At 45.5% G+C, this 70,607-nt stretch overlaps 2 protein-coding genes across 6 annotated transcripts; one reads left to right on the top strand and one right to left on the bottom strand.

The window, feature by feature from the left end:
- Window positions 1-26,484: 26,484 nt before the first annotated feature.
- Prodh (proline dehydrogenase 1) lies at window positions 26,485-50,529 on the top strand. Of its 3 annotated transcripts, none has more exons than XM_078038728.1 (14): window positions 26,485-26,885; window positions 28,618-28,826; window positions 33,281-33,315; window positions 33,870-34,022; window positions 35,271-35,335; window positions 35,541-35,657; window positions 36,063-36,142; window positions 36,876-36,957; window positions 38,601-38,693; window positions 38,822-38,968; window positions 39,993-40,168; window positions 41,572-41,670; window positions 43,196-43,284; window positions 50,117-50,529. In XM_078038728.1, the coding sequence occupies exons 1-14, from the start codon at window positions 26,607-26,609 to the stop codon at window positions 50,377-50,379; spliced, it is 1,887 nt and encodes a 628-aa protein (XP_077894854.1). In that variant the 5' UTR covers window positions 26,485-26,606; the 3' UTR covers window positions 50,380-50,529. The 3 variants fall into 3 exon arrangements, with proteins under 3 accessions (XP_077894854.1, XP_005334611.1, XP_077894855.1); XM_005334554.5 differs by lacking the exon at window positions 50,117-50,529 and adding an exon at window positions 43,382-43,978 and having other exon boundaries at window positions 26,487-26,885; XM_078038729.1 differs by lacking the exon at window positions 50,117-50,529 and adding an exon at window positions 42,090-42,132 and having other exon boundaries at window positions 26,487-26,885; window positions 43,196-43,269.
- Dgcr6l (DiGeorge syndrome critical region gene 6 like) lies at window positions 34,841-50,162 on the bottom strand. 3 transcript variants are annotated; one of them, XM_078038730.1, is made up of 6 exons: window positions 49,822-50,162; window positions 49,584-49,744; window positions 45,918-46,018; window positions 45,145-45,285; window positions 44,790-44,877; window positions 34,841-43,327 (listed from the first exon to the last, which is right to left on the bottom strand). In XM_078038730.1, exons 1-5 carry the CDS (start codon window positions 49,929-49,931, stop codon window positions 44,794-44,796), a joined length of 597 nt encoding a protein of 198 aa, XP_077894856.1. In that variant the 5' UTR covers window positions 49,932-50,162; the 3' UTR covers window positions 34,841-43,327; window positions 44,790-44,793. The 3 variants fall into 3 exon arrangements, with proteins under 3 accessions (XP_077894856.1, XP_077894857.1, XP_005334612.1); XM_078038731.1 differs by lacking the exon at window positions 34,841-43,327 and adding an exon at window positions 43,618-43,636; XM_005334555.5 differs by lacking the exon at window positions 34,841-43,327 and having other exon boundaries at window positions 44,351-44,877; window positions 49,822-50,160.
- Window positions 50,530-70,607: the final 20,078 nt, after the last annotated feature.

Raw genomic sequence — 70,607 nt, 5'->3', positions numbered from 1 at the left:
TTATTGCCCTGGGCTGACAGGGACATGTTGGGACCTCTACTGACCATGGAAGTGCAATCGCTGGGGAAAGAGGAAGAAAAACCACTATTGGGAAATCCCCAGTCTTGTGATTCTGGTTTTGTGATTCTCCATGTACGTGACAGTTAGAGCTTGAGAAATGGCTTCCGCATACGTGCCTGAACAAGATATGGCTTCCACAAACACAAAGAATAACTCCCCAGCAACAGGGGCATACATACCTAATGGGGTATTGTTTCTGTAACTAGGGTAACGGGGCTCTGTTTCTGTAACAGGGGTGACTAGGCTATCCCAACCTGGGGGACTCTCCAATCTCTAATTGGCCCCTGCCTTTGCCCCCACCTCCTTTTCCTCTCTCTCTATAAGTCCTTTCCCTCCACAATAAACTGAGTTGCTGCACCATCTCAGCTGACTCAACTCCAGACCCGGTGTGATTTTTGCCAGGCTGGGTGGCGGGCCTGGTCGCGACACTTACCCTCTCGCTCAGCTCAGCCCGGAGACACTCACTAGCTGGTCTAGTGATTCTCCTCAACCTCTGTTGGAGGGTGGGTCCGACAGGACATAGTTCAGACTCCACAGGAGGTCACTGCTTTCTTTTTTTTTTTTAGAGAGAGGGAGAGGGGGAGAGAGAGAGAGAGAGAGAGAGAGAGAGAGAGAGAGAGAGAGAATTTTTAATATTTATTTTTTAGTTCTCGGCGGACACAACATCTTTGTTGGTATGTGGTGCTGAGGATCGAACCCGGGCCGCATGCATGGCAGGCGAGTGCGCTACCGCTTGAGCCACATCCCCAGCCCGAGGTCACTGCTTTCAAGGTCTCCAGGTGCTTGTTTTCTTTCTGAGAGATAGGCCTGTTGTGGCTGTGCTCAGGCATTCCTGTGTGATAACCTCAGGCTTCCAGGCCCTCAGTGACCTCCTGGGGAGGAATGAGAAAGCAAGGGAATTTGCTGCATGTGATCTGGGCCACTCCAGAAAAGCACAAGAGGAGTCAAGGAAGGAAGCTTGAACAAAGGTCAAGCTGCAAACCCAGACCTGCAGCCCCAGTATGCCAACCTGAGTGGGTGGCTGGGGATATGGTCTTGGTGCCAGGGATCTGGGGATGCCAGTCTGCCATCTGTTCTCACAACAGAGAGTTGCTGTGTGCTTGAGGGAACTCTACCACCACCCATTTTACAGATGAGAAATGAAGGTCTGGGGATTTAGGTAAATGAACATTTTGGCAGTCCTTCTTTGACCAACTATAGCCCCTGCTTCCTCCAGGAGCCTCTTACCATTCCTCCACCTCAGGACTGTAGAGGGCCTATTGGCCTTTTGCTGTCATTAGACTGTATCCCATGAGGAATCCCACCCCTACCAGTCCCTCTGCTCAACTTTGGTGCTTATTAAGCCATAATTAATCAGCTTCCTCATCTCTTATTCATCAAAGTCCCACAAAGCAGCAACCAGGCTGGCATAGGAAAAGGGCCAACAAACCAACCCTTGGCAGCATTTTTAAGAATCCCGCTGGGCCTGCTGATCTCTGAATCCCTCTGACCTCTACACCAAGTCAATGCCTCTCTATCAGATGCTATCATAGGTTCTGCCAAGCTGCACCCTGTCAGGTCACACATCCTTCAGACCCCTAGGAGAATTGTTGGGGATTGTCAATGGGGTATGTGCATTACAGAGTTGGTCCTCACCTGTGGCCTGTGTGACTGGTCTCCAGAATGGGTCTGAGCAGGGAGAGGGGAAGAAACTCAGGTTAGGAGGGACACACGGTGCTGACAACTGGACCCCAATGCTGAGTTTGCCCCCTTCTCCTGGCTTCTGGAAGGATTGGTGAGTCCCTAGAGCTCCCAGACCTTGGGATGACCTTAGGCCACTCTGGTGCTCACTCACTGGTGGTGGGTTTACAGCACTCAGAGAGTGTTGTAGAGATGTTGGCTTCTGAGCAGGCAGAGTTAGCCTGATCCAGGGCTGGAGATAAATGGGATGGTTTGGGTGCCTGTGAACTCAGTTTTCTGCAGAGGTAGAACTCTAGAAGATAAGGTTCTCAAATGGTGCCCAAGGTAATACTGTGGTAATACTGTGGCTTCATGCCCTTTCCCTGTCCCTACAGGGAATGTAGATTCTTCCAGAGCCACCCATTTAGCAGTGACAGCTAAACTGGGAGCCACTCTTCATACAAAGAGTCTAGCAGACAGTCCAAAACAGGCAGTCAAGCTGGGAGCAGTGGTGCACACTTACAATCCCAGTGGGTTGGAGGCTGAGGCAGGGGGATTGTTAGTTCAAATCCAGCCTCAGCAATGGTGAGGTGGTAAGCAACTCAGTGAGACCCTGTCTCTAAATAAAATACAATAATGGAATGGGGATGTGGCTCAGTGGTTGAGTGCCCCTGAGTTCAATCCCTGATACACAAAAGAAAAAAAACACAGGGTGGGGGCCGGGAGTTGGGGCACCTGCTAAGGGACCCCTAGTGGGGCCAGGAAGGCACACCTAAGGGTGGCCATGGCTGCTCACTGGACTGGATGGGAGTGGAGGACATCACAGAGCTCTTCTGCAACCTCAGTGAGGGGTCTATTGCTGCCACAACTCAGCTTGTTTTAACCTCTGGCCTTGGATGCCACAGCTGGCCAGTGCCCAGCCTTCTTCTTCCCAGGGCTCCTTGGAAACCAGGGCCACTCTACTGGGTAACTATGATTCATAGAAATGAAGATCTTGGGGCTGGGGATGTGGCTCAAGTGGTAGCGCGCTCGCCTGGCATGCGTGCAACCCGGGTTCGATCCTCAGTACCACATACAAACAAAGATGTTGTGTCCGCCAAAAACTAAAAAATAAATATTAAAATTCTCTCTCTCTCTCTCTCTTAAAAAAAAAAAGAAATAAAGATCTCTGCATTTTCCAAATGGAGAGCCTGAGGGTTGGCTCCACCGTATCTTGCTGAGACAGAAGGGCCAGCCTGACTCAGAGCTCAGTGGCCCCATCCAAAATGTACCATAGAACTCTTCACCTTCATCTACTCCTGTCTTCATCTGCTTTCTTTCTCAATCATTTAGGTATCCAACAAATACTCTTGGAGTCTAGGTCCAGAACCCCCATATATCTGGAAGACCTGCCTCCCCTCATGTCTATAGTGTACAAGTAGGAAAACTGAGCTAAAAGGAGGAAGGACTTGCCTTGGATCACTCAGCTAGTCATTCCAGAACAAAGGATGTGTCCATGTCATGTGGTCACCTGGAAACTCAAAGGAATGATTAGGATGGAACCTATCTGGCATCTGTATAAGTCATGGGACAGAATACTATGCAGATTGGAGACCAACAGAGCCTTTGCCCACTGCGCAAGCTGATCCTGGATTGAGCCTCAATTGATCCCTGCTCAGGGTTGGCTACTATGTTGAACTGGGGCCTGGGTGTGAAAGTGAAGGAGTGAGGAGAAGTGTAGGCACAGAGCCATGGGCTGCCTATGTCCTGGGTCCCAAGGTATCAGCTGCCACTCTCAATCATCCTGTCTGTGGGTCAAGTTTATGGTAGGTTCCCACTGATGCTCAGGCTGAGCATCTGTAGGCTTAGTTTAAAGGTCCATGGACTTCCCACCTTCCAAGAGTATTGCTTTGAATAGTCAGCTCATCAGAAAGGCTAGAGTAATTTTCTCTGGTCCATCTGAACATCCCTACCCAATACTGTTCACTGCTGTGGTCACTGGGCCTTTCCAACTGGTTCTGCAGGGCTGGGCCACCTCTGCTGAGGTATGTGCATGTATGCAAAGAGGCCACACTTGGGCTCACAGAACCTCATAGCTTGGCTAGAACCAAGAGAGAACATCCAGAAAGAAGATCCTCTATCTAGGCTATATGCCAAGGCTATGGGCAGAACCAGAATCCAGCACCCTGGATAGCATCATGACTGTAGTCCACCTGCAGGGCCTGCTAAGTCCCAAAGTGCAAAGCTCAAGGGCTGCTTGTTTTTTGAATGAATGAGGAAGCCCTTCTAAAGCAATTCTGAAGTTCATATGAAACAAAAAAGCATAAGGAGAGAGGCTGACAATGTTGGATCCAAAAGCATGTTATATTCTAAGACCACAATGATTAACACAATCCAAGAAGAGTCAGATAATGGAAAAGTCCAGAAAGATGCTTGAATTCAAGTATGAGAAGGGGACAGATCAAATCCAGGAAGAAAAGATAGATTATTTGATAAATTATTCTAAATATGCAGCAAATATGGGGCAACTAAATTGACATTTGGGGAAGAGTTGGATTCCTGCTTCATTCCTTGGCACTAAGATAAGTTTCAAAACAGACCAAAGATTTAAGAAGTAAAAATGAAACTACTAGAAGAAAACAGGAAAAAAAAACAAACACAAAACACTACAGTCTTAAATCATTCTAAGAATTATAAAAAAAACCCTACAAGTTATAAAATGAAAGATGGATATATTCAACCTCTTAAAAATAAAAAAAGTAGATACATGGAGGGAGAAACAAAATGAAAAGATAAAATGATAAAGTGAAAATATTGGCAATTCGTTTCACAAAGGGCTGTTTGGGTTATATAGAGAAATAAGTAAAAACAACAATGCAAAAGAAAAATGGGAAAAGATATGAAATGAATTAATCAAAATAGGAAGATAAGAAAGATGCATATTTAAATTATAATGAGATGTAGCATATACACAAACCCACTTCGCACACAGGGCAGCAGGGCTTATCAAAGTAGTGGCTGGCTGAGTTCACCTAGAGGTACAACTGGAGGAGAGGGAACAAAGTACCTGGGAGGGTGATGAGGGGAGAGCACACACAGATATTACTGTGGGAGGTAAGAATGGGGCATATGCAAGTACAGCTGGGGCTGAAGATGGATGTAAAGAGGCAGAACCCATTCAAAACAGAAAATAAAGTAACGTTCAAAAATAAAACAACTGATGCCCAGCTCCTCTTGCTGCTGCCAGTGATACTGCAGTGACATGGGCCATCCTGGCTGTTCTATCTACTCAGAGGTCCATACCAAGTGCTCCTGCTCACCCTCTTTATCTTCATTAGAGCCATATTAGCAGAGTCCTGCTTTAATTAATTTGTCTCTTGTCCTGGTCCTCAGGAGCAGTACCAAGTTCAACAAGGGGGCACAGAGGTCCACTTGGTCCTTTAGCTCAAAGCTCCACCTCTTGACAGTGAACTTCACTCAAGCTTCTCTTTAAGGTTCCAGTAAACTATTCCCTCCTTACTTTGTAACACCTCTATTGAAACCAAGTATCACAGGTGACCAGCCAATTCCAAGCATTTCATAGACATGGGCTGGCAGTTCCTTTCCAGCCTCGTTTTCTCTGATGGTGAAATGAAGTAAGACTTACTTCCTAGGAAGGAGAATTATCAGGAATGGGGAGGGCAAGAAGAGGGATTTAAGGGAAGGGGCATCCTTGGGGGGGGGGTGTCCCAGAGTGGGCTGGGGCTACTCAAGACTGAGTTTTTCAGGGCCTGGGTATGTTTGTCCATCAAGAAGGTGCAGGGAAACCAATTACTTGTAGCAGAGGGAAGTGATCCAGGACTCTCTAGAGGAGGGTTAGATTGCTGCTTCTTAAGTGCCTGACCTGTGATGGACAAGGCCAACTGCCCACTTCTGCAGGAATCTGTTCTACCCAAGACCTGCCCAGCAGTCATCTATTCAGGTCTGAGAATGGATGTCTGACAGGTCTGAGTTCTGGGTAATCACAAGGAGAGCTCCAGAAATTATAGTGAAACAGAAATAACTGTTGCCCCCAAAAGCAAGCAGGTTTCCCTTTCCTACTGTCTTATCTAGTCCCTGCTGAGCTTTTTTGGGAAAAGATCACATTTTTCTGCTGAGGTTGGAGATGGGAGGGTGGTGGTGGGAAGTGAGAACTGGGAGTTGATGACTAGGGTGTTCACTTCTAGAAGTTATTCCACCTGTGGGTCCCTGGTGGAGTAGGCCATATTCCCTGGCCCTACCCATTTGGTTCTAGGACAAGGAAATCCTGTGGCTGTGGCCTCAGTTTTCTGGATGGAAGTTTCTGGCCCAAACAAGCATTAACCACAAACAAGAAAAGGCCCCATTGTACCCTCTCTGGATGCCAAGTGTGGAGTGGTTGTGGCAGCAGCCCAGGCATATCACAAAGGAGGAAACTGAGGCCCGATGCATAGTGAGTAAGGGTGACAAATAGACCTGTGATGGTTCTCTTGTCCTATTTTGTCAGGCCTGACCCCTGAAAAAGCTCCTTAGGAGGGCTGGGACAGAACATCTAGGGGAGGCCCAGTTGGATAAACACATTTCTGGGTTAACATTGGTTCTTGGGAAGTTTCAATGACCAGAAGTCATATCAGGTTAGAACTGGGAAAATAGGAATAAAGTATGCCTTATTTTTTAAAAATATATATATTTTTTTAAGAGAGAGAGAGAGAGAGAGAGAGAGAGAGAGAGAGAGGGGAGAGAGAGAGGGGAGAGAGAGAATTTTAATATTTATTTTTTAGTTATCGGCGGACACAACATCTTTGTTTGTATGTGATGCTGAGGATCAAACCTGGGCCGCGCGAATGCCAGGCAAGCGCGCTACTGCTTGAGCCACATCCCCAGCCCCAAAGTATGCTTTATTTGACAATAACTGGTGATATTAGCTAATTAATGGTAACATACCAGTGTAAGATGTTAACAATAGGGGAAACAGTGTGTGTATCATATGGGAGCTCTCTCTACTGTCTTTTCAACTTTTCTGTAAATATAAAACTGCTCTGAAATAAAAAATTCATTTTTTATTTTATTTTATCCCCCAAAGATGAATTTGTTAGCAAAAATATGGGGTGTGCAAAACTAAGCAGTAGAAACATTCTGAGTTTCTGCCCTGTGTCGACCTGGCCCTGGCTCTGAGAGTCTATGCCCATATCCCTCCTGGTCAGGCCCATCTTGTACCCTTCCTTTCAAGGACACTGACACTGGCCTGGAACACTGAAGTGTTCTTTTTCTGGCAGCAGATATGATGTGTTTAATCTATCTATATGTCCTGCTGTTGAGTGTGGTAGTGAGTTCTGAGTATGTCAGTTCTTACTTTGCTGGGGGCATCCTTGCACCTAGGACCTGGCTCAGTCCTCTTTCCTGTGTGCTGAGGTCAGCCCTACCCCCATGGGTGAACTCATGTGCAGACCACAGATGCATGCAGGTGTCCTTGTCTGAGCTTATGGAAGGTCAAGGGCAGTGGATCACAGATGGCCAGGCTCAGAACTGGCGGCCTTCTTCTTTGTGACAATGCTGTAGTCTCTTAGGGTCTCTGACTTCATTCTATCTCCTCTGCAGGAAGCAGACCATGGTGGGAGATGCCCAGTCCTGAAGGTCAGATGGTTCAAATTCAAACCCCCTTTCATGTCTTGAATCCTTCCTGGTTTTGTTGCTCTTGGCTCCCTTGATAGAGCAGCCACCACATAACCCAGGACAAGAAAGGCAGCAGTGCTCAGCCAACTGTGCCCACCCATGGAGGTGCCAAGTAGGGCTCTGCCTGTTGCAGGGGTTTCCCTTACTGGGCCTTATGCCCAAATTAGCCATGGTGGCATCTGGAAGCTCATCTCCAGGAATGCAGAGGGTGGAAGAATAGGGAGGGCTCAGCTCTATTAATAGTCTGCTATGTGCATTGCCCTGGGGTGAAGCCTCCCATCTTCCAGATATGTTCTGGGTCTGGGGCAGGCCTGCTGGAGAATCACACAGCAGAAAACAGGCACCCAGCCAGATGGGCAGAGACTCTAAGGAAGAACGAATGACTCTGCTGTGGCTGGGGATGTGCACTATTTCTCCGGCCAGGGGAGCCAGACTCCAACCAGCCCAAGGTCTCCATATCCATTAAAGTTGAGTTTTAGAGCTTTATGTGGGGTATGACAGCAATGCCTGCAGATGGATGACATTTCCACTGAAAAGGGACACTAGTCTACCCCAGTGCCCTTTCAGGAGTGAGAATCCACTTCTGAGAGGTTAATGAAAAACGTTAAGGTCATGCTATATATAGTTTCCAAAGTGCCCCATCCACTGGTTTGGCCTGCACAACCTTATTAATTTGAGTACACACCCCATGTCTACTCCTGGGACTAAAACCAGGGTCATCACCTATGGAGCTCGTGAGAGCAAGGGCTAGCCTGGGCCTGACTGTTGAGGTGGGAGCCACCCTCGTCAGAGTTCCTGGGTTGGAGCACCACAGAGCTCAGCTCTCCAGACATATGTGGACATTGGTAAAAGGAGTGAATGACCACTTTAGTTATGCAGAAGAGAAAACAGGATCCAAGTTGTCCCAGACCTGCCTCAAGGGCCACTGTGAGCAGGTGACACATTCCAAATGGCCACCTCTCCCTCTACCATACTAAGATGGGTGGGAGGGGTCTGGCTGTCACCAGAAAAATTCTGTAGATTTTTCTAGTTGCATGAGTTGGAGGAGATGATTAAAGGGTGGATTGTGGGAAGATACAAAAGTGTGAGTGGTGCATAGGGTGGAGAGGAAGCGGAAGAACCTCAAAGACTCTGCTAGGCTCTTTATAGGTGACTCACAGCTCCAAACTGCAAGGCACATGCAGTGTAGAGTGGATGGGCTATGGGAATGGATTAGGTGTCCCCTGAAGGTTCAGCTTTCCCCAAATCTTGGGGTCAGACACTGGCTCCCTTATGCTGGGGATTGGAGGAAGGCTAAAATCCCCCTAGGCCCACATTCAGGGACCATGCTAGGTACTCTTGGTGGAAAGCAACATACTTTAAGAGTGGTAAATGAGGCTCAGAAAGGGAAGAGAAAGGAAAAGCATCTCCATAGTTAACTGGATGCTTGCTGGCTGCTTATTCATGTTCTCCATGAGCCAAGAACCTTCCTGGGCTGCAGGGTGACCTAGAGGAGCAGTTTTCCCTAGGAATAGTTTTTCCTGCCTCAGGTTTTTTCATTATATTAAACTCTGAATGTAAAAGTACACCTATTTCCAGGGTGGGGCCAGGAGTTATTCACCCACACCAAAGTGTGAACTAGTAGCTACATTTATACCAGTCCTGGTGGGGACCAGCATTCAGTTAGATGAAGAGAGGAAGCAGTACCTGCTAGGACTTGGGCAACCATCCTGGCTACCTCCACCCTGGCCCTTCAGGAGAGGAGGGAAGCCTTGAAGTGCCAGGCCTTTGAATGGCCCATCTCCATGGCAACGTGTGGGCACAAAGGGCCCGGCCAGCGAGCAGGCATTGGCTGTGAAAGCTGGAAAAAAAATCTTTTATTTATGGGGAGAGAGAGCACTGGGAATCTGAGCTGCACCCACGCCTATGGCCAGATCATGGTCTTGAGGTTATGTGTACCCCCTCTGCTTTGTAGCCAAGGACCCTGAGCCCACCCAACACAACACTGACCTACCTGGTATGGCCATGAGCACAAAGAATGGAGCATAGCAGAGAGCCCCAGCATGTATCCAGCCTGAGTAGTTATCCCAGAGGGCTCGTGGGGAGTCCTCACCATCTACCACACCCCAGTTTCTAGAGTAATGCCCCTGGGCAGGTGCTACAATGGGAACCTGCTGGACCAGCAGTGAGATGAGACCAAAATTGGATGCTTCAGAAATAGAACTCAGGCTGGGCTGCTTCAGCAGATTCTAAAGAAGAGCCTCAAAGAAATAGAGATCAAAAAGAACCAAACATGGGCAGAAAGAACCACCTGTGTAAAGGTCCTGAGGCAGATAGAGCTAGGAGTATCTAAGGATAAGTGGGAAAGTGGGGTGCTCAAGGGGGCAGACCTTGTCCACCATGGGAACTTTGCATTCCCATGCCACCTTGGCCATAGGCTCCCTACGTTGGACAGAGGGGGCCCTTGGTCATTGGGCATTTTAGATCCTGCTTATTACAGGTGAGGCTGCCACCTCTCCTGGCTTCCAGTCACTGGCACTACCTTTCCCTCAAGCTCTTCCCTTCAGGACTCATACCCTATTCACTGAGCTACCCAAACATAGGAAAGCACTCCCAATGGGAAATTTTGACATGAAATTGAGGGAGCAGTGCAGAAACTGCCACTGTGAAGCAGAAATTTTATTTCATTTTTAAAAATATTTGATCTATATTGAAAGGAGAGAATTCCCCCAGACCCACCTGCCACATCCCTTATCTCTCCCAGCCAGTATGCCCATGTCCTTTGAAAATAACTAAAGTGGGGCAATACTTTGTGACATTGGGAAAACCTCACTGAAAATTCAAAACCAACACATTCAATGAGCAGCACACACATTTCATGAATTCTCTGGTGTTGAACCAAGAGAAGAAAGTAGGGATGTTGAAGGTCACCCATTCCCAAGGTCCTCAGATTTCAGTGAGGAGACAAATCACAGGGCTGAAGGGGCTTATAGGAAATGCTGAGTTCCCTCCACCCCAGACCTGGAGTCAGGTGCCTGGGAAGCTACAAGACTCTTGGGAAGCCCCCATATCTGGGAGCCCGAAAGTCACAGTCTGAGTTTTCATTCCCTAGTCCTGTATATGGAGGGCAGATGCTAGAGACAGCATTCCCCTTACACTGCCATCCTTTCTGTCAGCATCTGTATGGATACTGTCTCCTGCTAACATCTGTGTGGAAAGACTATCCCTTGGCACAGCTGTGAGTCCAAGGTGCCATACGCATAGGAACCCACAAGAAAACCTTCTCTCTTGGAACTGATGCTAACAGCTGCATGGAGCAGTGGTTCCCAGTGATGCTAAGAGTGCTCCATGACTCTTTTCTACCCTCTATGCTCCAGAAATTCCCCATGGTTGGAAATGGGGACCACTGTGCAAAAGACCAATGGGAAGGGGAAAAGAAAGCCCCAGTGTCCCTTTGTCCCCAAATTAGAGGGCACAATGGGAACTGCTTCCTGGGATAATGGAGACCAGGAGGCTCAGTAAATCTAACAACTGGACAGGAGATCTAGCATCTGCCCTCCATATACAGGACTAGGGAATGAAAACTCAGACTGTGACTTTTGGGCTCCCAGATATGGGGGCTTCCCAAGAGTCTTGTAACTTCCCAGGCACCTGACTCCAGATCTGGGAGTGGAGGGCACAGCCAGCCAGCTAGGGAGAGGCAGGGACAGGGTACGAGGCTTTTGTTCCTTGAGCTACAGTGCAATGGCAACTCTGGCAATTTTTTTTGCAAGTGAAAGAAAGGTGCTTCTGTTAATGATCGTTCTTTTTCATTACAAGATGCCTGTCCTTGAAAATACTGCTGTTGGGGAAAGCAAAGCTAATCTCAGATTGTCTCTGCAGGGCCTGCTGAGATGCCCACCATGACTATCTTTCTCCCTATGGGGACTTCTCTTGGGGAATGTTCCCAGAACCCAATAGCCCTACCTGAGTATGTTCAGGCTTGCAATCACCAAGGGATCTAGGGAGCCTAAGAGAGGTGCAGGCTCCTTTCTAAGTTGGACTATCATTTACTCAATAGGCACTTGATGTGGAGACTCTGGGTGGGGTGTTAGTTTCATAGCCAGAGGAGGCTCTGGTATATATTCAGTTCCTAAGAGGCAGCTTATAGGTTTCACTAGCTTTCATCTGAGACCCCAAGCCATGAACCCCAGGATCTTGCCTGGCTATGGACACACTGCAACACATGGGTCATGTTGGGCCCTGCCCTGCCCTGCTTTCCTAAGTTATCCCATAAAGAGTAGAGAGCTTCAGGCTGCTTGTATGGGCTCCTGGAGGCAGGTATGGTGCCTAGAGGCAGTGAGCACCTGAGGATAGGAGTGTGGAGCCCGGTGAAGCAGTGGGCCGGGTCAGTACTGCTGGAGCTCCTGGATATGGGTCCTGAAGTAGTTGTGTGGTCAAGAGTGATAGGTCTTGTATGTGTGTCTGTGTGTGGGGGTGGGGTGAGGGTCTGCAGGGGTCTTTAGCTCCTGTCTCTTCCAAGTATGGACCTTAGGGTCAAAGTTGAGAGCAAATCATTCTGGGGCACAATGATCTCTAGGGAACACCTTCTGGGAAATGTTCTTCCACCTGTCTGCCTCTCTGGATGGACCTCCTTTGTGGGCTAGCATGGGGACCTTAGGGGCCACAGGGTGTGTCTAGAGTTCTGTGTACACCAATGTGATTGTTCTGGGCCTATTGCCTGCGTGCCTGCCTGGCCCAGTCCCTATCTACTTCCTCAGGAGACCTGGGGCCTTGTGGAGCTGCAGGGAGCCAATTATCCTCAAGGCAAGGCTGCTACAGATAATTAGGAAGACAGGCTTTTAACATGGAGCCAAGCTCTGGGGTGCATCCGCTGCACCAGAACTTGGGGACTTGGCCACCTGCTGAACCCCGTGCCTAATTGGGAGCCCCCATGTGCTGCCATCTGTTTAAGGAGGTGGCATTTTTCTGACAACAGAGTGAGGAAGTTCAGTACTGAGGTGCAGCTGGGAAGATGAGGAGCAACTGAGTGGATGACTCGGGACCTGGAAGTCATGTCCTTGACCTTCCTTCTCTCTCCCAGGAGCCTTTTCTCTTTTCTTTCTCAAAAAACCATAATTGTCTTTAAACCTGAGCTCACTGTAGTCTAGAACAGCCCCTTCTACAGGTTGGGGAAGTGGCCATGCTCTTTCCCAGTCTACCTCCCTCCTAACTAGGTAGAGCAAAAAGAAAAATTAAAATGTTTCCTATTAAAACAGACAAAATTGTCTCATCCATATCTCTGATATCATGCCCCAGAATTGTCAAAACATTCACCACACCCTAGGTGTGACTGAGAGAAAGAAGAAGAGGAAGAGAGAATGTGTACAGGTGGAATGTCTGCCCACATAGAACAAGTGAACCCTGAGTCAGAAGTTTGCTTCTGATGGCCCACAGTAGGGGTTGGGACACATGGGAACCTCTGAGTTCAAACTCAGGACTTTAGCTCAGGGGAGAAGTACTGCAGCTGGCTCTTCCTCTGGGGAGAGCATGGCTCTCTTGGGGCAGCTCAGCCTCCTTCTCACAGGGTTCCCTGGGGAAGGGGTGTCCAGAGGAAGACGAAGCTGAGGATCAGATAGATCCAGCTCTGTTCCTCTTCCAGATTACTGTGTCCAACACTGAAAGGTGCATCACCTACTCTCAATCAAGGCAGATGTGAAGAGTAAATAACAAGTGACCAGCACTCAGCAAAGAGCCTGGCTGGGGTGGGGTGGGGGAGAGGGGGTAAAGCCAGCTATGGTGGGGTATTTGGGCACACTCCAAGCAGGGGCAGAAAGCAAAGGTGCTAAGACAGTTCTTTCCTCAGTGTCCTATGAAGCAGAGAGAAGCTTTGAGCTGGGATGAGGTGAGGTGGGGTAAACAGAAAGTTTACTGTGACTCTAAGAGACAGACGACTCACTGAAAACTGAGTGAGATTGTGAAGGGGATTTGTGAGGAAATTCTAAGTAAGGTAGATTTCAGTTTCTGCTTGCTCAGGGCTCAGCTCTGCTCCTCATGGTTCTGTTGGCTATGTTGCCCTGTGGGCCTATATCACATTCTGGGCAGCTCTTCTTCATCTCTCACCCCAGCTATCCATTAGCCACCCTGAGATCCATCCTCATTGCACCAATCTGCACCATCACACAGCCTCAACAGAACCTGTCTGGCCTGGGTTCTGCTTATTACTGACTAGCCTGTGGTAGGGAAAAATCTGCAGATGAGCTCAGTCACCCAGGTCTCACTTCTCAGTGGTATAGGATTAGGCACAGATGCTGCAGATAGAAGGGACAGGTGCCAGTAGGGGACAGGGCAGGGCTGCTCTTCAGTGTAGCAGGAGCTGCCAAGGGATTTCTCCAGAGCAGGTGGGAGCAGGAGGGTAGTTAGGAACTTCTGAGAAAGATGGATTCTGGGGGTCCACTGGATGGATGAGGAGGCAGGGAAAGGAAGATGGAGGTGGGGCCAGTGAAGGAGATGGAGGGTGATATTCCTGGGACAAGTGGGCAGGAGATGGAGTGCTAGTTTTAGATGGGTCATGTATGTGCATCTGTTGTAGGAACTGGCCACCAAAGCAAGTCCCAAAGAGTGGATGGGTTGGAGCCAGGACCATGAGCCTCACTGGTTATAGTTGTGGATCCTAGTTATATATAAGACACTGGATGTGATCACGAGAGAAAGAAGGTTGATGGTTTGCAGGTGGTCTCTGATAGATTCTGAGATATCACCCCTGAGGATGAGAGAGTTAACATAGATGAACGTGGGTGGATGGGAAGGAGTGAGCTCTCTGTTACTGGATGCTACCAAGGGACTGACCCCCAGCTGAAGTTATGAGGCCCTGCAGCTCTCAAGGTGCTGACTGAAAGCAGCCTCATATGGGCCTGGCCCTGGCCACCTTTATTGGGACCCTCTTAGGAAGAAGTTAACCCCTGAGGAGGCTTACACTTGGATCATCATGCTGCAGGCTTGCATTGGCCACCACTCTGGAGGCGCCATGCCACAAATATTGCTGATGGCCTTGCAAGCCCATCTGCTGAATAGGAGTCTTCATGCTGCACTGTGAGGAGGTGCATTTGGGAAGTGTGGTGCTGGGTGACATAAATAAGTGCTGGAATCTCACTCGGTCTTCCAGAGTACAGAAGGGAGACCCAACAGTGGGCTCTGTGATGACCAGAAGAACATCAAGTATTGTGTCTCACTGGAGGGGCAGTGGTGGGTGTGCAGAGGGCCCCATGCTAGAGAAGTAGGAAAGAAGAAAGAGGCCTAAGGGGGAGGTGGCCTCCAGGCTGACAGCTAGGCTAGGTTTGCAAGTGGGAGAGGTGAGGCCTGATATCTTCCTGCAGTAGCCAGGCCAGGTTCTGGGGTGTCCTGAGGGATCTGACAAGGTCCCAGGGGCAGTAGGAAGAGCTGCTTAGAGAGATGTAGGTGAACTGCAGTTGGTACCAGCCAGACAAGTATGATTTCCTCAACTTGGCAACTCTATGGACCTTTACTGCGCTCTGCTGGCCACCTGAGTCACTGCAGGCCTGTTGGGGCTTGTCTCATCCCACCTGATCACCAACTAGCCCAGTCAGGGTTCTTGATAAAGTTGAATCCCATCTAAGGGTGTCTGAAGGGGCCAAGAGCTTATGTTGACACGTGTGTCTATTCTTTTCCAGGCCAGCATCTCCTAGGGGATTCTTTCTGGTGGATAGCCTGGGGGACTCCAGTGGTTAAAGAGGAAAGAGGGGCCCAGGGAAGCTGAGCTGCCATCTAAGGTCACACAGTTAGTGACGCAGAATGCTCCCTGTTGGGGGAGAGATAGCAGCAGGAGAATCCTTTTCGTGGCCATGGCCCAGGAGACAGGAAACCTGCTGGATGTCCCAACTGAGGCTCCTCATTCTGGCCATTGGGAGAGGTGTCTGAGGTGAGGCCAAGGGCAGGATCACTACCTGCTTCCTGACTTCTGCCCTCCAATTGCATCCTGAATAGGGCTTTGTCTGCACTCCCTCCTACCATGGGGCTTGTCACTCAGACTGAGGGAAAGTTCCTTTATGGTGCACTTTTTCTGTGTGCCACAGAGCTTTGGACATTAAAAATTAATTCCATTCACCTTAATGGCATTTAATATATACAGTTAAAATTGGGCAGCCATAGCCAAGGGACACAGAAGCATGCTTAAAGTGAGATCGACACCAGGGATGTGTCCAGGCTCAGACCCAGGCTTAGCCTCCTGGGTCCTGGAAGAGATTGTGACTGGGGAGGCTGGGATTAAAATTGAAGGTCTGGCACACACTTGAGTTGGAGCCCCAGCCTGTTGCTGACATTGTTGCATGCTGAAGAGCTTCTTGTAATCCCCGAACTCATTCCTGCTCTGTAGTGATTAGCTGAGCCTCTTTGGTGGTTTTAATGGATACTGACCCTGACACCAACCTTGCAAGCATTCAGTGGAGGGTGGCTGCTGTCAGAAAGTATGACTGCTCTCCTTTGGAGTCTCTGGGGCTTGCTGACTCCCACAGTGTTATGCTCGAATGCAGGACCCCCAAAAGACCACCAGAGACCAAGATCGATGTAAGCAGCAAAGAGATGTTTATTGCAAGCTAACTTGGTCCTCCGCATACAGTACACACAGCAACTGGTGAGATGAGAGGCCCCGAGCCCAGGGTTTGCAGCGGTTTTATACACTCTCTGGGGAAGGCAGGGACTTCACATACATCATAGCATCTCTTAGCAAATCATCACACACCACGGGAAAATCATAAAACAACTCTAAAACATGATTAGCACATTCACTGGTGGGAACAAGTTGGGTAGGGGTGATTGGTTACTACAAGGGGGGGGATTCATTTGAACTGATTAGTTTAAGCCAAGAGGGGTGTTCGTGCTGAACTACATGGTTTCCCAACACCATAAACTACTGGGAGGGTCATCTGGCATCCCAGGTATTTCCCTGTCTCATGCTGATTGGTGGTTGCTAGGGGATTGCTATGGGTCCCCACCTAGTCTGACTGAGTCAGGGACACCTGGCGCAGCAGATCTCTCCTGTTATTTGTAGATAAACAACTTAGCTGGGTGGGAATGTGCCTAGGAGTGCTCTGTGAGTCTTTCCAAGGACAAAGGTCATGTCCCTTCCTTGGACAGGCTTTGCTCAGAGGTAGAGGCTGGTTTTTCAACAGGATGCTCCTACCCTGACTGTGTGCTGCCAGGACAAAGGCTGTCCAATTGTCTCTGGGCTCCTTAGTGCCGGATGGATGGATGGATGGGATAGGACCATTGCATTCAGGGAGTGCCAATGTCTCGGCTTGGCACTGAATCACGAGCCACTCACAGCTTTGTAGATTCAAACAGCAATTCTTTATTCCCGAACTCACACCAGCCTCTACACAAACACGTTCAGGGGAAATCCAAAATCTGCCCGCCCAATTCACCTACTCCACGAGGCTTTTTTCCAAATCCCATTTGAATCTCAATTGAGAACTCAATGGGAACAAGCAGCAGGAACACCCTAATCCCAGCAGCAATAATCTTCAACCTCCAACTTCCCTAAAACCCCTATTGTCTTAAACCGGGAACGCCTTAAACTCAAGGAGCGGGGATACTTCCTCAAACCTGATCAGCTCTAAACCCGGATCCGCCCTGGTCCTTGAGCAAGGTCACCTTACATGCAATGTCAACAGTGAAATTCCAAGGCAAATCCATTTAACATGGGGTACGCTGGCAAGGAAATTTCGATGCGTCATTCCTACTTGGCAATGGCCCTCAGCAAGGGAGCAGTGGTTGGAGCTAAGCTGAGGCTGGATCTTTAACTGTGATGGAAGATATAAAGGACTTGGGAGTTGGAGGAAGCACTGTGGATTCAATAGGTCTTGTTGGATGAGAAGCCCTTAGTGCCCTAAGCCTTCATCTCTGCTCCTGCCCCTCGTCTTTAGTAGGGGTGTCAGTGAAGCCAGAATTAGACAGGTAGTCAGTAAATCAACTCAGGTTGGATCAAGGTAGCCAATTTTGAGTGAGAGAGGGAAGTTGGAGACTGTCCCCTGAGGGATTGAAATGTTAATTCCTCAGAGGCCTTCCTCCACCCTTATCAAGAACCTGCCTCAGCTCCAACCTGTTGCTAAGGTAACCTGTTTCAGGAATTGCCCCTCCCTACAGGGAGATTGTTAATTAATGTGTCCTTATTTGCTCCATCCTGCCCTTCCCCCTTCAGCCCACCTTTTGGCCAACCCATGGAGCATTCCTAGAGCTGGTCACCTATTCTAGAAGGAGAGAGATAAGGGGGAGAGAGCAGGAGAACCAAGGAAACCTAGGACAGATTAAAAACCAACAATAAAAATTCAAAAAAAAAAAGGGCTTATCCTTGTACCATGACACCAGCTATGGCCCTCTTCTTCCTCCCAGGAGAAGTCTATGTTACCCTTTTAAAAATAAACCCTGCTTTATATGCTTGCCTCAGCGTGCTTCTCTAATGTTCAAACATCAACATTTGGGGGAGCAGAACTGGTATCATCAGAAGTTTCCTGGTTACTGCTGCTCCTGGGCCCACCTACTGGTTGCTGGCTGAGGGTGGGTGCAAGTGCTGAAATCTCTGGGTTAACCCTTGGGCCTCTTAGTTAATGGAGAACCATATGCCTGGTGTGGCTTGTTCAATGTCTAGAGAATCCATCCTGCCACTTGGGCTTATCCCAGGCCATCCCAGGGCTAATTCCTGGATCTTTAGTCCCCAGTGAAGACACAGATGGACCCTGGGAGGAAGCACCAAGAACACAGAACTAGGACAGGTGAAAATTTCCAGAAAAGAGGGAGGACATGACTGATGGAAGGGAGGTGAAGCCCAGTGTAAATGCACCAGGGAGAATGTATAATAAAATGCAGGGTAATGCACAGGGGTCTGCAGTGACAGAGTAGCCTCAGGGGTGTGCACAAGTTTTAAAAGTGGGCACACATGCATACCTCCTTTCCCCACAGGATAGCGGGTGTTCTTATTCCTCACACACATACAAGGAATAGAGAACATGTCCCACAAGTGCATGAGTTTGTGCACATATTTTTGTGTGTATACACATGTGTATGTGCATTTGCATGTGCATCACACCAAAGAAAAAATACTGGAAATATACCCAAATGTCCTTTCTGGCTTTTGTCCTGGGTGCTGATATTTCAGATCAGGTCATTCTCTGCATTACTATTCCCTGTATTTTATCACATTGTCTCCTGAAGCATGCCTTAGCTTTATGATCAGAAACAAAATGAGCTTTTTCAAAACATCAGCCTGTGTTAAGAGCATGCAAAGACCTCTGAGAGGCTGAGGGAGAGGGGTTTGGGTGGTCTGGAGACAGGTTCCTGGAATCTAGGAGTGGAAAGGGTTAAGGTGGAAGATGGTAGTTGCAGTAGGATGTGAGGGACAGGGGCAGGGCTCTGATTTATTTACTTTTTATTTTTTAAGTTTTGTTTTAATTGACAAAATAATTGTATATATTTACTGGGCACCATGTACTCTTTTGATACATGTATACATTGTGTAATGATCAAATTGGTAATTAGCATGTCCATCAACTAAAATATTTATCATTTCTTTGCGAGAACATTCAAAAATCCTCTCTTTTGAAATACATGCTACAATGTTGTTAATCATAATATGCAATAGAACACTAGAATTTATTCCTCTTATCTAACTGTAATTAGTACTCATTGACCAAAATCTCTCCATTCCTCCTCCCTCCTATCCTTCCTCTGGTAACTGCTGTTCTGCTCTCTTACTTCTAGGAGATGAACATTTTTAGCTTTCACATATGAGTGAGATCATGTGGTATTTTCTTTCTGTGCCTGGCTTACTTCACATAATATAATGTTTTCCAGGTTTATCCAAGTTGTTGCAAGTGACAGGATTTCATTATAATAGTTGAGCAGGATTCCATTGTGTGTGTGTGTGTGTGTATGCGTGATATTTTATTATATAATATATATATATATGTATATATATTATATATAATTCATTTGTTGATAGACAGTTGGATTGACTATATCTTGGCTATTTGTAAATAGTGCTGCAATAAATATTGGAGTGCAGATGTCTCTTCAACATACTAATTTCATTTCTTCTCTATATAAACTGGTAGTTGGATTGCTGAATCTAAAATTCCTATGGAACTACAAATGACCCAGAATAGCCAAATCAATCTTAAACAAAAAGAACAAAACTGAAGGCATCACACTGTCTGTTTTCAAAATATACTACAAAGCTATAGTAGCCAAAACAGCATGGTTCTGGCATGAAAAGAAACACATAGACGAATGGAATAGAATTGAGAACCCAGAAATAAATCCACATATCTACAGCCAAATGATTTTTCACAAAGTTGCCAGCAACACACATTGGGAACACTCTACAATAAATGGTGCTGAGAAACGTGGATATCCAGAACTCCAATATAGAAATGTGTGTTTGTATATAACAGATCTCTTAAGGACACCCCACAGTCTGAGTGAGCCCATCTCCACCCACCCTGCCCTGGCTTCTTCTAGGCTGACTTCATTATGGCTCCATTGGTGGGCTCAGGAGCCCTGCTCTGCCCTCTGACACCCACTCCAGCATCTTCAGACCCACCACTTCCCCCATACTCTCCAGGGCTTGCCTAGGATAGCCCAATTTAAACCAGGTTTAGATCCCCAGAGAGGGCACAGGGACTACAAATGCTGTGTTCTCTTGTTTCTCTGGCAGGCCCTCCAGATGGGAGCATCTGGATGGGTAGGGGACCTAGCACCCCTGAACTTTCATCCTTGCCCTGACCTAGCCTGATGCTCCTTCCTGGGTGCAGGAGTAAGAAGTAGTTTCTTGGCTGGGTGTGGTGGTGTACTCCTATAGCCCCAGCAGCTTGGGAGGCTGAGGCAGGAGGATTGCAAGTTCAAAGCTAGCCTCAGCAATTTAGTGAGGTCCCAAGCAACTAAATGAGGACCTGTCTCAAAAACAAAAAAATAAAAAGGGCTGAGATGTGGCTTAATGCACCTCTGGGTTCAAAGCCCTATCCCCCCCCCAAAAAAAGTACTTGGTTCTCTGGTTCCTGTGGTGGTTGTACACTAGTCTATCTCTTTGAGGTATTAGAGGATTACTCTGGCTTCCTATGTCACTCATATACAAATGGGATTAAACATGAATCAGAGGCAGGGAAAAGTTTCCCTATATACTATTTTCTGTGATGACAGGGTCTGTCACAGCCCAAAGCCATTTCTCAGCCCTAATCCAGCAAGGCAGGACTTAACTCAGTGATGACGGGAGCCAATGGCATTTGCACATGATGACTCTCGGGTTAGGCAGTGCTTTTTGTCTACATGGTGGTGACTCCAGCAGGGGCAGGATACACAGGAGGATGACAGCCTCAGGTGCAATATAGGGATACGGAAGCCAAGGTCAGCATTGCTCAGAGTTTAGCACTACAGTAAGTACCAACAAAAAAAGATAACCTTACTGAGGAGGGAAATCCATGTTGGGCAGAAAGACTAACCACAAATGCCCAAGGGCTCAAGGGCCAGGCTCATCTTGGGCTTCACATGCTAGGAGCACATTCCCATCTGTGTTAGAACCCACTTAAAGGATGGCCAGGTGAGTGGCACTCAGCTGTTGGTCTACCTAGGCTCTGAACATCCCCGGTGGAAGAGAATTGAACCCCACTCAACTCAGAACCCCATTCAACTCACTTCAGGGAGAAGACAAAGGCCAATATCAGCCAGGCCTCACCATGTAATAAGTAAATCCCAGAAAACTTAATAAATCCTAGAAAGCCTGGCTTGAAGTCTGCTCAGGACAGCAGGACACATTTCTGACCAGCCCTGATTATTACATATTACAAAATAAGTTATGGGGTTATTTCAGGGCATTATTACTTTTATAAAAAATGATAGAGATCTTTTATAAAAGAACAATCAATGAAAACAATTACTATAAAAACTAGAGTCATCTTGAGTTGGTTTGCCATGTCCTGGCTCCCTCTCACATATGTCCTGTGTAGATAGGCTTTACCCACAAAGGTTCTTCCCTCCCAATTTATCAGGGATGGGTGTCCATGTCACTGTCCATCATCTTGGGACACCTCATGGTGTTCTGAGTCCACTTCCCCCTGATTGTAGACATTTAAGGAAACTTGTGTAAACTTCCTTGCCAGAAGCCTTGGCTCTGGCCACTGCCTGGAAGGTTAAGGTCAGAGGCTATGGGAGAGCCCAGCCATGTCAATCTAGGACCAAGCATACCAGTATAGGGAACGAGGCAGGCCAGGCTCTGACTGTGTCACTGGGTACTAACTACTGGCTATGACTGGAGATGATGTACCTCCTTCTGGGGCCCCAGGAGATGGCCCCTACAGGAGAGGCTCTGGGATAGCAAGAGAGAGGACAATTCAGTTGTGGTGTGTGAAGCTCCTGTTGACCCTATCCCCCCACACAAGGGACCTTCTCTTGGTGACCCGGTTGAAGGTACTGGTTCCTGATGTTGTGACACACCTTGTTGTGGGGGGACCCTGGGCAGAGATCCCCTGACATTTTCCCATGTCAAGACATCCAATAAAGACTGTGATTTGGCACTCCTGATTTTGCTTAAAATCTTGCTATAAGCCCTAGGGGGAAAGTGTACCTCCTCTCTAAGCCTTAGTTTCCCGTATATAAAATGGAACAGTAGTTGTAGTTCCTGCATGGGAAGATTGTGAATACCATGCATATCAATAGACAGTACACCTTGATTTTACAAGAATCTGGGGTGGTACTTTTCTTCATACATACATTGAAAGTGATTATATAAAGTGGCTAAATGTGATTGCATTCAGGAAACACAGTGGTGTGTTGGGGGATCTAGAAGACAATCTTAACCTAACATTGAAAGGGTAAAGTTTCTAAGCTGGAAAGCTTGAATGTAAAAGATCAGGTATTATTAAGTTTCTCTGTTACACCCAGATTCCTGAGATAGTTAAAACAACGCCCTACTGGTGTGATGAACTGCACAGGGCCAGAACCAATCAGTTTGAATGTGTAGCCCGCTTACGAATGACCAATCACCCCCGCCCGACCTGTTCCCGCCAATGAATGTGCCAATCACGTCTCAGAGTTGTTGTTCAATTTCCCCACGCCTCATGATGATTTGTTCTGATGTATGCAAAGCCCACCGCCCTCTCCAAAAAGTGTACTTAAGCTCTGCTTGACCTTGGCTCTGGGCTCTGGGCTGCTCTCCCTCCTTCAGTGAGCACAGAGTCCCAGCGCGCTGGAATGGATCCCCAATATATATCCCCTTTTGCCAATTGCATGGAGTCAGTCTCTTGGGTGGTCTCTCCCTCCGACGTTTCACCAGACCCTTACAACATAATGCATTAATATTCTACTAGCTCTGAAAAAATGCATAAAATGACATAGCTAAATAGTACTCAAGTAGGATCTATAAATGCCAGCATGAAGTGGATAATGGGATAATGTGCTGGTGAGGGGATTTACAGTGTTCAGGGGGAGTAAATAGGGACCTGAGTTTGATGTAGGCTGGTAACAGAAAGACAAACCCCAAATTAAACAGTTGTGAATGAATTCCTCTTCCTACAGACAAAATACATATACCAGTAGAAGTAGGTACAGAAGAAGCAGCAAAATGCCACAAATCAGAATATGAGCAGGAAGCCATGACAGACAAATATTTTCAGGAAATATGGGTAAGAGGCACGTGGCAAATGAACAACTTTGAAAGCCCCAATGTCATGCTCAAGGCTGAAGTAGAACCATATTTCACTGTACTGTACCTATACAAGAAAGAAAATGGGCACAGTTTTAAGTGGGCTGTCTGTCTGCACAAAATGGGGGTCCATAAATGTCCTGAGTGGCTGGGCTGGCTGCACAAAGGTCTTTCTGCTAAGATCTATCCCCTGGCTGCTTCCTTCTCTGGAATTCCTGGTCCTGACTCAATCTTAGGGGGCAATCTGTGGCCATGCTGCCACTATGCACTGAGTCTGGATCTTGGATCTGCCACAGCTGAAGGACAGAAGCCCATTTTCTTGATCCCAATGCTTGCCCTACCTAGTCGGCCTCCTGAAGGACCCTACTCCCCACTCCCACCAGAATTCTCTGGACCTGGGGTCCATCCTTCAAATATGAGCCAGCAACTGGCATAGAGTGGGGTTACCTGCCAAGAGTTCCCAGCAGAGGGCAGAACCTGCCCCTTAGCCTTTATGGAGTGTTTGTAAAACTCAACTGTTTCATTTATTGTCATGTTCAGTTGGCCCACCCTGGCTATAAACTTTCTTGAAGCAAATACTGTAACTTTGAACTCTTTGCTTAAAAGCACACGTGCACGCTCGTGTACACACACACACACACACACACACACACACACACACAGCAAAACAGCTTTACTGAAATTCAAATCACATACCATATGGTTCTCCCATTTCAAGGGCACAATTGAGTGGTTTTTATTGTACAGTCAGCCTTCTACATCCATGGGTTCAGAATCTGTGGATTCAACCAACCAAGGATTAAACGTATCTGAAAAAAATTGCATCTGCACTAAACATGTACAGACTTTATTTTTCTTGTCATGATTCCCTAAACAGTATAACATAAAAATATTTATGTAATATTACATTATATTAGGTATTTAAGCAATCTAGAGGTGATTTGAAATCTATAGGAACATATGCATAGGTTATATGCAAATTCTATGCCATTTCAAATAAGGGATTTGAGCATATGCCAATTTTGGTATCCATGGAGAGTTCTGGAACCAATCCCTTAAGCATACTGAGGGATGGTATAACTGTATTCACAAGGTTGAACAAATGTTATTGCTATCTGGACCCAGAATATTTTCATATCATTAACCATCTCTCCCTCTCTTTCCATTCCCCCCATTTTCAGGCAATCACCAATCTATTTTATGGATTTACCTTAAAGAGATTTTTGTCTCTATAGATTTCCTAATTTTGAACACTTAATGTATATGAAATCACATAACATATGACCTTTCATCTTTTGCTTAACTTAGTGTAATATTTTTAAGGTTCATGCCACTCCACTCATTTTTCATGACTATGTAATATTCTTTTATGTCAATTGACTACTTTTATTTACTCATCACTTGTTGATGGACTTTTGGGTTGTTTCCACCTTTTGGCTCCTGCGAATAGAGCTTCTATCCCCAAAGCTGATTGTGCTGGGCTGTGGGGACAGGAGATAATAATTACTCCTAGTAAAGATGGAGACTAACCAATATTCACTAAAATTGACAGAGCATCTTCAACAAACTGTCCTGCTGTAAGTCTATTAGATTTTAGAATTACAAAAATACAGTTGTCCTTTGATACTTACAGGGTTTTAAAATCCATGGATGTGCTCAAGTCTCTTCTTTAAAGTGGCATAGTATTTGCCTATAACTTATGCACATCCTCCTGTATACTTTAAATCATCTCTACATTATGTATTGTGCTTAAAACAATGTCGACTGTAGTTCTGCCTCATGTAGGTAGGAGAGTCGTACTAGGTGTCTTACCTCGTGTCTTATTCTACAGCTTCCTACCTGTAGATGAGGCTCAAACACCAAGAATTCTAGAGGGACATCAGGGAACTAGGCAGAGCAAGAAGCTCCAGGAACCCCTACTTCCTCTAGAAAACAGTTGAACTAAAACAAACATTTTTTTTTTGTGTGTGTGTGTACTGGGGATTGAACCCAGGGGTGCTTTACCATTGAGCTTCAGCTCCATCCCTTTTTATTTTTTATTTGGGGACAAGGTCTCCCTAAATTGCTCAGGCTGACCTCAAACTTGTGATCCTCCCACCTCAGCCTCTCTACTTTCTGGGATTACGGGAGTGAAACACCATACCCAGCTAAAATGAACTATTTTAAGGTACAGTCAGCTCTCCATATTCACAGATTCCTTCTCAGATTTAACCAACCAAGAATCATATATTTTCAGGAAAAAAAATGTGTCTATACTAAACATGTACAGACTTTTTGTTGTTGTTGTTGTTCTCATTCCCTAAACAACACAGCATAACAACTACATAGCATTAATATTGAACACTCCTGGGGATTGTTTCAGGTGGCTGTGGTGCTGGAACCAGTCTGAGTGCAATCAATGACCACTTTGTGACATTGCCCTTTGTTTTAGTCAGTTTTTTAGGGGCTCATGGTTTCAGAGGTCTTAGTCCACAGACTGCTGACTTAAGTCTATGGGGGGCCTTACAGGGAGGTATTCCTCAAGCTGAGCTGAGTAAGAGGAGGAATAAGGATGCAGGATCAGTGACTATATTAAAGTGAGGTTCCTGGGGTGGGTTAGATGAGATCAACAGGATCATCTAGAAAATGGACTAAGCATGGTGTTTGCTCTTGGTGGTCAGGGTCAGGGTAGCCTCCCACCTTCTCAAGCATGTCCCTTGTATTAATGGACACATGCACCTGCGGAAACAGTGTTGTTTTTCTTGACACATGATACTAGGGTGGAGCTGAGGCTCAGAATCTTGGGGTCTAATACTGGTTACCAGAAACAGACACTCTGGAAAAACAAGGCAGCCCAGGCTGGCATGGCTAGTCCTACCACAGGAGAGGAAATGGCATGGAAGGTGTGTCTGTGTAGAATCAGAGTTATTAGGAAGCTAATGGGCCTGGCTCCATCCCTGCCTGCAGAGGGTCCTGATCATCTAACTCAGGCCTGGGTACTGGGTGAAGACCAGGTATAATCCAGAGCAATTTAGGGACCAGGGCAGGCCCTGGAGAAGTCTTGAACACATCAAGATATCAGTGAGTGTGACTGGGACCCAGCAAGTCACTACCAACAAGTGTAAGAAGAGAAGGGGAAAGTGCCTAAACCACCCTAGAGATCAGGGCCTTATAGGCAGGTGTTTCTCAAATTGAGCTGAGTAAGAGGAGTAATCAGGTTGCAGGGAGAGGGATCAGTGCTCTAGAGTAGCATGCTAACAGCATGAAGCTCTGAGGAGTGTCTGGCAGAATGACAAGCATATGCAAAAAACTTATGGCGGGTGTGGACAGGGGTCTCCAGGAGTCAGGGTGATCACCTTGAAAGGAAAATGGAGGAGACTCTGGTGACCCAAGCTGCTCGGCGGGCGGGGCCTGCCTTTGGACGCGCACCGTTCCGGAGCGCGCGGGGCGGGGCCTCTGGAAGAGAGGACCCGGCTCGGAACTGGGGGTGGGGGGCGGGTGGCGACAAGACCTCCGAAGTGAGGGCGTGGCTCCAGGGCGGAGCCTCCTTGTCTGGGTGTACTTAAGCTGTTCGGGATCGTAGAAACTACCCGCCATGGCTTTGAGGCTTGTGTTTTCCCTTCGATCCCGCACTCCCCGCACACCTCATCTCGCCCTGCTGTCCACTTCGCCCGCTACCCGCGAGCAGCACGCCGCGGGTCCCAGGGCTGTGCCGGGATGCAGGCCGGTTGAGGCCGTGAGGCCGCCAGTTCCCGTGGTGGACTTCAGCAACGCGAAAGAGGCGTACCGCAGTCTGCGTACCTGGGAGCTAGCGCGCAATCTTCTGGTGCTACGGCTGTGTGCCTCACCCACGCTGCTGGAGCGCCATCAGCAGGTGTGCGAGTGGGCCGATGGGTGGGCTTGCAGGTGGCTAGGGGCGGTGCTGGGGGCTTTTGCTGTCCCGGGAGCCGTTACGGAGTTAAGCTGGGGCCACTGAAATATCGCCTGAAGCGATGATTTGAAGCCAGGAAGGGAGGCGTTTCCTGCATTCCTTTTCCTATCTAGTGAATTTCCCTACTCATCATTTAAAATTAAAAACAAAGACCAATGAATGTTTAAGATATGTACCATTTGCAGCAATACAAAGTTATCACCCTGGAATTTAAAATCAAGTATCTTTCATTTTGCTCAAAGGGAATTCTGGCAGAGTTCCACAAGCTGTGACCAGTCACTTCCCAGACACCGTCATTCTGAACAACGCTGAAGAAAATAGGAAATCACCTAAACACCCAAATTTAAACTTTAAGAAGTGTGGGAGTCTTGGGGAATTAACCAGTTTAGAGGTATTAGAGATGACAATTATTTCAAGGTGACCTTGGGAACAATTTGTAGGGGTCTGGTTGTTGGTCCCGGAGTCTGGAAGGCTGTGTAGGTAGTGGTGGCTTTTTCCCGTGAGACTTTGAGTGCCTCGTGTTGCCCTCAACTCCACTGGGAGGCAGGAGGAGTAAAAGAAACACGTAAGTCACACTTACAGCTTAGACGAGACCATAGCAGGTGGGATGTGAGGGCAACACCCTTGAAGTTAGAGTCAGGTGCTCATCAGAGGTTTTGGCTTGGATCCCTTGGGGGAGCTTCACAGTCACACTTGGAGCCTATGTGGCAAGAATAGGAGTGTGGTAGAGGAAGAAGGGGTGGAACTTGGAATTGGTCTCCTCTAGGAGACCCAGTATGTTTGTGGCAGATGGTAATGTCCTGAAGTAAAGCCCACCTGGGGAGGAGGTGAGAATGGACATTGGAAGTAAAGGATTTGGTAGAGCAGGTGGGGAGGACCAGCATTATAAGGGGCAACTGGAAAGGAGCAGGAAGTTCTGTTGGCACTGTAATCAGGAGGAGGCAGCCTTCTGGGGCAGGAATGACTGGAGGGAGTGGTCAACCACAGGGACTCTGTGACAGGGCAAAGGCTAAATCCAGGTCTCTCAGTGGTATCACAAGTGACTGGTTGTGGGATAGGGTCAAACAGTACACATGCCTGCCTGTGACTAAAAGGGAGTGAGAGAGGGATAGAAACTGTCTTCCCAGAGATACGCCATGCTCCTCTTTACCTATCAAGCAGTGGTCAGGCACCCCTTTGTGCCCTGGGGTGGACTCTGAGCTGACCCCCTCAAAGGTGGGGTCCAGAAAGGAACAATGTGCTCATAGTCATAGGGAGACCAGAGTAGATGGAAGACTAAAGGGGTACTTGAGTACCCACTGTTCTGCTCTAAATGAAGATTGACTTATGGTTGCTGTAAGTGAATAAGCAAGCTGCTCTTAATGATCTTCCTTATAAAATTGATAGTGGCCTAGGTGACCTAGTGAGACCATGTCTCAAAATAAAAATTAAAAAAAGGGCTGAGGATGTAGCTCAGTGGTAAAATGCTTACCTAGCATGCTCAAGTCCTAGTTTCAATATCCAGTACTAAAACAACAATGACAGCAAAACCCCAAAAACCCACCCTAAACAACCTGATGCTGTTAGGCACTTTGGCCCTAAGTGGTTGAAGTTTATAGGGAGGTATAAAGAAGATTTCTCTGCTGAGAAGGGATAGGCTAGATGGCCCAGTCAGCTTCTTCCCTTTGCCTTCCAGCTGCTTCAGATAGCCAGAAAACTTCTTGGGCAGAAGCTGTTTGACAAGCTAATGAAGATGACCTTCTATGGGCAGTTTGTGGCTGGCGAGGACCAGGAGTCCATTCAGCCCCTGATCAGGCACAACAAGGCCTTTGGTGTTGGCTCCATCCTGGACTACGGAGTGGAGGAAGATCTGAGCTTCGAGGAGGCAGAGTGCAAGGAGATGGCGTAAGGCTTACCTATCTAGAGCTGCACAGGCATCTGGTAGTAACCCCAGAGAACACTGGGTTTTTTGGGAGCCAGTTCAGCTGCTGAACTTTAGCCTTGTCTAGGTAGAGGCCAATGCTGGATGAGCCATCAGCTTGATTACAAGTGGCCCTCTTGGGTTCTGCCAGTAGTTCTTGTGTTTTTACTTTCTGCAAATGACAACTCTGGGCTTCCATGGTGTAAGTAAAGACTACCTGGGGAGGAGGGTGAGAATGGACACCAGTATGCCTGAACCCAGAGGTGGTTAAGGACTGGGGACTGAACACTATGGATCCTCAGCCCAGTCTAGCCCAACACTTGGTCTTATATAGTTTGCAAGTTATAAATGGCTTTTGCATTTTTAAGTGGTTGAAAAAAAATCAAAATAAGAATCATGTTTTGTGACATGTAAAGTTTTATGAAATTAACATTGCTTTTGCCCTACAGGGGCAGAGTTGTGTAAATGTGTGGCCTCCAATACTGAGAATATGTGCTGCCTGGTTGTTCACACAAACATTTGTCTGACACCGCCCCCCCCCTCCCCGCTTGCAGGAGGCTGCTCTGGTTTCCTGCTCTGCTACAGTCTCTCTTCTCAGGAATTCCTGATTGGCTGGTGGGTCCACCATTCCACCCTTGCGTGGCCTCAGCTGGTCTTGAAATAGTTTCCTAATCTGCAGGTGACTCTGCCTAGAGGGTGTGGAGTCTCCCAGGGTTGGCCTCTGCCCAGGCATCCATGGTGAAGGGAATCACAGCCAGGAACACTGTGGTTAGGCAGGCCTGGAGTCCCCTCCTGTTGTCACTAAACTTGTTGCAAGGCCCATGCCCTGGGCAGGGAGTGTAGGGGGCATATCTCACTGACCTGCCCACTTGGGCAGTAGGATGGAATGTCAAGGATGATGTTGCCCTCTACTTCTTGAGGTAATAGCAGACACACCAGAGGCTAGCTTTTTTTTTTTTTTTTTTTTTTTCTCCTAAAGTGCTGGTTCCTGTGACTCTCCAGGACAGGCTTGGATTCCGGGCCTGACCCATGTGAGGCTCAGGACATGCCCTCTGTGGAGCAAATCAGGCCTCACATTTGTTTTGTCCCGCCCCAGGTAGCTGCAGGGGAGTAGGGTGGGAAAGGCAGTCACATGAGGCCTCTTTCCCTGGGAACAGAGTGTATCGCCTTGTCTCAGCATGCTGGCCTCTGGCTCATTGGCCTGGGGAGCCCAGCCCCTTGCCTTGCCACTGGCTGTTTTGAAGGCAGGGTGCTCTAGTCCAGCATCCCCTGCGAGCCTCCCTTCCCCCTGGGGACTTGGCTGCAGCCTTTACTGAAGCTGCCTGTTGAATAACTAATGGGCTCTGTGGCCTCGGTCCCAGACAGGGTGATTTCACAACAGCAGTTTCTCAGGCACCTTTGATATGAAAAGAATCCTTTCCTAGAGTTGCCCCTCTGGCTTCCTCCATGCTTGGCAGTAGTTGGAGCATTTGGAGGTGGGCTGGCCCATGCCTTGCCTGGGGACTGTCCACCCCACTTGGAAATCCACTTCCCTCACTCTGCAAAGGCTGTGCCTCTGTTAGGCTGCCTGCTGTTGATGGCTACTTGTCTGCGGGCTCTGAGACCTAAGTGGTAGTCCCTTCTTGACCTGACAGTGTTGATACAAAAGCTCAGTCCTTGTCCCTGATGTTGACCCAGTACTGGGACAAGGTTATGAGAAAAAGGTTTTATTGTTTTTTTAGCAAAGTAGAATACACAGAGGATTTTTACCTCAGACACTGGAATTCTAACTGCTGGGGGGACAGTAGGCTTTTAAAAAGGGATATAGAGGCTAAATTCCTCAAGTGCCCTATCAGGAGTCATAATGTATTTGTAGCCTTGAGAGTTAACCAATTCTCAGACCCATTGGTGCTAGCCCAGAGGTCTGAATTTCTTGATTGCTTTGGCCAATGAGCTGAAGAACAGATAATTTGTCAACTTATGACAGGAAGGTCAGTCTTGCTTCCCTCATGGTTAGGAATGGGGAAAGGAAGAAGAAGAAGGAAAAAAGCCCATGTCAGTTTTAAAATAAGCCACCAGTAGTCAAGCAGAGAGGTTTACATTTTAAGCATAAAGGTTTATATTTAAAGCATAAAGTGGAGCCATTATAGGGTGACCACCATCTAATGCCAATGGTAGATAACAAAGATATACACCCAATTCTGCTGCTTGTTGCTCTGCCTTCAGAGGAACCCAGGCTGTAGGGAAGGACTAGACTTTCAGGCACCACTCCATACCATCACATGGCCTACAGGTCTCAGTGGGTAGTCCTGGTCAGGAGTGACTAGCAGTACAGATCTGCTTTAGTGTCCTTGTGATAATGGGTGGTGGTGGAGGAATATCAACCTTTCTTGTCTTGTAACAAGGCCCATAGATTGTACTCTGGGAGAGAAGCAGAGGCCATTACCATGAATTAAGACTGTGGGAAGGAGGGGACAGTAGTGGTGGTTCTGGGCCTGCCCCTGGACTAACCATGAGAAGAATTGAGTCAAGGTCCAGCAGTTGTGTATGCTAGTTACATGCTGTATAAATTGTGGGCTGTGCAGTTTCAGAACCAGATCTTCCTGTTGGGGGTCACCCAGGTCCAGAGGCCCAAGGTCAGCTGTCCCTTGCCATGAGACTTTCTACTCTAGGCAGTACTCAGGCTGTCTCCTCTGCCTTAGCATATAAGGCATGGGAGTGTGTGGCTTTTGTCTTGTTCCTGGGCCTTGATTTAAAGGGCTAGGGGTTTGACCCTGCCAGTTCATGCCAGAAGCCTTACAAGGAGGCCAGGAAGCTCCCTGTCACAGACAGGAGGTCTTTGTGGGACCTGACTACTCCCTTGTTACAGAGTTAGAACATTGTCACACAGTCACAGTTTACTCTCTTCTCTTCTGTTACATCTTGTCAGCAGGAGGCGCAAGAGCAGTAGCTGCTTGCCTACCTCCTGATCCTGGATTGTGGCTTCATGGACTGTGGTGTCATGAGGAATCCCATTCCCCTAAGGGCTTGGGTCCACCATGATTTTTGGGTTTTGACCTGGATATTCTGGCTCAAAGTCCCCTGATAAAGGTCCTGGGTTAGGAGCCAGGGCCAATGGGGAGGGCTCTTCTGGTGGCTTAGTGGCCCTGGCCTTGCTCTGTGATCAGTAAGGTCAAAAGCCACTAATGGTGAGGCCCTTTGATACAAGAGGCCTTCTGAAGGTGCAATTACCAAAGGTGCAGTTAACTGTCATCTGTCCTTGCTTTCCTGGTTTGACCTTTCCATGGCTTTACTTTTGCCTCAAGAGATGGTGGGGGTATGGGTTGGGTCATAGGCCCTGGAGACCCTGGATGGTGCTGGCTATGAGGCTGAGTTCTCTCTTCATTAATTAATGAATAATTAATGAATAATTAATATAACAGCTTTAAATACAAAATCTGAGATGTAAAAAGCCCAGTGTTTTAGGATTAAGGTTAAGGTGAGTATCCCTATTATAATTTATAACAGCCCAAACTCTTGCTATCCCAATGGCATAGCATTGGAACTGAGCACTAGAAACTGGTTGCCACATTAGGGGAGAGAATGGTTAATGGGGGGGATGACATCAGAAGGGGGTACAGTGGAGAAGCGAAGGACAAGTGGCAATAGGGTAGGGAAGTTATAGTGAGGCTAGTTGAAAGACTGTGGGGAGGACTGTAGGCCTGACTGAGCCTTAGTCGAAGGGCAAATGAGCTGGGCCAAGGGCAGCCAGTGTCTTGACCTCAATGTCCTGTCTTATTGAAGACTTTAGGTGTTCTGGAGTACCTTGTGAACCTGGAAGGCTTTTTAAACAAGGGGCTAGTGAGATTTGATTTGCATTTTAAAAGAAAATTCCTGGTTGCTGCTTGGAAAAATAAGTCTAAGGGGCAAGAATAAAGCAGGGAGGCTGGCCCTGCAGGTTGTGGTTGTGCCTGCAGTGGGGGAAGGATCCCAGAGCTTTGCCCAGGTGTCCTCAGAGGAACTCAGAGGCTATGGACATGGAGGTAGAAGCCAGAACAAGGGGATTTCACTGTTGGAGTTGTGCTTCCTGCCTCCATTCCTCTGTGCCCTCTGTGGCTCTGTGTTCCCATTTTTCCTGGGAAGAAGCATGACCTCCTTGCTAGCTTTTTTTCAAGACAAAGCTGCATGTCCTGGGCTGTTCTGAGAATCTCAGTGGATAGTTTTCTTACTCTTCCTCAGTAGGGAGGAGCTCTATCTACATGGTTTCATGTGGGCTTCAAGGGCTCCAGAGGCCACTGTCCCTCCTTGGCCCAGTGGTCACACCCAAGTTGAGCTGTGCTTTGGAGCCAGCCCTCAGTCAAGATCACGATCAGGATCAGGCCCACAGCTCAGCCCCAGCCTCCTCTCCCCCTTCTGCTTCCTGTTACCTGCAGGCCTAGGTATTATGACCCTGACCTTTGCCTCTTTCTCTTTTCTGCAGGTCCTATGCCTCTTCAACAGAAAGGAATGGCAGCAGTGAGTAAGAGGCCACTGTTTATGAACAGATGCTCTCCCCCACCCCTATGCACCCTGGTGGCCCAGGAGACATATGGGTTCATGGCCTGAGTAAACGCTGGGGTAAAGATTAAGTCCCGAGGCTCCTCCCTGTACTGGGGCTCCTGGCCTGGCTCTGTGTATCCTCACACATTGGCAAGTGACAGGCCCTGAGTATTTCTCATAGCCCTTTCGTATGGACTTAGTCTTCTTGGCTTTTAGTGTGTGACAATCCAGGTCTTTGTGATGGAGGCTTGGCCTTCCTGACCTGGTTTGCCCCATGATGAAGCTTGCCAGGTGGAAATGTATTATAGCTAAAAGAACAGCAAGGGAAGGGGTACATGACCAGCTGAGAGAAAAAGGCAGCTTTGCGGAGTAGAGAGCTGCAGGGCCCATAGCACAGGAGTGCTGATTTAGTCCATCTGAGGGTGCCAAGGACAAAGTCATTGGATTGTTCATGCTGGGTATAGGGGGTTTGAGCTATACCTTCTGGTAGAGCTGGTGGCTGTTTTTAGGCCATGTGTCCACTTTTCTAGGCATGAGTAAGAGTGAGAAGCAATATCAGGCCCATCTAACCTTTGGAGACCAAAGGGACAGCGTCATCAGTGGTGCCCATACTTACTTCTGTGCCAGTGAAACCAAGTATGATAGCCGCATGAAGACCCTGTTGCACTGCATAGAGGCCTCAGGTAGGGTGATTTGGCTACATACTTGCCTGATCCCAGCTTGGGAAGACCCTTGGGAAAGTAGAGATGAGATACTGGTTGGTGAAGAAGGCTGGGTCTGCAGTGAGAGGGCTTGGCTGTCACACTCAGTTTGTGCTGCATCTAGTCCTTTCCTGAGACAGTGCTTCCTTCTCTACCTTATGTTCCTGCCCTTTCTTTGGGAAGTGCCTGAATGTGGAGCACTGGTAGATGGCCCATGATGGTGGACTGAATTACCCCCTGCCCTGGGTCAGTGTTTGGTTCGGCTAATGATGCCATATCCTCTATGACAGGGAATCCCTCCCTGGTACAGCCTACTGGGGGCTGGGAATGGGGTAGTGAGTTAAGCCATGAGGTCACTGAGCCCCAATGTCCTTAAGTCACACGAGATCCCAGCATAGTCCCCATGCCATCCCTAGCAGTCTTGTGTATAGTGGCAGCAGGTCTTATGCCTTCTGAACCTTTTAAGTTCAGGAGTGAGTGATGCTTCAAAGTTTCTGCTTAATGGGCTGGGGGGATCTCTAGTGGTCAGGTCAATGCTCAGTCATTTTGGTGAGGGACATCTTCTTGCCTCCTGCCTCTTTTCTCTGGGGGCAAAATGAGGTAGGGGGAGGGCAAATAGAAGCAAAGATGACCTGAGTGCCCCACCCCCTTCTCTACTTGGTATGTCTGTGTCCTGTGACCCATACATGGATATCCTGTGGTGCTGATAGCATTAGGGAAGGAAACTGAGGCAGGGAGAAGCAGGGACACCTTTGGGGCTTCATAGCAGTGTGTAGGTCTTTTTTTTTTAAGAAAGAGAGAGAGAGAGAGAGAGAGAGAGAGAGAGAGAGAGAGAGAGAGAGAGAGAGAGAATATTTTTATTTATTTTTTAGTTTTCGGTGGACACAACATCTTTGTTTGTATGTGGTGCTGAGGATCGAACCCGGGCCGCACGCATGCCAGGCGAGCGCGCTACCACTTGAGCCACATCTCCAGCCCAGTGTGTAGGTCTTGCTGCTTCCTTCGGCCACCATCTTTCTGCATCATGTGGCAAACAAAAATGTTACCAAGTCACCCCTTCCCACCTCTGTGGTAGGGTCTCTGGAGCAGCCAAGTGCAAATGTGTTTAGGGGACTGGATAGCAACATGATTAGGGAACTGGCTGCAGAGTCAGCAGGGCACAGATTCCTGGTGCTCCTTCTCCCATCTTTGTATCTGTTTCTTCATAGTTCTTCCTTTGGCTTCTGACAGGTAAAGCCAGTGATGATGACTTCATAGCAATTAAGCTTACTTCCCTGGTTAGACCCCAGTTTCTGGTAAGTGCTAGAACCTTCTGTCTCCAGAGAATTTGTAAGACATTTGGGCTGCTGTGGGCATTAAATGATAGCATATGTGTCTATATTCTTGAGTATATAAGGATTAGTACAGGATACAAGTCCTGTCTTTGGGGTATCAGAGCTTTAAAGGGTCTGGGAGAGCTGGGTGTGTTCTATGGATAGTGACTCAGGCCTGTGTTTGCAGCTGCATTTCTCAGATGTACTGACCAAGTGGAGACATTTTTTTCACCAAATGGCTGCAGAGCAAGGGCAGGCTGGGCACGCTGCCATGGACACAAAACTGGAGGTGGTAGCACTACAGGTGGAGTGTGAGGGGATGGTCACCATGGGGTCTTGGGGAAGAACCTCATCCAGTGGTAAGTGGCTGTGGTCCAAGGTGGATCCCTGGAGCAATTCTGAGAGATAGCCCATTCTACGGCTACTGTTAGCTGGGGAGGATGGAAGAAAAAGAGGACCTGCCATGGGCTCTATTTCTGAGCAAATACAGGAAGTACTGGCAGAGGGTTGGGGAGGTAGCAAGAGTGTGGAGGAGCTGAGGGATGAGAACAGGCGTCAGTAGACAGATGTCAATAGACTCATCTGTGGCATAGTAACAAGTCCAAAATGGATTCCATTCTGCTTATGATGTAATAAAGTCAAAAGAGGGGGACATTAGTGGATAGGGCTCGGAGACATCAGTGCTGACTCCTCCTTCTTACTTCTAAAGGAAAGCATTGCTAAGATGGGCATTGCATCCAGGGCTGAGATTGAGAACTGGTTTACACCAGAGACCCTGGGAGTGTCTGGGTAAGAGCAGCATCCCTGACTGAGAATAAGGGGGACTACTCAACTACCCTGGGGTAGCCTTGGTTCCAGCTGAGTTTTAGCAGCTTCTCCAAATCCTAGTTGCTCCTTTAAGAGGTGATAGTGCTGAAGGGACCACTTCTCTAAGATGTACTAAGTAGAAGTGATGGGAACCTGGGAAATCCCTGGGGATAAGGCTGGGCAGCATGGACACAGGGCTTCTTCTGGAATTATCTGAGTCCCAGAAAAAGGGTATTGGCCCTTCCTGAGACCTGCACTAGTAGGCAATGAATCAGAGTCCCATATCCCATCCTCAGGGCCAAAGACTGAGACAGAAGTCACCAGGGGATCCCATTCATATGTAGTGATCAGCCATCCCTATCCATTGTAGCTTACCTAGTCCCTCTAAAGCTGCATCTGCCTACCTGGTCTCCTACCTTTGGCTTTTCCCTGAACCTAATCTGTTAGGGCATCAGCTATAAAAATGCTGATGCCCTAATTCAGGAATGTTCACATTTTGGTTTTAATTTTTTAAATAGAGAAAAATATTTATATTTTAACTTTAAGACTGAAAAAAGAAGTAGTTTTATGGTAGCTGGGTTTGGGAGTGCTCTTTTGGGGAATGGGTTGGCTTTGGCCTGATGCATCCAACAATCTGAGCACCCATGGGTAAAGCTGTGTGGCTGGATCAAGAAATATCTTTCGGCCTCCTTTGTTGATGTGCGTTTTCCCACAGCACCATGGACCTGCTGGAGTGGAACAGCCTCATTCACTGCAGGACTCAGCTTTCCAAGCACCTGCTGATCCCCAATGTGCAGGTAATGTTCCCCTCTCACTGGGTCCTGGCTGAGAAGAGAATTAAGCTCATCACTTATCTCCTGTTTTCCACCCTGGGGACACAGTGTGACTGAGACTACCATTTTCTCTGGCCCCACAGGGGAGAGAACAAACCCACTAGTGTCCTCAGAGTGCTGAACAGAGACTAACATGGAGCCTTGAGGAGCCACAAGCAGAGGATATCTGGGAGTTGGGGGGGCACTTCTTAAGTCATCTAACTTTGTTTGTTAGGTCACCCAAACCTCTTTGGCCAGAAATGGCAACAATCATTTTATTCTCTCTCATAATTCTAGGTTTATATGGCTCAGCTGGGTGGTTCTTGTTTGAGGTCTTCCGTACATTTGTATTCAGAGGGTCTTGGAAGTCATTGTGGAGGTATCCCACCTACATGTCCAAAAGGCTGATGCTGGCTGTTGATTGGGTTTCCTCCCAAAATGGTAACTGGGTTCCAAGGGCAAGTGTTTTCTAAGATGAGGGCCAGGTAGAAGCAATGTTGCCTTTTCCAGCCTAGTTTCAGAAGTCATATGGTGTCACTTCCTGTCAAGTTTAGTTTGTTAAAAGCAAATCATTAGGCTAGCCTACATTCACAGGGAGAGGAATGAGATTGTTTGAAGCCCCTCCTATGCTGGGATTTGAAGGTGGAACATTTTCTTGGGAACATGTTCTGCAGACATTCCTTCCATGCTGTTCAGCCCTGGCCAGTTGAGGGCCCAGCCCCCAAACTTTGAGTCACTGACCTAGAGCCTAGAGGTGTGGCATGTTCAGTGCGGTTCTACTTCAAGAGTCACTGATACATGGAGACTTAATCATACATATGGCCAGGGATAAAGTGTTTGTGTTGAGTGAGGCGAAGCTGCTGGGGGCCTACAGAGGGACATGCTTGTCAGCACTACTAAGAACTTCTCTGCCACATTAGCAGGAGAGTGGCAGGGCCTGGTGCTGCATGGTCCCCCCAGGTTGGGTCTTGCCACTTCCAGTTTCCAGCCCACTGCTTACCTGCCTGACTTCTTGAGGGCCACCATCTTGGTACCCCTGCTGCAAGTCAGTCTGTTCCCCATAGCTATCCTGTCTGCCTGTAATCATGGGTTTTTCCTTTGGAGTCCTCCCTGTTCCTGACTGAGCCTTTCCAATTGATTGGCTGGTCAAGGTTCACATCCTTTGCCTTGTGTGGGAGCAGAAAGGGTTCTCCCCACAGCTATGGGACCCCCCTGAGGGTCCTGGGGAAGCCATAGAAGCAAACACTTTGGGCATGGCTTGGGCCTGGAGCTAGCTGGCATGGGCACTAAACTCCCTCCTGGTACAACCAGGCTCCAGGTATAGGACAAAGAGCTGGCTGGCTGTGAGATTCCAGGGCATCATATCACTGTGTCTGGTTGGCCTAGGGCAAGGTGCTGACCTTCACATGCAAAGGTAGTTGGGGGAAGGCAATATAAAGAAGCCTGTCTGATTCTAGGGCCAGGCACCAAGGTTTTGGCTGGCTCAGGTGGCCCTTCTGGCCTTGTATGAGAGGGTAAGGTGGTACTGGTGGGCTGAGTGTAGCACTGCTGACACAGGTGCGATCTGGGTCTCTAAGTGTAGCCTCCCTGGCTCTACTGTGTAGTTTGACCATATGCTGTACTCTCAGACAGGACAGCTGGAACCCCTGATGTCACAGTTCACTGAGAAGGAAGAGCTGCAGATGATGAGGATACTGCAGAGAATGGATGTCCTGGCCACGGTGGGGCGGTGTGAGCCAGCCCCATGTGGGGTGGGGGCTGGGGCTTCAAGGACCCTGGGACTTGTACTGAGGAAGGGCATCTGTCTCACTTGAGCCATGAAGTCTCTCCTGCCCTTTGCTCCTCTTAGAAAGCCATGGAAGTAGGGGTACGGCTGATGGTGGATGCTGAGCAGACCTATTTCCAGCCAGCAATCAGCCACCTGACACTGGAAATACAACGCAAATTCAATGTGGAGAAGCCTCTCATCTTCAACACCTACCAATGCTACCTCAAGGTATGGGCCCCTGCCTCCCCACTTCCCTGTCTACCTCTAGGCCTTGACTATAAATCCTCTGGTGTGCAGCATGACCAACTACCCAGCAAGAGGTATGCTTTTCTGAGCTCTGTGGCATCTGCCTGGCCCTACTCTGAGCAGAGGCTGGGTGCAGAGGAAAGAGAGGAGAGAGCAGGCTATGTTCCCAAGGGGAGGTCCCTCTGTAGCACAGTTATCCTGGTCTGGGCCCTACTGTCCAAGAAAGAAAACCCTGCCCAGTGTCCATGTCCAGCCCTGCAGAGGTAGCGAGATTGGGGTGATTGCTTCAGAGTAGTAGTAAGCAAGACCTCTGAGACCCTGTCGCCAGTCCCTGTTCTGGGCTTTGGGACTCAGACAAGAGTGTTAGCAGGGATGAGAATGGAGGAGGCAGAAGAGCTTTTTAAGAATCCATCTGATGTACTTTAAACCCCCTTTATGGATGATCATTTCTTTTTGTCTGCTTTTAGCACAGGCCTCTTTAAGAATTTGATAAAAGCTCTGGGATCCTCTGTAGAAAAAGACTTGTGCAGAATTTTGCATGTCCTGAGGAATCCCAGAAGTACTTTAGGATAGAACCCCAAACTGAACCTTAAGCCTGAGGGTGCTAAGTTGCTGGAGGCCTGTATAGATCCAGAGCTTATAAGGATGAGCCAAGTATCCAGACATAGGATGGTGTGGAGGTCTAGTCAGGTGGCCCCAGCATGCACCCTGATCCCAGCTGAGGAAACTCTGGATACCTGGCACCTGGGCTGACCCCCCACAGGGCTGTCCCAGGCCAGAGGAGGATACATGAAGGTGGCCTTGTTGTCACCCCTTCTTGGGGACAGATCTGAGGCCCATTCTTACCTACAATTGTCTGCCAGACTCCCAGAGTGGCACCTCCCTCAGGCGGCTTATGCCTAGTCCTAGGTGTCCCAAATTGACATACCTTGGAGCACCTGGGCCCTAGTAAGTCCCTGTTCTGGCCATCAACTGGGCTCCCTGTGACTTGGCTTTGGTCCCACAGGATGCCTATGACAATGTGACCCTGGATGTAGAGCTGGCTCGTCGTGAGGGCTGGTGTTTTGGGGCCAAGCTGGTACGTGGTGCATACATGGTCCAGGAGCGTGCCCGTGCTGTGGATCTTGGCTATGAGGACCCTATCAACTCTACATATGAGGCCACTAATGCCATGTATCACAAGTGAGTCAGCCCTTGTGTCTTGTTTCCTGGGGGACGTGGGGAGTGAGGACTGTAGAAGACCACGCTGCTAACCCCATTCAGGTCTCCTTCAGGGCATAAGTGATATTTCTTCTGTTTGTCATTTATTAAAAAACATGAAGGCTTTTCTTTCTTTTTCTTTTTTTTTTTTGGTACTGGGGATTGAAACCAGGGGCACTCTAAGACTGAGCTACATTTTAAATAACCTGGGTTGTGTTGCATGGGGTGAATGAGATAGGCTACACCAGGGAAACACCTCTTTTTAAAAAGAGGTGTCTACTGAACAAAACAAAAACTGGCCTTGATCCCCACAGCTGTTTTCTGTTGATACTTAGTGGAGAAATGTGCAATGAGCCCAGGGTGCCCAGCCCTCCCCATGATAGTATCCCTACTATTTGCCTTTTAGTTCACATGGTGGGAATGTTAATGGTTGTGCACCTGCTATCTTTGCTGTTTATCTTGGAGATCTTTTTGTGTAGCACAGGCAGTCAAAAATCCAAAAATCAGATTTTTCTCTGAGGTTTTATGTTCTTGTTGCAAATTCTAAGGGACCCTGAGTGTCTCTTTGCTGGCTGCAGCTCCTTTCCTGGCATCACAAGCCCATTGTGTACATCTGTGCAGTGTACGTGCCATGCCCATCAATGTTTACACAGTACACTCTGTCCTTTGCTCTTGTTTTTTTTTTTTTTCATTTAATGGTACATCTGGATCCTCCTGTGTCAACAGAGTGGTTCTATTAACAGTGGCACGTGTTTAATACAGGTGCACAAAGTTATGTGTCCAGGGTCTATGATCTTTTCTGGTTATTGTAATAGGATTCACTGAACATCTCGTCCTCCTCATGTTGTATGCATCTGTTGTTACAGGTTTTGTGTCTTAGGACACAGTGTCACAAATTCCTGGGTCAGAGAAAATGTACTCCAACCCTGATGGTTATCCTCACTGCATGATGACCATACTGTTGAGAGTCTTGCTGGTGAACAGGGATGCTTACCCCACACAAGGCCCCCTGGCATCACTTCCTTTTATTTCCTCAAAGGGCTAGGAAGCGAACTGTAGGATCCCTTCCCAGAAGCAAAGCTGAAAGTTCAGGCAAGCTCCCTCCCAGCCCTTGTGCAGTGACAGTATGATTGATGTGAGGAAGTCGCACCTTAGCTAGTTCTTTATGAACTGTTGAGTCCAAGCTGTTGCTCAGTTTTTCTTGGCTGTTGATCCTTCCCCTTTATGAGGTGCTGCGGAATGGAGGGCCAGGACCTGTTTTTGTTCCTCCTGATGCTGTGGGTAGGTACCCTTGGGAGGAGCTGCTTACTGGATAGCTCTGGGCCTGCAAGGTTAGCAGTGAGGGGTACAGGCCTGGGGCCAGGCTCACATGGCACTCTCCCCAGGTGCCTCAACTATGTTCTGGAGGAGCTGAAGCACAATTCTAAGGCTGAGGTAATGGTAGCCTCCCACAATGAAGACACCATTCGTTTTACCCTGAGCAGGTAGGTGCTACTTGTACTGGGCTGTTGGGTTCTCCAAGGCTGGGGAAAATTGTCAGCACTCCAATGGTCAAGGAGCTCACAGTAACCCATTAGGTGCTATAGGATAATATCCATGGAACAAGCTGGTATGGAGTATTTAAGCCCTCTGGACCTAGCTGGTATTCTTGATGATGCTCTGCCATTACTTTAGATTTTAACATTAATCTTGACTTTAATTAAAATTTCAAGTTCAAAAAATAAATTGTTTTAGGTGATTTAAATGCTTCAATGAAATGTCTAAGGGTGATGTTAAATCTCAGTGCCCTTCAGGAGAGCTTTCTGATGTGCTGCCTCATCTGTAAACAGTTTCCATTAACATTTTAAATTGCATTTAGAACTTAATACAGTCTGTTTTCTCTTTAAATGCTTGTCCCATGGAGCACAACTTTGGGAGAAATCTAACAAGTCAAATACAGAAATAAGGTGAAGTAAATTCCTAAGTATTCCAGAATTTTCACCATGGTTCCATCTCTCACACCTAGACCCCAAAGTGCCCTAAGGTATAGGTGTATGTATGGGTATTCTGGAGTACAGGTACAGATGTGCCAAATCAGGATACCTGATACAGGAAGCTAGTGATGAAAACATGAGAATCATCAATGTGTAGGTATTTTAAAACCCAGAAAGTTCTGTATGATCCTATTAGGGATGGTATGACAGGAGAGGGGGCCAGATAGTTGGGGGTCCCCACCCTAACATCGGAGCTTTGATGATAAAAATATGTGAGCCACAGATGTAATTTAAAATTTTCTATTAACTATGTTAAAAGAAAAAGATGAAATTATTTTCCATATTATGTTTTAGGACTGAGGATGCACTTGCCTAGCATGTCTGGGGACTTGGGTTCTATCCCCAATAACACACACACACAAATTTTCATTCTTTTTTTGTACTAAATCTCCCACATTCCATATTTGACATCTGGCAGCACATCTGAATTCATACCAGCTACCTTCTAAAGACTTGGGCTGCTGGTGGCTGTATATGGGATAGAACAGCTGTGGAGATGGGATGGAGGAGCAGCCAGCAAGGGGAGGACAATGGTTGGAGGGGACAGAAGACCAGTCACCAAGCAAAATCCCCTTGGGCTCTAAGACAGCCCAGAAGCTTCCCGGGGTCAAGTGCAAGCTCTTGGGGTGGGGTGATCAGGGGGTCAGAATGTAGAGGTGTGGGGGAGGTAATGGAGAGAAAGAAGGGTTGAGGAAAGGGGAACAATGTTGGCCAAATACCAACACCTACCCAGGGAAAGCCTCCCTCTAGGAGTAGGAGGGAAGCCTAGCCTAGTCTTGCTGGCAAGACTTGGTTGGGGGGCAGGGCAGAACTCAAATGCTCAGCCCCACCCTGCATGAGATAGATCCTGGAGGGAAGGGGTTAGAGTCTGGGTGTGGCAGAAGGGCCTCAGAGATAAGACTGGGGCCCTCTACCCTTCTCCTAGGGCAATAGCTTAGGGTTGACTCCTTACCAGCCTGGTCTCATGTGTTCATAGGATGGAGGAACTGGGGCTGCATCCAGCTGACTACCAGGTGTGCTTTGGACAGCTTCTGGGCATGTGTAACCAAATCAGCTTCCCCTTGGGTGAGCTGGGCATTCCTGGGTGGGGTGGGGTTTGGGGGACACCCTGGTGGGGAAGCAGAAAGTGGAAGTCACACCTGTGTCCCTGCTGTGTGTATAGGTCAGGCAGGCTTCTCTGTATACAAGTATGTACCCTATGGCCCTGTGATGGAGGTGCTGCCCTACCTGTCCCGTCGAGCACTGGAGAACAGCAGCATTATGAAGGGCACCCAGCGGGAACGGCAGCTGCTGTGGCAGGAGTTGTGGCGGCGGCTCTGCACTGGCAGCCTTTTCTACCGCCCAGCCTAACTGCTGTGCCACCACCATAGTTACTCTACCACCTGCTGCCATGGTTATTCTGTGACCTCCCAGAGCCCTGGGAAAAGGAATTTAGGGGTGTAAGTCTGGGTTGCTCCCAGGCTATCACCACCAGATTTGCCTTTTTATACCCAAGAATTTGAAACCTGTTGGAGGTGGGGAGGGCTGCCTTAGGTGGTTCCTGCCCCGCCCAGGATGCAGATATTCAGGCCTAGGCTGAGTCTGATGCCTGCCTGAGTCAAGGTATTGTCTAATGAGTGGGCCTGGGCCCCTACCTCTTAGTTTAATGGAACTGTCTGCTGCCAGGGTCCAACCCATATACCTGAGCCTCATGGGTGGGTAGTAGTGGTCCAGCTGGAAAGCCTGCCTGGTCAATAAACTAATATTCTACATCTGAAAACCCTCAATTCTACCATGGTGCCCTTGCATGAAATTAGCTTGCTCTGGGCAGCATAGAGGGAATGGCTTGGATGGAGAAGTGTCACTTTCAAGTTCTAGAGATCATTTCTACCACGGATGGGACAGGATATACTTCCCAGATGTCTTCAGTGCAGACCTAGCCACCCATGACTTCAAAGTCCAGACTTGTAGTCTACACACAGGCAAACAGATGATGGGACTGGGCATCCTAAAAAGAGGGGAGCCCCAGGAAAGGTCTCAGCCACACTGTGGTGGCTGCATCAGATGGGTACTGCTCTCTGCTGTCTCCAACACTGCCACAGAGCTATCAGGAAAGGACTGTACGTGGGTTGTGGCAGAAATGAGACACAAACCAAGTGCATGGGCCTTTATTTCTTTGGATCACAGGATTTGTGCATTGGAATTCTTTTTATTTGGGGGCTTCAGCTGCCAAAGGAGAGGCCAAGACCAAAACAAACTCAAAACCTGGGACCTGGCAGAGGTTGGGATGTGCCCATGGAATGGGGAAGGTATAGAACCAACAACCCTGCTCTCCACCAAGCACTGGGGGAGACAGCTGGTAGGCTAGGCCTCCCTCCTTTTCATGACACCATCCTAGTGCTTACACGAAAAACCCAGGCAAAGGTGGGTGACAGGTGCAGCCAGATGAACCTGGCTTGATCTTAGAATGGTGATGCTTGCTGGCAAATGGCCAAATACCAGGAAGATAAGTTCTTTGCATCTTTCTGGTGATGGTAGACAGGGCTGTATTCCCAGCAATGCTGGTAGTGGTGGCCAGCAGGGATCCCCACCTGATCACAGGGCTGTCTTCCCTGTCTGGCAGCCCCTTTGTTGCAGCTTCCGGATAAGTTCCAACAGGTTCATCTGTAGTGTCAGCTCCTGGAATACAGAGGGATCCTCCTTGAGGGCCAGATGACACCTGGTGCTCTTCCACCCTGGCCTAGAGGCAGATACCAGGGCCTACAGGCTTACCTCCTGTGGGCCATGGGACTGGCCTCCAGGTTCTTTCTGGAGTCCCACTTCCTTGCTATCCCCACCTCTACCACTGAACCTGAGCCTAACTCATCAGGGACCAGGAGTACAATCCTAAATGTATTTGGCCTTCAGGGACCAATGATAAGGGCTGCAGCAGGGCCAAGCACTGACCTGTGGGTTGGTAGTCACATAGAAGCCAGCTACCCCTGCCTTCTCGAGTGTGCTCTGCTGGTCAGCCACTTTCCGGTCCAGCTCCAGGACAATCTTCCGGTCCATTGCATGTTGTTCCTCCCGGATCCGATGCTCTACTGCCTGCCGCAAACAGAGTGAGGGTGGCTCCAGGCTCAACCCCCCACCCTTCAAAGCCTCAAACACATGATTTTGCCTGCCACTTCCTCTTGAGTACCTTGCCCATCCCCAGTGACACTGGCTCCAGGACCACAGGTATCCTCACCACACCCAGTCCTCACCCTTCTCAGCCTCACCAGAGGTTCTAAGAGGCTTCCCCCAAAAGCCCCAGCAGCCTTGGACCTAGTGTACATCTCTGTAGCCACCACCCATACTCTCCCATGGCTTGTTGATTATGTATGTGTCTCCAATTGACTGAGCTCCCTGGGAGAAGGATGGACCCCTTTCTGGCTATCCCTGTCACTCCACCATTGTATTTGCATGCATGAGGCCTCAATGTTCCCCATCAGCGCCTGCTCTGTGTGCACCCCAGCCCACAAGAAGCTACTGTTTTAGAGAGTAAGAGAATCACAGCTGGGCTTTCACTCCCCACCCAGCCCTGGCCCATGGCAAAAATCCATGTGTAGGCACTCACCAGACCTCTGGTCAAGACTCAGAATAGCTGCAGCTCCTGAGCCACCCTGAGCTCTATTAGCAGAACCAGGTAGTCCCTGCAAGGAAGAGCCAGGCCTGGCCATCCCATCCCTGTCCCCTACCTCTAGCTCCCGATGCTGAGCTGCCTGGAGCACAGGTAGGTTGTGGGGCCGGCAGGCTTGCTGGGCTTCTAAGTGCTTCTGCCGTAGGGCCTGCCTGAGAACTGGGAATGGAGTTGAGTCATTAGGAATAGCAGGTTTTGGGGAGAGGGGAATAGACCCAAAACAGGTAAGAACGGAGCCCAGAGCATACCTCAATCCTTCATGTCTACCTCTTCAGCCAGGCCTAAGGATGGGAAGCACCACCTCATGATCCCACCCTGCCTTAAGCTCTATGTGAAAGAAAGCTATGTGGAGTCTCAGTTCTCCTAGGTCTGCCCTCACCCAGGGCACCTTTCTGCACATCCAGGGGACTCCAGAAGGTACAGGGAACTGAAGGAAGATGGAAAAGGGAATGTTGGTATAGGGTTGAGATCAGAGCTACAGCCTAAGCTTGGAAGACCAAGGGTGGTTGGAGGAGGTGGGTGGGTGACTGAGGTCTGAATGCTTATAGGCTCAGATGATAGAGTTTTAGTTGTGCCCTGCCATCATATATGGGAGACCAAAAGAGATAAAGGACTGGGAAAGGAAGGGAAGAAGATTGCTGACTGCCAGCTGTGTGGCTGTGCTGTTCCTTCCTTGGTAATGCCCTTCAGGGTAATGGAACTACCCCTCCCCATTGGCATCTCCCAGGTATTGCACAGCAGCCAAAGAAGGGAGAAGGGTGGGTATAGACCTGGGAGGTCCCCATTTGGGTTAAGCCTGAGGTATCAGGAGCCAGCAGAAGTTCTGTGCTGAGGAGTTTATGTTGTTCCAAAAGGATTTCACCTTCCACCACTGAGCAAGGCTCCATGGTCCCTGCTAAATCATGCCACACACATAGATGGGTGCAAACTGTCCACTCTGATGGGCTGATCAGAGGAGGACAGGAGCACCAGATGAATATACAGCCAATGCCCTACACCTTACTGGTCTAAGTATCAAACAGTCATGCCTCCCCAGCAGGGAGGGGTTGCTGGCAGGACAAGAAAATGCAAAACCCCACACTCTCTAGGAAGAGCTCTCATGTGACAGCTTTTCTCATGACTGTCCCTGAGGTTCCTGGCAGGTAACCTGGCCCCTGCAGTGCATATAGCCATCTCCAATCCCATTTCCTGGCATTCTCTATATACCACAATGGTGATAGTTGTCACAGTAAATGTGTTTGAAATCAGAAGACACCTTCAAAACACCTCCATAAACACAGAGGCAAGAAAGACACTCTGGTTTTCTGGTTATAGTTTACATTAAGTGGAAGCAGGACAAAGAGCACAGATAAATGCAGGGAAATGTCATTTTCTTCACTCCATTTATCAAATGTTGCTATAAATCCCAGGCAAACTCCCAGATTCCACTGGTAAGCCAAAGAAAATGTTAAGGAGAGAGCCATACCAACTACCTGCTGAGAAGGGGCCTGGCTTTAGGAATGCCCAAGGAAAACAAAGGCCAATTACCACCTGTTAAAAATTATTTGAAGGAAAGGCAGAAAGTCCGAACAAGCATGTTTTCTGCTGGCCATACCAAGACCTTGCTCAAGCCTTCTGAAGGACAAGACAAAGGTTCTAGAGAGTTACCAAAAACTGTCCCACTTAAAAGCAACCAGGATTCTATGAAGAAATAGCTGAGTCCAGGATTGAGGCAAGGAAGTGCTGGAAAAATAATGGGAATACATCAGATAGAGACAGCCCGAAGCTCTCAACATGGCAAACATGGCACAATTTGAGCATTAAAAAGAATAAATTAGGAGCTGCGGCTGTGGCTCAGTAGTAGTGCACTTGTCTGACATGTGTGAGGTACTGGGTTCAGTCCCCAGCACCACATAAAAATAAATAAAATAGAGGTATTGGGTCCATCTACAACTAAAAAAGTATTAAAAAAAAGAATGAGCTATGTATTTTGAATCTGTGAGCTATGTATACCTTGTACGTCAATGAAAATGTTTAAAAATACAGTTGCTCAAGCATTTAAGGAAGAAGTAATACCAACTCTTCACAAACTCTTCTGGAAAACTGAAAAGGCCACTTCTCAACAAATTCTAAAAGGCTATCATTACCCCAATGCCCAAACTAACAAAAATATTACAAGGCAACTACAAACCAATATCTTTCATGAACACAGAGGCAAAACTGCTTAACAACATTTTAGCAAGTCAAATCCAAGATAGACAAAAATTATAGTACATCATGACTTATCCCTAGAAGGCAGTTCATCTCAGGAATTTAAAAAAACCAATGTAATTCACTGTAGTAATAGAAAATCCACCTGATCACCTCCATAGATGGAAGAAAAGGACTTAATAAAATCCAACATCCGTTTTCAGTAGTCATAGATTAATCCTGGGGCACATGGACATTGTCTGCCCTCATGGGGAAGGAACCTTGCAACACTAGGAGGATTTTTTTTTTGGGGGGTCTGTCACCAACATTTATCCTACATCTAATCAGGCCTCAATCTGCTGTCCAGTTTACAAAAAACAACAGTGTGGAGAAACAGGTTAAATGATAGCATGAAGAAACAATCAAACAGATGCAGTACAGGGACATTTTACAGGTAGAATGCACCGGATTCTTCAAAAAGTCAGCCTCTATAAATGTTAGGAACTATTCCATAAGAGATCTAAGTAATCAATTGCAGGATATGAACCTGGACTGGATCCTTAATTATAAAGTGACAATTTGAGACCTGTTAGGTAATGTGACCATGACACCTGGAATGGTTCACTGTGGTTGTGTAGGAGAACATTGTTCTAGAGCACTGTTTCAGTTCTCTCAGGGTCAAGGTTTGACCCTAGGGCTGTCTGCAGACATGTCTGATTGTCTTGACTAGGGAAGGGTGCCTCTGTCATCCTGTGATGCACAGGACACTATCTCATCATAAAGACTCACCAGTTTAAATGTCAACAGTGTTGGATTGAAAATCCTGGTATAGTGGAATGCTGAGGACTTCTGGTGAAGTGCTCAGGTGTTACATAAACGAACTATGGCAAAATATTGTTGAATCTAGGTGGAGAGCAAAATGGTATTTATTATACAGTTCTTTCAAATTTTCCAAATGTTTTAACTCTTTTTTTTATAACAAAGTTAGGAAAAAATAAAATAGCAAAGGTAAAAATATGATGGTGTATGGAGAGCTCCCTATTATAATTTTCAGCAAGGGGCTCTCAGCCCTGATGGGGACGCACAAGAGGAAGCAAGCCTGTGGATCAAATGGAAAGCTGTTGGAGTTGCTGAGGGTGCTATAGGGTTCAGAGCTTAGGAATTCTATGAACAGCTGGTGTAGTGCCCTGTAAGGCCTTTGAGGGAACTGACCCTAGAGTGCTGCAGAGATGTCAACGGAACGTATGGGGTATGGGTGTGGTCAATGGCCTCCACGCAAAGTCCTTGGGCCTTCTAGTTTAGAAGTGGGCGGAGAAACAGGGTATCCTAAGCAGGGGTTTCTGGCTTTCTGTCAGGCTCAGAAGGAGGTTGTGCAATTAATACTGGCTTGATTCAATGGCCACCAAAAAGACACTACGGAAAGCTCTGCATCCTTGATCTGGTCAACCTGAGGTGTCTCCTGCGAGGGACCCTTAGGAAACCTACAAAGGTCAAGCACTCCTGGGGCTGGCCGACCTGGAGAAGGAGTTTGCGTTCTCCCGCCACCCCTCCGCACCTCGGTGTTCGTTCTGTAGTCGTAGACGCTGGTTGTAGAGGCTCTTTTCGGTGAGATGCTGTATCTCCAGTAGCCCCTGCACAATCTCGAAGACGGTGCCGTCAAGGAGCGCCAGGGCTAGGTCGCTGAGAGTGGTATAGGACAGGCGCTGCTGAAAGGAGCTGCAGGCAGAGCGGCGCGGTGAGCGCGGGCGGGTCTTGGGCCACTTAAGCGGCCCGCCCCGCCCTCCGCTGCGCACCTGGGTAGCTCTTTAACCAGGCTCTGCAGCGCCGACAGCAGTTGGTAGTGCTTTTCTTGCTGTCGGGCCCCGTCCACCGACTCCTCCAAGGAGCTGGCGTAGCGCTCCATGGCGCTGGCGTTCACCAGCTGCTGGCCACAACAACGATACCAGCTCCCTTCACGTCAGCTTTGAGCGCGGTTCGCTCGACCTCTTTTACGTCATTCTTGAGCGCCGCTCGTCTGCCCGCCTGCGCGTCCCTCCCCTTGCGTCAGCCCATACCCGCTTTCTAACATGGGTGTCTTAAATCTCACAGCGTCTGGTCAGTTGATCCTGCCGCCGATCCTGCCTGGATATCGGGGTATTTCAAAGAATTCCTGTCCGGTTTACACAGAGTCTGCGCGCACCAACTCTCCACCCCCTCGCCCGTGGAAGGCGCGAATTTTAAGACTTGGCTCTTTCTTCACCAGTGGTCCAACAAAGGAAGCCCAGTGCTACTGTCCACAGCCACCTCAGCCTCATGCCATTTCAGGTCAAGCAGTGGGGTGGGCTTGGAGTCTGCGTTCCCTTTCCTGCTAGGGTTTAGACTGTGATAAAGGACATCACTGGAGCTACTGATACCTCCTGTTACCTTGAGGAGTCCTTGCTTCCCCAAATACACCAGAGATGCACTCAGAGGCAAGTGTAGAGTGGAAAGTAAAAAGCTTTATTAAAGGATAGCAGAAAAGACGTCCCCTGAAAGGTGGAATCCGTAGGCTGGGGAAGGCTCATCCCTTTTGTTTCTAAGGCGTTCTTTTGTCCTGCTACATTCCTGTTTTTTATCTTATTTCCCTTTGTCTTGCATGTTGGGGGATGTAGACGAGAGGAGGCCAAAAGATGGAAAACATCTGGGCCTTGGGGCAGGAGGGTGGGGGGAGGAGTGATTAGGGCCAGAAGGGCCTAGGGTGAATTGATTAGCACCTTCCATCTCTGCTGGGAGCTGCTTCATTTACAGTTCTTTAGGATGGGCGGTGGGGGGGGGGGCGGGCTTGGGAACGTTAACATTGCAATCTCCCAGGTGTAGTTTCTGGTTTATTCGACTCAGCTCCGACTCCATATTTCTCTATTAGACTCCGTATCAGACCCGAGGTACCTAGCTACACTATACCTATCTTTAAATCTGGCTTCACCCTCTGGTTAGAATAGTGGGGAGACTGAGTCCCAGTCTGAAGCTGCCTTGATTTCTCAGTGCTGCCCATCCTGCATTCTGAACCAGGACCACGAGCCCCCTAGCTTCCTTGTGTTACAGCCCCACCTCCCACATCCCACAGGCTGTGGGCTTGTCCCCAGCTGCTGTGCTGGGCACTGAGGGCCTTCTAGCTGGCTGGTGCTGAAACAACAAAGAACAGCCATCAATGTGGAGGAATTCTGATATGGGCTGCAGAAGGCCAGGGAGAGAGTGAGGCCAGGGGTTTGCATTACAGAGAGAGACCTCTCGGATTTGTGCTGAGAGCAGTAGTGGCCTCTGAAGGATTTGGAAGCACAGACACAGTCAGATTTGCTGTTCACAAGTCATTTTCCAGCTGCCGAGTTGAGTGTTTGGCATTGTGTGAAGTGGCCCTCTTTAGACTTGGGGGGATTGAAGGAGAAAAGTAGGAGAGGTATTGAGATTTCTAGGATCATACTGAATTCCCTAGATGGTCTCCCAGTTTTCTCTAGGATCCGTTTCCTCAATCTTAGCCATTGTTGGCTATACTCCCTATCACGCTCATGACCTAGTTCGAAATCTGAAATGAATATAATGAATAATGGCAATTGCTGAGGCCATTGCCATGGAATACATAGGGAGGGCTAGAGGCATGACTGGAACTTGTGAGAGCCAAGCCTTCTGCTTGCAACTGGGGCTGGGCCTTGGGGGAAGGTTTGGGGAAGGCACCAATTGGTTGAAGGCACCTGCCTGAGGATGTTCAATCTAGGTATACTTCCCACCTGTGTCCTCATTTTTATGAAAAAGAGCCTAGTAGGATGTGCATTTATGAAAGGAGTCCATGTGAGACCTGGAATATGCACTGGGCAGCCCCATGTAATAAGGTTTTGGCCTTTGGCCTCTTTACTCTGTCCTGGGTCAGCGGCTGGGGTGGGGGCCGTGAACTGCAGCTAGAGTGGATCAGGCCTAGATTATGACACCTACAGTTCACTTTGTTGGCTGCTACTGCAGGAAGGCCCTCCAGCAACACCTCTTCTAACTGGGGCCAGTGTCCCCAGCTCAGCAGCACCCCTCCTGTGTGAGTCACTGAGGCATGGGAACTCTTAGTCTACCTCTGACTGTCAGGGAAGGTCTGATCTGGAAGAATGGGTTCAGATCCCCCAGAATCCCAGGAATGGATGGTTTGGTGATCATCTCCCCACTAAGTGTGTGTTTAGGAACTGGTGGCAGTGAGGCAGGTGTGCAGATGTGCAGTGGGGTTACATATCCCCCGTGTATGTGTGGACATGGTGGGGCCATGTGACACTTCATGTTGGGTAGTGTCCTCTTTTCACTCTGTAGTCACCTGCTCCACTTGGCCTCCCAAGTTCTCCCTGCTGACTGGTGATACTTTGGACTGGTGTGGAATGATGGTGGTGTGCTTCAGGGACCTGCAGTTTTCCTATTCCTGGTAAAGTTTGATCTGCTTGGGAAAGCACAATTTGAGCCTGTGATATGAAGAATGTGTGTGTGTGTGTGTGTGTGTGTGTGTGTGTGTGTGTGTGTAGGCTTTCTGGTGTGTTTTATGTGTCTGTCTTTGAGTTGCATGTGCCTCTCTGTGTTTCTCCATGAGTTTTCCTGTGTTTGGTGTGTGTCCCATCCTGTGAGTGCAGAAACAGCCTCTGCGTGTATCCTCATGGGCTAGGCAGGCAAAGATGTGACCTACAGTTGATATGAGTCTTCACTGGATGACTGTGCGCAGCCTAGAATTGTGCCAAGTATAGTCTGCACAAAGCTCCCTCTCACTCAATCTCATGAGACAACTTTTCATCACCTCCATCTTTGGTTCTGAAGAGATTCACTGCTCCATTACCTCAGAACAGAGCTGTAATTGATGAAATTAAACCAAAATCTCAAATGAGATTGCAATATCAAATGAGCTCTTTAGGGCTGGGGATGTAGCTCAAGCAGTAGCGCGCTCACCAGGCATGCTTGGGGTCCGGGTTCGATCCTCCTTGCACCACATACAAACAAAGATGTTGTGTCCGCCAAAAACTAAAAAAAAAATAGATATTAAAATTCTCTCTCTCTTTCCCTTTTTTTTTTTTTAAAAAACAACAACAACAACAACAACAACAAAAAACAAATGAGCTCTTTACCAGGAACTTTGGGTGTCCTACAACTAATGCTGTTTGGCCCCATTTGTTTCCATGTTGTCCTTTTTGACATATGGTTTGAGGACCTGTGATTTAAGTCTTCTCTTTCTTTCACTAAATAAGTAATAAACTCTCTAGCTTATGGTTTCTTTACTGGTCAGTCAAATTAGTCAGGACTTGGCCATAACATGGTGGCTACAGATGAGCAGCAACCTCTTAGAAGACAAGGGACTGAATGGGCTAGGTCAGGTTAAGACAGCCCCTGGGCACAACTTTTGCCTAAATGGTGGTGGTGGTAAGGAATAGGGGTCCTCCTACTGTACCACCTGCTCAGTGTCAGTGACTCTCTAGAACCTGGGGATAGTGTATGCTGCAAATTCATGTAAGTGTTGGAATGTTGAGTGGCAAGAGATGGGATTGAAACCAGTGACCTAATTGGAACCTTGTAAGTGTATGTTGAGGTCAAGTGATCAGCTATTTTAAACCAAAAGTGAACCTACCCTAGCTGAGAATGTGTGCCTGCTGGATGGAGCAAGTTGCTGCTCTGTGAGCCCCCTGACCCCAATTCCCTAAGTTTAATCCCCACCATGGAGTAGGAGGAAGCTTATCATAGGTATGTTTGTTTAGGAAAAAAAAGAAGTATATATATATATGGTTTTCGGTACTCCAATTTCAGGTATCCACAGGAATCTTGGACTGTATCTCAGGGATAAGGGAGAAATACTGCATGAATTTTGTACAATGTGCAAGTTCATAAAGTTAGAATCCTTCCTCTGATGTGTGTGCTGTTCACTTCATACATAATGCCTCTACTGGGAAGCTGAGTAGAGTTTCTCAAAATGATATCTGTAGATTCAGAGCACTGAACTATTAGGTAGTCAGAGATACACCTCTTTTACAAAGAACCTTATATTCTTCATGCAAAAGCTGCAATTTTTGTGAAAGCAGGCCCATTTGTCCTGTGGAAAAGAGACTACTTGTCTTTGGACTTTGTCCTGCATGCTCTAAACAGAATGACACTATTGGATCTTTAACTCTTGTAGGTTGATCCAGTCACAAGGCTCTTTGGATAAAGGGCAAATGAGACCCCAAGTGAGGACAACCAGCTGGGTCTGGAGCAAAGCCTTGTTCGTATCAATGGACCTAGTTGCTTAAGTTTTTTGTGAGAAAGGGCCAAGTGATCCTTGACTGTTAAATTAAAGATATGTCAAGGAGGGCCCCATAAAGTTGAGAAATGTATTCTATGGCTGCTGCTCACTACCTACCACTGGTAAAGTGAGATTGCTCCTTTATCACTGGCAGTGGTGAATATTAATAAAATACTCCATGAAGCTCAAGGGCAGTTAATAATACAGATATTCAGGTCCACACTCTGCAGTCTTCTGGGTAGGAAGGAGTGGATAGCACTTGATTGCCTAATGATAGGCTCCATGTGTCAAGCCATCCTGGCATTTTCACTGTGCTAATGACATGAACATAGAAGAATGAATTTTTTTAATGTTTTTATTTTTCAGTTTTAAGCGGACACAATATCTTTATTTTTATGTGGTGCTGAGGATTGAACCCAGTGCCTCATGCATGCGAGACAAGTGCGCTACCACTTGAGCCACATCCCAAGCCCTGGAAAAATGAATTGTAAACTCCAACTAGGGGTGTGACAAAAGGTCTTCATATTTATAGTGTAACATTGCACTGCCCAGATGGATTTCTATCCTTAGAAGTGCTCAGGGACAGTAGGAGGAATAGCTATATCTTCCCAAGGCCAGAGCAACCCCAGTCTGGGTTTATAAAGGAAAACATGCACACTCAGATTATGAATTGGGCACTGTATTAGTCTTTTCAGGTTTCCATACAACATACCACAGACTGGTCATCTTAACAAAAATTAATTTTCTTAAAAGTTCTGGCACCCCCATCGAATGCCCAATGCAATGGGCCTGCCTGATCAAGGCGTGTGGACAGGTTTTTTTTTTTTTTTTTTTCCTGAGGCCTATTTCTTGAGTTGGAGGTAACCATCTTCTCTTTCAGGATCATGCCTCTATGTTTGATGTATTTATATCTCTTCTTTTTTTTTTTATATATATAGAGAGAATTTCAATATTTATTTTTCATTTCTTTCTTTTTTTTTTTTTTTTTTTTTTTGCGGACACAACATCTTTGTTTGTATGTGGTGCAGAGGATCGAACCGGGCCACATGCATGCCAGGCGAGCGCGCTACCGCTTGAGCCACATCCCCAGCCCCTCTATATCTTTTCTTATAGGACAGTTATAGGATGGGATTAGGTCCATCCTAATGATCTCATTTAAATTTTATTACCTCTATAAATAACCTATCTCCAAATATAGTTGCATTCTGAGGTATTAGACATTAGTATTTCAACATATGAAGGGTAGTGTTAGGGGACAATTCTGCTCATAACAGTCCCTCAGGATCACATTGACCAGTTTGTTCAATTGGTAACATCAGGCTATCAGCAAAAGTAAATCTTTTCTTGACCTTAGATATAGTTCCCAGAAAGGAAGATTGAAAACAGACCAAGGGAAATGTCCCTCCAGAGAAAAAGAGACCAGGAAGGCTAGACTATGTGACCATGTAGGACACCAAGGGGTCTTTCTCTGTCAAGTCATGAGCAGGCCACCAATTTGAAGATCCTGACCAGTCTTGATATTTACTCTGGACATTCTTGAGGGGGACAAAGAAGACTTAGACCCTCTCTTTTGCTTTTTTTTTCTTTTTTAAAGAATTTAACCTTGGGCTGGGGATGTGGCTCAAGCGGTAGCGCGCTCGCCTGGCATGCGTGCGACCCGGGTTCGATCCTCAGCACCACATACCAACAAAGATGTTGTGTCCGCTGAGAACTAAAAAAATAAATATTAAAAATTCTCTCTCTCTCTCTCTCTCTCTCTCTCTCCTCTCACTCTCTTTAAAAAAAAAAAGAATTTAACCTTTATTTATTTGTTGTTTATTTGTTTTTATGGGTGCTGAGGGTTGTACCCAGGGCCTCACCTGTCCTAGGCAGGTGCTCTACCACTGAGCCATAATCCCAGCCCCTCTTTGTTGCTTTTATTGACATTGCTACAAGACATTTACACCACCCCTCCCCAGGTCTGAGAACCAGGGCAGGAAAAGGTATAAATTTCAGTCTGAGGGCAGGAGATTGAGAGGAGGTATTAAACAGTTGAGATTTACCGTTGTGAGGGAGAAAAACAAGAAAAAATTTCCTGTGTCCACTTTTGTTCTATTCAGGCTTCAACAGATAGGGTGATCCCCATGCATATTAGGAAGGGTAATCTAGTTTGCTGTACCCATTGATTCAAATGCTAACATCATTTGGAAATACTTTCTGCTATGGTTTGGATATGGTTTGAGTGTGTCCCCCAGGGGTTCATATGTAGGAGCCTTGGTCCTTAGCGTGGTGAAGTGGGAGGTGATAGAATCTTTAAGTGGTAGGAACAAGAAGGAGATAATTAGGTCATAGAGGGAATTAATTCCTTGGAAGGAATTAATGCTGGTCTCATGGAATGTGTTTATTTTCATGAGTGAGTTAATATAAAAGAGCAAGCCTGGACCTTGACTCCCTTTCCTGATTCTTGTCTTGCCATGTAGTCCTTCTTGCATATGCTTCTGCTATGATACCATCTGCTATGAAGTCCTCAACCAGAGGCTGAATAGATGGGGCCATTTAATTTTGGACTCTCAACCTCCATAACTATGAACTTAAAAAATAAACAAACAAAAAAACTCCTTTTAAAATAAAGTATTGATCCACAGACATTTTGTTATAGTGCCTGAAAACCGACTCATACCATCACAGACACATCCTATAATGATGCTTAATATGAACATGCCATGATGCAGTCAGGCTGACAATGAGAATGAACCATCATAAACCCATATAGGAACTATATGGCTTATGCTCATGGAGCAATCCCCAATCTTGCTAAGAAAAAAACTGTTGGCCTTTACTATATTCCAAATATTGAATATTGAACATGCCGTAAAGGTTCATGTGTTAAAGGCTTGGTCCCCAGGATGTTATTATTGGGAGGCTGTGAAACCATTAGGAGAAAAGGCCCAGTGGGAGGTCTTAAGTCATTGTACCTATGGAGAGGTTTTTAGGACCCTGTATTTTGCTTCTGTGTCTTTCCTTCTGGTAATTAGGTGTGCAGTTTGTTCTCTTGTGTGCTGTCTACTGTTGCCATCTGGCACCTCCCATCAAATGCCCAACGTGATAGGCCTGCCTGATCTTGGACTAGATTCTCCAAAAACCATGCGACAAAATAAACCTTTTCTCTTTAAAAGTTAATTATCTTAGGTATTTTATACAACAGAAAACTGACTATATAGCCTTAAAATCTCCAGCAAAAGATGAGACACAGCATCTGAAATGACTACTTTGATATTAGAGGCAGTTTACGTCTCATAGGAGGGTCTTATTCAGCCCATTACATCTTTTAAAAGGCAGACACTTGAATAGGGTCTCAGCCAATAAAACCTAGAAATTGTTCATAGAAACCGTGTACATGGCTTTTACACTTGGGCAAGTCAGCCCCAAGGAGACTTTTGTGTTATGGCAGTTATTCAGACTGCAAACTGTGACAAAAGATATGGCCATTAGGCAAAGCACCCCCTGGGGTTTTGGACATGGCATGGACCTGACATCACTGCTTGATAAAACATATTTAGGGGGTCATTACTGGCCTATTAGTGGATGCTGGTATGCACTGACAGTATATTAAAAAAAAAAAGCATGTTGTTTTCACTAATATCTCTATCATGGGACTGGTCATAGATGAGGATGCTCACAAGGTATTGCCCAACACATTCACTATAAGTATACATTGTATGTTCATGGGGAGAATTAAACTGGCAGTAACCAAGTGTCAATTGACATGAATAGGTGGATAGTCAACTTTCAGATACAGGGGCCAGGCTATCAACTCCAGTTTTTTGGAATCTTTAGTACTCTGAGGTTCCTGAGGATGCCTAGGCCCGATTTCATGGATGTTTTATCTTAAATCCTGGAGTAGTTTTTTTTTTTTTTTTTTTTTAAAGAGAGAGTGAGAGAGGAGAGAGAGAGAATTTTTGATCTTTATTTTTTAGTTCTCGTCGGACACAACATCTTTGTGTGTATGTGGTGCTGAGGATCGAACCCGGGCCGCACGCATGCCAGGCGAGCGCGCTACTGCTTGAGCCACATCCCCAGCCTGACCTGCTGTTGCTGGTGTGTCATCCCAAAGAAAATGGTTTGTCTCACACATGGGAGACGACTGCCCTAATGGTAGAGTGTGGTACTTGCCTAGTTACACCATCCCTAGATACATCTGGTAGGCCTAGTGAAGGGTGTATCAGGATGTGTTTTTTTGTGTTTCTGTGTCAGGTGAGGTAGGCATGTGTGTTGAGGGGATGTTTGCCTTGGTGTTGGGTCATCATCATGAAGTCCAGCTGTGGGTCTGACATTATCATTGGTGTTGAGTCCATCTGAGGATCTTAGGCTAATATCAGGGATGAAGCCAGTTTGGGGCTGTGGAATAGTCCTGTTGCTGGCCTGATGTTACCCACTGCATTGAGGGTAAGCCTAAGTACAGATCTGAAATCATTTTTTGGGGAAGCCAACCTTGTTGCTGATGTCATTATCAGGTTTGAGCTTTCAGGATGAGATCCTCATCAAGGATGAGTCCAGTTAGAGATGAAGTCATTATTGGCATGTGAATAGCCTGGGATTGATGTTATTAGGCAGTGAATCCATTGGTGTATTGAAGTCATTATTGGGAATGATTTCAGATGTGAAGCTATGGTCATAAATGATATCATATGACATCAATGGGGTGTGATTGTGCAGTCTTGAATTATGTTATGTCATCCCTAATCTGAAAATTCAAAACCCAAATGATTCAAAATCCAAAACTATTTTTGGTACTGGAAATTGAACTCAGGGGCACTTAACCACTGAACCATATCTCCAGCCCTTTTTGGATTTTATTTAGAGACAGGGTCTCACTGAGTTGCTTAGTGCCTCGATATGTTATTGAGGCTAGCTTTGAACTTGTGATCTCCTGAGCCACCGGGATTACAGGCATGCGTCACCACTCCTGGCTTTATTCTTTTAAAAATTTATTCTTTTTAGACATACATGACAGAACTCAATAACACAATCAATAGCCTAGACTTAACTGACATATATAGAATATATCAACCATCATCAAGTGGATATACTTTTTTGTCAGCAGCACATGGATCCTTCTCAAAAATAGACCATATAATATGCCATAGGGCAACCCTTAGTAAATATAAAGGTGTGGAGATAATACCATGCATCTTATCTGATCATAATGGAATGAAACTGGAAATCAATGATAAAAGAAGGAAGGAAAAACCCTACATCACTTGGAAAATGAACAATATGTTACTGAATGATCAATGGGTTACAGAAGATAAAGGAGGAAATAAAAAAAATTCTTAGAGATAAATGAAAATGCAGACACAACATATCAGAATCTATGGGACACAATGAAAGCAGTTTTAAGAGAGAAATTCATTGCCTGGAGTTCATTCCTAAAAAAAAAAAAAAAAAAAAAAAAAAAGAAAAAAAACTCAACAAATAAATTAGCTCACCCTTCATCTCAAAACCTTAGAAAAGGAAGAGCAGAACAACAGCAAATGTAGCAGAAGGCAAGAAATAATTAAAATCAGACCTGAAATCAACGAAATTGAAACAAAAGAAACTATTGAAAAAATTGACAAAACTAAAAGTTTGTTCTTTGAAAAAATAAATAAGATTGACAGACCCTTAGCCAGGCTAATGAAGAGAAGAAGAGAGAGAACTCAAATTACTAACATATGGGATGAAAAAGGCAATAACACAACAGATGCTACAGAAATACATAAGATAATTAGAAATTATTTTGAAACCCTATATTCCAATAAAATAGAAGATAGTGAAGACATCGATAAATTTCTTAAATCATATGATTTGCCCAGATTGAGTCAGGAGGATACACACAATTTAAACAGACCAATATCAATGGATGAAATAGAAGAAGTCATCAAAAGACTACCAACCAAGAAAAGCCCAGGACCGGATGGGTATACAGCGGAGTTTTACAAAACCTTTAAAGAAGAATTAATACCAATACTTTTCAAGTTATTTCAGGAAATAGAAAAAGAGGGAGCACTTCCAAATTCATTCTATGAGGCCAACATCACCCTGATTCTGAAACCAGACAAAGACACTTCAAAGAAAGAAAACTACAGACCAATATCTCTAATGAACCTAGATGCAAAAATCCTCAATAAAATTCTGGCAAATCAGATACAAAAACATATCAAAAAAATTGTGCACCATGATCAAGCAGGATTCAACCCTGGGACGAAAGGCTGGTTCAATATACAGAAATCAATAAATGTTATTCACCACATCAATAGACTTAAAGAAAAGAACCGTATGATCATATTGATAGACACAGATAAAGTATTCGATAAAGTACAGCATCCCTTTATGTTTAAAACACTAGAAAAATACGGATACAGGAACTTATCTCAACATTGTAAAAGCTATCTATGCTAAGCCTCAGGCTAGCATCATTCTGTAAAGAAAAATTGAAGGCATTCCCTCTAAAATCTGGAACAAGACAGGGATGCCCTCTCTCACCACTTCTATTCAATATAGTTCTCGAAATACTGGCCAGAGTAATTAGACAGATGAAAGAAATTAAAGGCATAAAGATAAGAAAAGAAGAACTTAAATTAGCACTATTTGCGTGACATGATCCTATACCTAGTAGACCCAAAAGGTTCTACAAAGAAACTACTAGAGCTAATAAATGAATTCAGCAAAGTGGCAGGTTATAAAATCAACACGCATAAATCAAAGGCATTCCTGTATATCAGCGACAAATCTTCTGAAATGGAAATGAAGATAACCACCCCATTCACAATATCCTCAAAAAAAAAAAAAAACAAACTTGGGAATCAACCTAACAAAAGAGGTGAAAGATTTATACAATGAAAACTACAGAACCCTAAAGAGAGAAATAGAAGATCTTAGAAGATGGAAAAATATACCCTGTTCATGGATAGGGGGAACTAACACCATCAACATGGCTATATTACCAAAAGTTCTCTATAGGACTAATGCATTGCCAATCAAAATCCCAATGGCATTTCTTGTAGAAATAGATAAAGCAATCATGAAATTCATCTGGAAAAATAAAAGACCCAGAATAGCAAAGGCAATTCTAAGCAGGAAGAGTGAAATAGGCATTATAGTGATACTAGACCTCAAATTATACTACAGAGCAATAGTAACAAAAATAGTATGGTACTTGTACCAAAACAGGCAGGTGGACCAATGGTACAGAATAGAGGACACAGAGACCAATCCACAAAATTACAACTATCTTATATTTGACAAAGGTGCTAAAAGCATGCAATGGAGAAAAGATAGCATCTTCAACAAATGGTGCTTGGAAAACTGGAAGTCCATATGCAACAAAATGAATCTGAATCCCTTTCTCTAGTCATGCACAAAAGTTAACTCAAAAAGGAGCTTGATATAAAAACAGAGACTCTGCATCTGATAGAAGAAAAAGTTGGCTCTAATCTACATATTGTAGGGTCGGGCTCCAAATTCCTTAATAGGACACCCATAGCACAAGAGTTAAAAACAAGAATCAACAAATGGGACTCACTTAAACTAAAAAGTTTTTTTTCTCAGCAAGAGAAAGAATAAGAGAGGTAAATAGGGAGCCTACATCCTGGGAACAAATTTTTACACTTCAGATAGAGCCCTAATATCCAGAGTATACAAAGAACTCAAACAATAAGAAAACAACCCAATCAGCAAATGGGCCAAGGACCTGAACAGACACTTCTCAGAGGAAGACATACAATCATTCAACAAGTACACGAAAAAATGCTCATCATCTTGAGCAGTCAGAGAAATGCAAATTAAAACCACCCTAAGATACCATCTCACTCCAGTAAGAATGGCAGCCATTATGAAGTCAAACAATAACAAGTGCTGGTGAGGATGTGGGGAAAAGTGTACACTTGTACCTTGCTGGTGGGACTGCAAATTGATGTGGCCAATTTGGAAAGAAGTATGGAGATATCTCGGAAAGCTGGGAATGGAACCACCATTGGACCCAGCTATTTCCCTTCTTGGACTATTCCCCAAAGACCTTAAAAGAGTGTATTATATGGATACAGCTACATCAATGTTCAAGGCAGCACAATTCCCAATAGGTAGACTGTGGAACCAACCTAGGTGCCCTTCAATAGATGAATGGATTAAAAAATGTGGCATTTATACACAATGGAGTATTAGCACTAAAAAATGACAAAATCATGGCATTTGCAGGGAAATGATGGCATTAGAGCAGATTATGCTAAGTGAAGCCAGCCAATCCCTAAAAAACAAATGCTAAATATCTTCTTTGATATAAGAAGGGCAACTAAGAACAGAACAGGGAGGAAGAGCATGAGAAGAAGATCACCATTAAACAGGGATGTGACAGGGGAGAGAAAGGGAGAGACAAGGTAAATTGCATGGAAATGGATGGAGACCCTCATTGTTGTACAAAATTACATATAAGAGGAAGTGAGGGGAAAGGGAGAAAAAACAAGAGAAAGAAATGAATTACAGTAGATGGGGTAGAGAGAGAAGAGGGGAGGGGAGGGGAGGGGAAGGGAGGGGGGATAGTAGAGGATAGGAAGGGCAGCAGAATACCACATACACTAGTATGGCAGTATGTAAAAAAGTGAATGTGTAACTGGTGTGCTTCTGCAATCTGTATACAGGGTAAAAATGTATATTCAATGTATCCACTTGAATCAAATGTATGAAATATGATATATCAAGAGCTTCATAATATTTTGAACAGCTAATAATAAAAAAATAAAAATAGAAAAAGGTATAACTGAAAGAATGTAAACCCAAACTGAAATACACTATTTAGACTTGCCCGTCCTCAATAAATTAAAGCAAAAAAAAAAATTGGTTTCAAAAATGGTATAAATGCTAGGAAAAAGAAAAAGAAAGATCAGAAAACGAAATCTGGATAAAAATTTAAAAGTTGTTTTCATTGGCGTTTAAAAGTTTCTCAGCTTCTCTTTTTTAGCAGTTAGTTGGGGTTGTCTGGGATTTGATGCTTGCTCTACCCTCAGGGAGGCATTGTTAGGGTGGGAGGGTCAATCCTGGAGGCTGAACTCCTGTAGTGTGGTTCAAGCTTGGGTATGCTCCAGTCCCTTCATTGAATGCCAATTGATCTAGAGATTTTAAATCAATGCACCGTCAATTACTGGTCTTTGCTGGAGGACTGCACCCCAGGAATCTCCTTTGGGTTTCACTCATGTGGTGTAGGAGCCCACTCTGTAGCCTGTGGACCACATGATTCCTGACTCTGATTCACTCTCCTAGCTCAATCTCTCCTTCCTGTGCCCTTTTAAATTCCCAGTCATGCACTTCTTTGCCAGCTATTCCTCATGGCTGGGTGCTGACCTGCATACCTGGTTGTGAAGCTGCATTATTTTTCACTCATTTCTGGTGGTTTATTTTTGATTTATTATGGCATCTGCTAAAATGAACTTTAATATATATACATTTTTTACATTTTCAACCTAAACAATGATATTTCCTGCATTTATTTCAGCTTACATCATTTTTATAGATAGTGTAAATTGAAAAAAAAACAGAAGATACTCCAGTTGTTGAGAAGATAAAATAATACACAAAGAATATTTACAAATGTTAAAGGTGCATAGTCAGAAAATTTAACAACATAATTTGTAATTTCCATCAATTTTTGTACTTTAGTTGAGAAACTCAAAATCCTAACTTTAAAATGCTAATATTTAGGTGCATTTATTTTTGTGAATTATCTATCAAGCACTATTTATTCATCACCCTGGATCTGTATTTTCATCTCATAATCTGTATTCTAGTCACATAATATTTGCCTTCTATCGGCTGTAATCATTGAAGAAACTCAATTGATGTTTTCTCTTGGAGAAATGTCATCAGCAAACTGATAATTTGAGCATTTCTTTTCCTATTCATATGCCTTTAATTTTTTTCACCTTGCCTAATTGCTCTGGCTAGAGATTAAAGGACTATGTTGAATAGGGGTGCTAAAAGTGGTCATCCCTTTCTTGTTTCTGTTTTAGAGGAAATGCTTTCAGTTTTTCTCCATTTAGAACAATGTTGGCCTTGGGTATTATTACTAGTTTTATACATGAGTGGGTGCTGAATTTGTCAAATGCTTTTTCTGCATCTATTGAGATAATCATGTGATTCTTATCTTCATGCCTATTTGTAATTTCCATACGTTGAATCAAGATTGCATCCCTGGGGTGAAACCCACTTGATCATTGTGCACTTTAAAAAAAATATTTATTTTTTAGTTGTATTGGACACAACACCTTTATTTCACTTGTTTATTTTTGTATGTGGTGCTGAGGATTGAACCCAGGGTCTCGAATGTATGAAGCCACAACCCCAGCTCCAATTTTCTTTTCTTTTCTTTTTTTTAACAATAAACAAACAAAAGCCCCCGAAACTCTTTGTTTCACTGATTTTTTAAAAATTGTTTTTCAAATCTTGATTTTATTGATTTTGGCTCCAGTTTTAATTATTTCCTGTTTTCTAATGATTTTGGTGTTTTTTTTTTTTTTAGGACTTTGAGGTATAATATTTGATTATTTATTTGCTATATTTCTATTCTTTTGATATATGTGCTTCTATATATGTGCTCAACTTTCTTCTTAGAACTACCTTCATAGTGTCACAGAGATTTTAATATGTTTTATCAGTATTCTTATTTATCTCTCTCTCTATATATTTATATTACCTATTTCTTATGCAATTCATTCATCATTTAAGAGTGTATTATTTTATCTCAATGTTTTAGAGTAGTTTCTGTTTTTTCTTTTTTTAAAAAATTCTAATTTGTTATAAATGACAGCAGAATGCCTTACAATTCATATTATACACATAGAGCACATTTTTTTTCATATCTCTAGCTATACATAAAGTATATTCACACAATTCATGTACTTAGGGTAATAATGTCTATCTCATTCCACCATCTTTTTTATCCCCATTCCCCCTCCCTTTTCCTTCCCTCCTTTTGCCCTATCTAGCATTCATCTAATCCTCCCATGCTCCCCCTCCCAACCTTACTATGAGTCAGAGAAAACATTTGGCATTTGTTTTTTTGGGGATTGACTAACTTCACTTAGCATTATATTCTCCAACTCCATCCATTTACCTGCAATTCCATGATTTTATTCTCTTTTATTGCTGAGTACTTTTCCATCATGTATATATATACCACATTTTCTTTATCCATTCATCTACTGAAGGGCATCTAGGTTGGTTCCACAGTTTAACTATTGTGAACTATACTGCTATAGACATTGATGTGGCTGCATCACCATAGTATGCTGTTTTTAAGTCCTTTGGGTATAGACCAAGGAGTAGGATAGCTGGGTCAAATGGTGGTTTCATTTCAAGTTTTCTAAAGAATCCCCAATTTGAAGTCCCACCAGCAATATATGAGTGTGCCTTTTTCTCCACGTCCTCACCAACACATTGTTGTTTGTGTTCTTAATAGCTGCCATTCTGACTGGAATGAGATGAAATCTTAGAGTAGTTTTGATTTGCATTTTTCTAATTGCTAGAGATGTGGAACATTTTTAAAAAATATATTTGTTGATTGATTGTATATCATCTTCTGAGAGGTGTCTGTTAAGTTCCTTGGCCTTTTTTGATTGTTTTTTTTTTTTTTTGGTGTTTAGCTTTTTGAGTTCTTCGTGTATCCTAGAGATTAGTGCTCTATCTTATGTGCGAGTGGTAAAATTTGTTCCCAAGATGTAGGCTCTCTCTTCACCTCACTGATTATTATTATTATTATTATTATTATTATTATTATTATTTTGCTGAGAAGAAGCTGTTTAGTTTGAATCCATCCCATTTTTTGATTCTTGATTTTAGTTTTTGTCCTATAGGAGTCTTATTAAAGAAGTCAGGGTCTAATCTGACATAATGGAGATTTGGCCCTACTTTTTCTTTTATTAGATGCAGGGTCTTTGGTTTAATTCCTAGGTGCTTGATCCACTTTTAGTTGAATTTTGTGCATGGTGAGAGATAGGGATTTAATTTCATTTTGTTGCATATGGATTTTCAGTTTTCCCAGCACCATTTGTTGAAGATGCTATCTTTTCTCCAGTGCATGTTTTTGGCACCTTTGTCTAATATAAGATAATTGTAATTTTGTGGGTTAGTCTCAGTATTCTCTATTCTGTACAATTGGACTACCAGTTTGTTTTGGTGCCAATACCATGCTGATTTTGTTACTATTACTCCTTTGTATAGTTTAAGGTCTGGTATAACGATGGCACCTGCTTCGCTCTTTCTGCTAAGGATTGCTTTAGCTATTATGGGTCTCTTTTTTTCCCAGATGAATTTCATGACTGCTTTTTCTATTTCTATGAGGAATATCATTGAGATTTTTTATTGGAATTGCATAAAATCTGTATAGTGCTTTTGGTAGTATGGTCATTTTGACAACGTTAATCCTGCCTATCCAAGAAGAAGGGAGATCTTTCCATCTTCTAAGGTCTTCTTTAATTTCTTTCTTCTTTAATGTCTTCATAGTTTTCATTGTAGAGGTCTTTTGTTTCTTTCACTAGGTTGATTCCCAAGTATTTTATTTTATTTTTCTTGAGGCTATTGTAAATGGGATAGTTTTCCTCAATTCTATTTCAGAGGACTTGTCACTGATACACAGAAATGCCTTTGATTTAGGGGTGTGGATTTTGTATCCTGCTACTTTGCTGAATTCATTTATTAGTTCTAGAAGTTTTCTGATGGAATTTTTTGCATCTTCTAGGTATAGAATCACATTGTTGGCAAATTGTGCTAATTTGAGTTCTTCTTTTCCTATGTGTATCCCTTTAATTTCTTTCATCTGTCTAATTGCTCTGGCCAGTGTTTCAAGTACTATGTTAAATAGAAGTGGTGAAAGAGGGCATCCCTGTCTTGTTCCAGTTTTCAGAAGGGATGCTTTCAATTTTTCAGCATTCAGAATGATGTTGGCCTGGGACTTAGCATAGATAGCTTTTATGATGTTGAGATATATATCTGTTAACCCTAGGTTTTCTAGTGTTTTGAATGTGTATGGGTGATGTTTTTTGGCAAATGTTTTTTTCTGCATCTATTGAGATGATCATATGATTCTTATCTTTAAGTCTATTGATTTTCATATATTGAACTAACCTCGCATCCCTGGTATGAACCCCACTTGATCATGGTGCAAATATCTTTTTGATATGTTTTTGTATTTGATTTGCCAGAATTTTATTGAGAATTTTTGCATCTCTGTTCATTAGATATATTGGTCTGAAGTTTTCTTTGATGTATCTTTGCCTGGTTTTGGAATCAGGGTGATATTGGTCCCATAGAATGAGTTTGGAAGTGCTCCCTTTTTAAAAAAAATATTTTATGAAATAATTTGAAGAATATTAGTATTAGTTCTTCTTTATAGTTCTTGTAGAACTCAGCTGTGTATCCATCTGGTCCTGGGCTTTTCTTGGTTGGTAGGCTTCTGATTGTAACTTCTATTTCATTGCTTGAAATTGATCTGTTTAAGTTGTGTTTATCGTCCCAATTCAATTTGGACAAATCATATGACTCCAAAAATTTGTCAGTGACTTTGATATTTTCTATTTTATTGGAGTACAGGTTTCAAAATAATTTCGAATTATCTTCTGTATTTCTGAAGTGTCATTGTGACATTTCCTTTTTCATCATGTATGTTAGTTGCTGGGGTCCAGCCCTAGCGGGGTCCAGGGAGTCCTGATGGATGAGTGGCATTGGCGAAAAGATGAGACAGGAGGTTCTAGTTGATATAATCAATGTGGGTTCTAGTTGATATAATTAATGTGGTGCCTAAAATTCATTTCATTGGAGCAATCGAGAGAGAGAGAGAGAGAGAGAGAGAGAGAGAGAGAGAGAGAGAGATCTAATGCAGTTTATCTGGATCATCTTTTATTACAATTTTTCTAATCATTATAGATTCAGAATACATCATTAATTATACAATTTCAAAACTTTGCCAAGACATAACGTTTCCTTAACCATAATTAGGGGTATAGAGAAATGGAATGTCAATTTAGATTTTTCCAGAATTTGACTTTTTAGTTATCAATCATTAATAAAATGTGTCACTAATTTACATTTTTTCAGATTTTCCCAAGATGTACTATTTTCTTATTAACTAATGCCAAACTATGTAATCAGACTAAGTCTCCTAACCTATCATTAACCTTTAAGTTTTAAAGTACACCTGCACTTTTATTTCTAATCCAAAATTCCCATCTAAAAAAGTCCCTTTAAATCTTATACTTAAAATATCCTAAAGTTTATAAACCATTCTTAAAACATATCAGAAACCCATACAACTAAACACTTAAGAATTCTAAACCCAAGAATCTAAATAGAATAATATTTCTAACATTATTCTAAAAATATGTCTTATAAAGCTACTTTAATTAATTCCTAAGTTTATTCTCATAAAACTGGTTGAGCTGCTTTCTCAAAGAGTTTCTTTGTTTCTCAATCAAGGTGCACTGCCGAAGTCTGGCTTGGCACAAATCAGGAGCCACTTGTCAAAAAGAAACTAACTTTATTTTTAGAACTACAAACGCCAAACAAAACAGCTCCAGGGAAAAACCCTCAGAGCCCAACTGCCACCACCGGCTTCCACAAGCCTCTCTCCCCCACACCAGCCTTTTCCTCCCACAATCCTCCTCCTCTTGAGGCCGATTGGCTGGGTTGCGTGGGCAGAGCCAAAGAAGTCACCCAATGAGCAGCTCCGTGGAGGAGCCAATCAGCTAGATGTTGCTGGGGCAGCTGTGAGCCAATCATCAGCTGGCAGTCTGAAGGGCAGGGAAACAGCCCAATGAACATCACCGCAGAGGAGCCAATCAGCTAGATGTTGCTGGGGCAGTCTGAAGCTTGCTGGCAGCTGGAAGTTTGCTGGGGCCCCTTTGGCTGTGGCTCTCAACATCTCCCCCTCTCTGTTTAAACAACAAGCATGTGGCTTATGGACCGTGCCTGCCTTAGGTTGTCCAATACATATGGTCCTTACCCGTCTTCGGATGAGCTGACCTCAGGGCGTCAGCCTCCTGTCTTAGGTTGGTACCATTGTAATTGGATCTTACCCGTCATTGACTACCGGTCCAGTACAGCCACACCTGTGGAGAGGTCTCAGCGGGGGGGGGGGGGGTGAGGTTCTTTGCCTCACCTCTGTTGACCCCCAAATTTTAGCTGAATGATCATGACAAGCAGAAGGGAGGAAGATATACCAAGTCAATTGACGGTTCTGTAAGCAGTTCAGTGTAAGTTCTGTAAGCAGTTCAGTGATGGCTATTGCAGAAACTGTAGATTAGTTTTATCTTTGTCTTCACCGGCACAGGGATGAAGATAGGAATTCTGGCAATAATGACTAAAGAAAAAATTAGGTAACATTCCAGAAGACACTAAAAGAAAACAATTTTCTTAACAATTTATATTATCTTCATCGGCACTGGGATGAAGATAGAAATTCTGGCAATAATGGCTAAAGAAAAAATTAGGTAACATTCCAGAAGACACTAAAAGAAAACAATTTTCTTAACAATTTACATTATAGTGAAGAGAATTATTAAATATAATGAAAACTAAAGGTGAGAGCAAACAAACAGATCTGTTAACCTCCTTTTTTGTTTACATATTAAAACAATTCTTAACAGTTATTTACCCAATTTAAATTAAACCATTTAAATCACGTGAATAAAAAAAAAAAAATATTTGGATCCATCTTTTCATGAGCGCTCATCATATATGATATATAGAAATATGTACATTGGACATACGTACATTCAAACATATAACACAAAACACAAGTGTGCACACATAACATAATACATACAACACATAACACAATAGTAAAGGCCTTATAACTTTTTACAGGTAAAATCTCTATTGCAATGTTTAAAAACTCTATAGTCAAAAAAAAAAAAAAAAAAAATAGAACTGATCAGCAAAACATTAACCTAGGTCTGTATGAGCTCAAAAAAATAAAATAGAACTTCATGATATGGGAAAGGGCAATAATAAAATAGATATTGAAAAAAGCATCCTGGTTCTGTCGCAGATGTAAGGATAGCCAAATTGGAGTTTTGGATATCAGCTATTATGGATTTGAGCTAAATCATCTTCTTTTTGGTCTGTAGAAATCGCTTTAGTTAATCTCTCTGGAATCCAAATCGGCTGCTGTTCTCTCTGTGGAAACACAAAAACAGACCCCCGACTCCAGACAATCACTGGGTCAGGATTTTAGTTAATCTCTCCGGAATCCAAATCAGCTGCTGTTCTCCCTGTGGAAACACACAAACAGGCCCCCGACTCCAGACAATCACTGGGTCAGAACCTTGGTTAATC

Source organism: Ictidomys tridecemlineatus, chromosome 2 (genome assembly GCF_052094955.1).
Source record: "Ictidomys tridecemlineatus isolate mIctTri1 chromosome 2, mIctTri1.hap1, whole genome shotgun sequence".
NCBI classification, from domain to species: Eukaryota; Metazoa; Chordata; class Mammalia; order Rodentia; family Sciuridae; genus Ictidomys; species Ictidomys tridecemlineatus.
The sequence above is the reverse complement of the archived record's forward strand: the minus strand, read 5'-3'. Positions and strand labels throughout refer to the sequence as shown.

Excerpts from the sequence above, each read along its gene's own strand:
- Dgcr6l (XM_078038730.1), bottom strand. The coding sequence starts at position 49,931 with ATGGAGCGCTACGCCAGCTCCTTGGAGGAGTCGGTGGACGGGGCCCGA. Across the intron at positions 46,019-49,583 it reads ACTACAGAACGAACACCGAG|TTCTCAGGCAGGCCCTACGG; the intron begins GTGCGGAGGGGT and ends CTCCATTCCCAG. Across the intron at positions 45,286-45,917 it reads CTCAGCATCGGGAGCTAGAG|GCAGTAGAGCATCGGATCCG; the intron begins GTAGGGGACAGG and ends TGTTTGCGGCAG.
- Prodh (XM_078038728.1), top strand. The coding sequence starts at position 26,607 with ATGGCTTTGAGGCTTGTGTTTTCCCTTCGATCCCGCACTCCCCGCACA. Across the intron at positions 33,316-33,869 it reads AACAGAAAGGAATGGCAGCA|GCATGAGTAAGAGTGAGAAG; the intron begins GTGAGTAAGAGG and ends CCACTTTTCTAG. Across the intron at positions 36,143-36,875 it reads GAGACCCTGGGAGTGTCTGG|CACCATGGACCTGCTGGAGT; the intron begins GTAAGAGCAGCA and ends GTTTTCCCACAG.